This window comes from Pinus tabuliformis, chromosome 3_2 (assembly GCF_031772625.1).
Source record: "Pinus tabuliformis cultivar Carrire ecotype Pingquan chromosome 3_2, CPIR1, whole genome shotgun sequence".
In the NCBI taxonomy this organism is placed as follows: domain Eukaryota; kingdom Viridiplantae; phylum Streptophyta; class Pinopsida; order Pinales; family Pinaceae; genus Pinus; species Pinus tabuliformis.
In genome coordinates, this window is record NC_142302.1 from 491234131 (window position 1) to 491306219 (window position 72089).

The window sequence follows — 72089 nt, forward strand, 5'->3', positions numbered from 1 at the left end:
GGTTTGATCTTGTATAACCAGTTCTCTTCTTGGGAGCCAGCTTCTATAACTTTCTTTGTGAGAATTTCTAAGGAGGTAGTGATCTTTTAATAAGGATTGGTCAGTTATAGCACAACTATATGAGAATTAATACTGAATAAAGATTGACTGAGGCAGCTTTTATATATTCCTGCAAATGCAAAGCAGAGGCAGTTTCTAAGGCTACCTGGCTATCACTCAGGCTTTATCTACAGCATTAAGAATCAGATAGGAGGTTGCAAAGTTTATCCAGTCCCTAGTGGAGTCACCATTTAGATACCTATACCAATAGGTTTCATATTTCATGATTGGCAAAGAAAGTTCCAAATATGCTCTGCTTTGGTGATGCAAAGATCCCATATTTTCAAGAGTATGTAATATGTGTCCATAGCTTGATGTTGACTCAATTTTGATGGATGGTCCAACAGCCTAATCTGGGTCATGCCATGCTTCAATTTTGTTGTAGACTAGAGAAAGAAGTCTGTCCAAACAGTTCAATCTTGGCAGACAAAGTAGTTAGGTAGAGAATTAAGGTTCCCAACTGCTTAATCTGGGACCTTGGAAGCAATAAGGGCAGTTCTAGATAGAAAATCAAAAGAAAATCCAAAAGAAAAGAAAAAGGCACATGAGGGTCTGCAAGTCTAAGTGCACCCTCCATGGAGAAACAAAAAATGCTAGGCAAGTTAATGGGTAGGTAGAGGAGGTTGCAGAAATGTCATTCCTTTCAATTGAACTTTGCTGGTCTAACATAAAGGAAACATCAGTGGATAGAGAAGTTCCTCTTCTCCATCATCTTGCAGCAATACAAAGGAGCATGTCTAACTTCCTGTTTTCCCCCCCTCACATTCATTGCTAACATCCCATTACCAGTTATGTTCATGAAAGAAAGTCAAGGTCTTATGGTGGTTCTTGTTTCTTTAAAAGCCACATTTCTTGTGTAAAATTCTTTTCATTTTGATCTACTCCCTAAACTAAGTTGATTCCATATAAAACTTAGTGTTTCCACTCCTCATCCACCTCTTCACTCGTATTAACCCCTAACTTCTACTATTTAACTCCCTATACCTCCTATTCCCCCTATTACTATGTAAATTGTACAAAAAACCCCAAAATACCTATGTATCCCCTTCCCCGAGCATTATAGCTCTAAGTTTGGTTTTAAATGGTTTAAGCGCTAAAACATTAGAGCAAGACCCAAAGAGAGCTCAAACATTAATCATGGGATTAATCCAAGATCCGCTTGGATTAATAACCTTAATCCGGCTTTGTTAAAAAACCCGCGCATAACCCATTTTTCCTGTAACACAGTTAAAAAACCCACTTTTCCAATGTTTTGCCGGGCGCGAATTTCACCAAATAATATTATTTTATTGGCCCCGCTTGACCGTATCGTCCGGCCACCTCTGCCTCCCGCTAGCCGTCGGATCTGGGCTTTCCCATCCGACGGCCCTTATCAATTTCGGAGCGGCCCCGATGTACTGCAGTTAGCTTCCGAAATTTGTCAGAGGGTGACGTCAGGCCTCTGCCACACGTCGCCCCCAAATCTTATCGAGCCACCCTCTGAAAATCCAGCTTCCGTATAAAGAGCGGTGCGATATCATACCGCTTACCGTTTCCGGTTTTCCGCTGACCGGTCATGCCAGCGTCACGCCACCTCACCACCTCGTCAGCGCCCCCACCCGCCATCGCTCCGACATGTCCTCCACCTATGCAGTCCCCGTGGACCACTCACAGGCCGCCACGTCACCCGATGACGTCATGCTGACATCACCCAACCTTGACGTCATGCTGACGTCATCCAAATTTTCGCGCCAACGCCAAAAAGTCCATATTTGGCCGAATTTTGTCATTTTTACGTTCTTTTCTGTGTTTTTATGCTCTGCCTTCTGCATGCGATTTTACGACCTTTTCTGTCGCAACTCGCCAAGAACATTCGGAGCTACTATCGCCCAGAATTCAACTGCAACCAAGCTCTAATACCGCCACTTAACCAGGTATTTGTCAAATTCCCCAACTACGCCCTCTGTTTCGTCCTGCATTGTTAAAAAACCAATAGAATTGACCATTTTCCCTGGAGAAATAGGCCTACTACGCCTTAAAACTAATTCCCTCAGATTTTAACCAGCCAATTGTGCCCAATTACACCCCTGTTGCTCAGAAACAGGCGGTAATTCAGAAAACTACCTAACCTACCGTGCAGGATGGTATTTCTCCCATAGATAGTCAGGATTCAACCCAAATTCACTTGAGAAACATGGATACACCAGTAGCACCTGTGGCCCTGAATATTGCTCCATTGAATGCCCCTCAGAGAGAGTTGGAGTGGAAAGCATTAGCAGATCAAGATTATCAAATATCAGAGGAAATGCTAATGCATAGCAAGTACCACATTCACTTGCTAAATGAATTGAAGCTCAAGCATGAGAGTGGAATGGATGTATTGGGCATTTGGGACTCTTTCCTCCCTATCTTCAAGCTCCCTCAGGTCAACCAGTTTCCTGACCTAATCCACCGATGTGCTGATTGCTATGACCCCACTCAGAGGGCTGTGCTTGACCCTTCAGGCTCAGTTGTTTTTTATGTCACCCCTGAAGCCATCAGAGAGATGCTACACTTCAATACTGATAAGAAATTAGTTCCTTTATCACTGATAGATCTGATAAAGCAAGGAGCTAAGCTGACAGATGCTCAAGTCACCAAGATGAATCAATTGTACATTGACTCTGACACCGTGCAGTACCCTCCCATTTCTCATGTATACCTCAACCAATTGGGCAAAGACCTTGTAGACATGATTAGTCCCATATTGGGCTATAATTCAATAGAATATGTTGATGAAACTGTGCTGGTGATGATGCTCATGTTTTCCCCTGGCAAGTCCCCAATCTGTTATGACTATGCCACTTACATATCCAATAAAATACATGAGCAATTGATAAACTTGGCAAGAGAAAGGGTGTTCAGATACACCTCCTATATCTACCACTTAATCTTATATTATCAGCATGAGAAATTTCCTTTTGTTGTGAAAAGAGTGGATGCACAAGGAAATCCAAGGTCAGTGGTTTATTAGTCCTCTGCCTTCCACTGCAGATCTTGTTCCCCATACACTTATTGTGAGTTTATAGACCTCTTCATCCACCCAGCCATGTCTCTGCTTCTGAGCTCACCTCCTCCAAGACTAACTGATGAGATGCAGAGGATTCTTCAGTTGTCTAAGGTATACAGCATTGGGGATTGGTACTATTACCAAAACCACACAGTTATCAGAATATATGGGTGTGAGTTGCCCCCATACAGATTACCCAAATATGTGCCTATGAGGTTGTTTGCCCTCGAGTACTTCAGGCAATTTGGGAATGCTGATGTACTCCATTTTTCAGGCAAGGGCAAGAAAGCACAGCTCAAAGTCAGAAACCAACTAGGCCACTTCATTTACAATAAAAGGGAGGAAGGTTGGCAAGAGGCAGATAGAATGCTAGAAGCCCTTGGCTTACAGACCAACTTCCTTTGGAAACCATACAACCCCAATCATTTCATAAGTTTAAGGAGGGTCAGATATAGGCTGGCCAGTTATGACCACTTAAGGTTGCCTCACATAGAAAAATATGCAAATCAACTAAAATGGAGGGAAGGCACCTTAGAAGAGGCTGCCACACAAGAAGAACTAGCTCAAAGAGCAGTAAAAAATCTCCAAAAGTTGGCTGACTTAGAGCTTTGTTCACAGGTATTTTCTCTTCCAGGCACTCAAGTGGGAGCAGCTGCCTCATCTTCTACAGCACATCAGCAAGCAGCCAAAGATACTTATCAGGCTTCCAGCAAAGGCAAAGAGAAACATATGGAGCCAGAACAGCCACCTCATGAAGAAGTACAGCAACAAGAAGAAAGGCAAAAGGAGGGGCAGCCAGTGCAGCAAGAACAAACAGCAGAAGCCCCAATATCCACTGAGAATGTGCCTCCTAGGCAAGAAAAGGCAGTGGAGGCCTCAGTGCTACAAACTCCACAAAAGGAAGAAAAAGGAAAGAAGAGGGATAGAGAGCAGGAGACTCCCCTCACCACATCCACAAATCAAGGGGAGAAAAGGCACAGAATGAATCCCCTCTCTGAGGAAGAAATGCCTATTGGGCAATCTTTGGGCATGGGCCCACCAAGCATGGAAGCATCTGCAAGTTCCTTTCAGCAGGAACAAGAAAGGACAGTTGGAGGAGAAGTCAGCTCCTCAAGCCACCAAAGGGGAGCTGAAGCAGGCATCAAACAACAATTTATTGATATCAAAAAGAGGAATGAGCCACTCAAGATACAGCTCTACAATCACTTGTTGAAAATGGCTCCTACAAACCAACAAAGGTTGATGTCTGCATATGATGTACATGAGGGCAAAATGGTAATGAGTCATTTCATGCCAACCATGTTGCAGCCACAGTCAGCCACAGACTACATAAGGACCAACCTTGAGGTCCTTGCAAAAGACATCCACCCCATGGATCAGATTGAATTGCACAAGCAAACGGGTGAGATGGTATATGCCACCCTTGCAGACAAAACATTGGTGAATTATAGGCTGGAAAATAGCCTAAATAACACAACTGCCCAACTTGAGTTGGAGAAAGCATCCTCCCAGGCAAAGGACAACCGAATCAAAGCATTGGAGGATATCATCATAGAGCTTGGGCATGATCCCAAGGACATCAAGGCTGTATAAGTGCTGTTGAAATTAAGAGATGCAGACATGGCAGCATTAAGAAAAATGATCAAGGTCCCAACAACTCTTCATCCTCAGACAGAAGAGGTTGCCTAGCTAAGGCATGACCAAGATGCAGCAGCTATGCTAGTATCATTATACAAACAGCTGATCCAGACACAGGAGAAATTGGGAGAGTCAGAGGCTGCGCTGCAGGCAGCCCTACAACAGAAGGAAGGAGGCCAAACATCACAGCCCTCTCCACAAATAATCAACCTTGAGTAACCTCCTCAAACTACTGCTCCTCCTACAGAGCAGACAGCTCAAACAGCGCCATCTACATTAGCACCAGCACCAACAACAGAGCAGGCTCCAAGCCTTGATATGCAGAAGCTGAAGAATGAAATTCAGGCCTTAGAAGCCCAAATGGCAGAGTTAAATGAAGCCAGGGAGAATTTGGCTAAGCTCAATGAAAAATATGACAAGTCAAAGCAAAGCATAGCTGAAAAGGGAAGAGAAGTGAAGGCCCTCAAAGAGAAGATAAAGGAGCTGGAGAAAGAGCTTACCCTTGACAAAGTGGTGGCTCAGCTCAAGACAGTTTTATGGGCCAACATTGGCCAATCAATCACATATCAGTGGCAGTATATAGAGACCATTCATGAGCAAATGGAGCTCATAGGCAAAGCACATAGGGAAGTCCAGAGAGCAAGGGCATCTCTAGGCAATATGCATGAGATTGCCAATAGAATGATTAACGTGCTCAATAACCGTACAGGTCCTCAGCTGGCAGCAATAGGAATCCCTAACATAACTGAAACTATCTTGCTGATAAAGAGGGTCCTTACATTGAGAAGCCTGGTACAAACACTGGAAAGAAGAATCCAGGATATGCAGACAGAAGTAAACAAATTCATGGACAAGTTTGCAGCATTACAAAGCAGAGGTCTTCCTGGCTTACTGAACAGCGCAGGGAAACTACTTTCACATGAGAACTATGCTAAAAGGGTCAATACATTTTCTACCAATCAGATCACTGAAAGACCAAGTACCTCAGAAGAAACAGGGCCAGCATCTGGGCAAAGTCTCTATAACATAGTAGAGAACTTATTTTTCATTATGAATGAGATCAAACATTTATTTGAAGTACCTCCAAACTTCTACAAATATACAGAGGCAGATGAGAACTTAGATGCAATTTTGAGACATCAATTGCCCACACAGGAATGGTGGACCAAAATGATACAGCTGATACTGTGAAAAAGAGCCTCTAATCAAGTTTTTTCATCAAAAAACATAAGTTATCATGTACAGGAAAATTTGATGCATTCAGTATGTATGGAGAAGAATGGACTGAGCCAACTCAGCAAACCTATTCGGCCACTAAAGCAATACTGACAGCTGCAAATGACAGGGCCGAGAAAGCTACAGCATGACAAAGCATAAAGACACATCATTCAGCATTTATGCAGAACGCTCAACCGACTCAGTGGCCTCCAAAGGTCAAAAAAAATTCTGACAGAATTAAAGAGCATTCATTTTGTATTTACAGCAGTAATAACTTCTTTATCTGCTATTTTTGTAAAGTTGGTGAGCGTATTTAATTATCAGGTGACTCAGCGGTTCAAATATTTTTGTAGAACCGATTGTATATATTCCCCCTTGCATAAGCTTGCAGGGGTTGTTGTTACTTGTTTCAGAAAGAGAACTCGGCTGTATTTTTGAGAGATAATAAAAAGAAGCTTCGGGATTTCAGAAATTGTTTTTCTGATGCATGCTGTGTTGGAACCATTGAATGCTGTAGAATTCTAGTGCTATAGTTTGATACAATAAGTTTCTCTATCTCTGTCTGTGTTTAATTTTTGTTTATCTCATTTCTCATGTATGTGGTATAATCTCAACAAGAAAGTAGAAGAATAACTCAGGATTGGTCCATGCAGACACCCTGAATTCAATCTTTCCTTGTTATAAATGTTTTCTTCAGGTTTATCTGTTAAATTGGAATTCTTAAATGCTCCAACTTACTATAAATCTTTAATAGTTTATGTGCAGTAACTCTTAGATGCTACTGAATAGAATCTGCCCTTTTCATCTTACAATCACACCACACATAAGTTTACACTTCACTCTGTTTAATTTATAAACCAAAAATTGTATCATGAATAGCTGTTTAGCTCTGCAGTAAATTTTTCCTCCACAGACATCAGGACCTACTCAATTGCTGACTCCATATGCCCAATGGACTAAAAATCCCTCAAACATTTCATGACCTTCTCAAACAATAGTACACAACCAAAACCTTAAAAAACAAGAGCTGAATTCATAACTAGCCTAAAATTTTCACAAACAGAGCTAAAAACTTAAAGAGAGAGCCCTCTCTGATTATAGGTAGGCTAGGACCTATAATCTAAAGCTTGGTTAGTGGTTACCCCGGCCGTATTCCCTTGGGAGTCAAAGGGAACAACCTGGGTGTTAACAGGGGGATGCTAGAACTAGGTTTCTACATCCAGAGGGCTATGTGATTTGTTTTATACAGACTTAGGGCTTTATCTTGACCTTCACGAACCTTAACCCTTGAAAACCAGAACTTACAGTAAATAACAATTAACATATTTTTGTCCTTCGCCGATTGTGCTAAACATACATAACATCATATAAATAAACAGATCTACATCTTTGCAAATCTATTAAGTACTTTTCCTGATTAAATGCATTCAACAGATCATAAATACAGTAATTTCAGAAATACACAGTAGTACACAGATACATAGATATCACTTCACAATATGTCTTTATTACGCTTCGGATTCTCAGTTACAAACTCTTTCCAACCCTGCGCACACAGATGTAGGGGCACGCGCACTCAGCTACAGACTTAGCAAGGTCTCTACGCACATAGCTGCAGGAGCCTTCCCCTTCGCCCAAGTACATAATAGGTAATTTCAGATTCAACTCATGCACTTGCTATTTCTTACCTATGACTCTTCTATGACTTCCTTTTATATTCTTCTTAATTACAATACCATGGTCCGCGAACCATGGGCGAGTCTCAAAACAACTTGACTTTAACAAAATTAAGGGGATTTGACCTTCCTAAAGCCCCTTTGACTCCTATTCACTTGCGCTACTCACGCTTCGCTTCTCAAAATGCTGAGACTTTACGATACCTTTACAAAATTAACAAAACTTTTAACAAATCTAACATAGGGGACCCCGTCCCAACAGATAGTAAATTCCCCTCCATTAAATTTTTTCATTGGTTTCCCTTTGAATTCATCATTCCAAAGAGGTTACATTACATAATTTGGACTTGTCTATGGACCTCCCATTAGAAAGTTGGAACTAATTACTAAAGAATTTAGAGATTAAATTTGATGGAAATTGTTTAATGTATTATTTTTTTAATAATGGAAATGCCTAGTATAGAGTAGATGTGTAGGTGTAATGTAAATATGTAAATAATTTTAAATATCAACTTAATTAAAAAAAAAGAAAAAAAAATATATATATATATATATATGTATATCATGGATATTATTAACTTGTAAATAAGCTTTGTTACAATACCATGGGCCAATGCCATCGCTTATCAATACCACATGCCCAAAAAACATAACTTATTTCACAATCAAAATATTTTATAACAATATGACAAGATTCTTAATCATGGACATTCACCCTCACTTTTCCATTGATATTATGAACTTGTGAATAGGCTTTGTTATAATAGCATGGGGCTAATACCAAGGCTTATCAATACCACATGCCAAAAAATCATAACTTATTTCACAATCAAAATATATTTTAACAATATGACAAGATTCTTAACCATGGATATTCACCCCTAGTTTACCATGGATATTATTAACTTGTAAATAGGCTTTGTTACAATACCATGGGCCAATACCATGGCTTATCAATACCACATGCCCAAAAACCATAACATATTTCACAATAAAAATAATTTTATTTTATAACATTTTTTAACATTTTTTAAATTGAAGCTAAAAGGAAAAAGGTTATAACTACTTCTAAGATATATCTAAACTCTTTATCCTCACCACTACTAAAAATATTCCCATAGAAATTAAATTAAGGTTTTAATAAAATTAAAAATGAGAATACTTTTATATTTAAAGATGTGAAATTTATATAATATAAATAGTGTTAGTAAGCACCAACATAGATCCATCTTAACTAAGCATCCAAGGGATGACAAAAAGAAAAGTGAAGGGGAGAGAGGGGGGGGGAGAGGGAGGGAGATAGTGACAAATCTGGAGGGCAGAGATAAAGAGAGAGAGAGAGAGAGAGAGAGATTAAAGGAGAGATGGAGAGAGGGAGAGGGAGAGAGGAGAGGAGGGAAGGGAGAGATAGAGAGAGAAGGGGAAGAGAGAAAGAGGGAGACACATAGATGGAGGTGAGAGATAGAAGGGAAGAGAAAGGGAGATAGTGATAGAGTTGGAGAGAGAGAGAAAGAGAGAGGTGGGGGGGATAGAGTGATGTGGGAGATAAATGGGGAGAGAGGAATCAAGATAGAGAAGGAGAGATAGATGGAGTTGGAGGGGGATAAAGAGAGGGAAGGAAGAAGAAATACATAAGAGGAGAAAGGTGGACAGGGAGAGGAGAGTGGGAGGGAAGCGAAAGAGAGAGAGAGAGGGGGGCAGAGAGGAAGAGCGAGGGGGGGAGAGAGATAGATATCGAGAGAGAGTGTGCATGTTTGGGGGTGAAATAGAGAGAGCAAATAAGAAAGAGACACATAAATACAAAAATAGATATTATATAGTATTATATAACCAGCCTAGATCCATCTTAACCCTGAATCTATCAAGTGCTGAGAGGGATCAAATGTCTCGAGGTGCACACCTTTCCTCAAGTTTTGCACTAAAAAAAGAGGTTTTCACCTCGAGAGATTGGATCCCTCTTGGCGCTTGATAGATCTGGGGTTAAGATGGATCTAGGCTAGTTATATGTATTTGAAGTTTTTATGAGGAAAATCATACTTGGATATTTTGTATAATTTTAGCATAATTACATGTATTTGATGTATGGTTTTGTATAAATTATAAATATATATTTTTCATGAAATTTATTTTTGCACATCAATACCAAAGCATGGAGTGTTTAACATAGGGTTTAAGGGGTGGCACAATGTTCTTGTAGGATTCAAGGTAATGTCTTGAAACCTCAAAAACATTTCATAAAACATAGACAACATTGTGCCTGCCAAGTTTCAAACCCCATATTCACATTCAACAAGTTGTGTGCACACCTAGGGGTTCACATGTTTATTATGAGGAAACCCAACCATCATGGAACCATCATGGAAGCCCAACATCGACATATGGTACCAAGAAGACAAGTAATGATCATCATTGTTATGAAATCAAATCATATTTAGCAACTAATCAAAGATTCTTGTAGTTGCATATATTTCTACGTAAATTATGTCTAATAACTTGGGTGGTGGGAAATGCTATAATTTTTTTTTCCAATAAGAAAAAGACATCATTTTTGTATTAATATTAATGCAAAGATGTAATTTACATCATCTAACATATACTAAATTTTTTTTACCTAAATGACATGATATTGTAATATGTTCAACATCTAATGTTCAAGAAATATCAAAATCCCCATAGGATTCAAAATAATTTCATAAGAGTCTAGTATTGCTATGTTCATAATGTATGTTCAAACTAGATAAACAACATGGTATCCAAGTTAAAAACTAGTATCCTAATTTCAATGGATATGATCCTAATAATAAAAAATGTAGATATGCATGAAAAGTTAAGTCTTCAACTACAAGAAATGTGTCCTCTACTAATTACTCAACACCTCTCCTTGTAGGTATTCGTCATAATGTATTTGACCCAACTATAAGCCCGCTCCCATTTTGGATAATTTATCAATATTTTAATGTAATTTCCTGTGAATTTGATCAAAGGGTATAACCCTGAAGGTTCTAATCAGATCCATAACTGTAATAGTCCATTGATGTAGTAAAGAAGTGTATAAGGAAGTATAACCTTTTAGATAATCTATAACATCTTTTGAATACCCTATCTGTGAATTGTTCTTGCAAACAAGACCGATCTCCCTAGTATCTAATGATATCTAGCGACAAGTAAACCAAACAAATTCTATCTTTCTCTAAATATGCAATTTATAAATAAAGGTTACTAGGTGTTTTAGGCCTACCTCGGGTCCAATGCTAGTTTGTAGAAGCCACGCTTCGTTGATCCAAATGAGCTCCCTTTTAAAGAATCTGCAAACACAAACAAGCACACATATCAAATAGCACCTGCATAGCCAATATAATAAAGCATATTTATCATGATGATCAAGGAATTCATGAAATAAATCATATAAGACAATTTATTGAGAAAAATGAATCTGATTATATTAACTTTAATCAAAGAAGAACTTTACAACCTTGGTGCCTTGATGCTGTACAAGCTCCTCCTAGGGTCAAGCAAGAATCTCCTCTACTTTGACAAGTTTCACTCTCTTCCCATGAAACCAAAAGGTATGTAATCTCTCCTCTCAAGCTTAACTAGGAAGTCTCAATTCCAACAGCATTTACCCTCATAAATGTTCAGCTTTCAACCTCCCTAGCAACCAGCCCAATGCCTTAATTTATAGTGCAGAGGAGGGAAGTTACTAGGTCCACCTTCAAAGTGATAGAGCCCTCCTTCAAAGGGATAATCTCCTCTCATCAAGGGGTTAGCTCCTTTATTTATGGGATGCATGAACCACCTAGGAGCGAACCAACCACGTCAAGATTCCTTCTAGAAGCATCTAGAATTAACCCAAAGTGAGTTTTTAAGAATAAACTTGCGCCTTTTTGACTTTCACAGGGGTCCGCACCCACTCCTTTAGAGACAGAGTGGGGAGGTCCACAGATAACATGACCAAGGGGTGCCGGACCGCAGGTAATGGTAAGAGAAAGTGCAGAACCAGAGTTTTATAGATTTTCAAAGACTTTCTCTTATTTCTAAAGCTTGACATGAAGAGATGAGGTTTGAGACTTGCAAAGGAGGACAATATGAGTGGTGATAGACACACACTGACTGCAGAAAGTCATGGTGACAATATTTTGTGTAACAGATTGCCCCCTAAAGTGCGAAGTCTGTAGTAGATGAGGATTTCATTTATCATCTAAGAAGAGTGAAGTACTTTATCATTTTGAGGATCATCTTATGGAGAGCCTAGTTGGAACCTGTAAAAACATTCAATACAAAATATATATATGAGATCATATCATCGCTGAGGTAGGCATTCCCATACTCAGATCAAAACTGACTAGAAAACTAACTAAACTACTCTGATATAGGAATGATCTTGCAATACATCACAAGTATAGACACATGTAGACACAGTATGGACGCAACCATCTGTTTATGAATAGTCCACTGTATAATGAATACAAAATTCCTCGCAGCCTGGATGGTGGAAACTAGATCCAAGGTCTTGATTTCTACTTCCCGAAATAGTACGATTCTATCCATGTGAATGAATGTGTTGAAGTCAAACATGGTAGAAACCACTTGATTACCAGTCAATGATGTAAACTGTTAACAAGTGTGAGAGAAACCACCATTAATGTCAATGGCTCTCAAAGTACTCAGTACAATCCATGAAATGTCAATAGATGTGTTGATGTCGAACATGTCACGGAATCCTTTGATCGAAGGTCAATGAAGTAACCTATCGTCGAAGGCGAGAAACCTGCCATTGAGGCATGCAGATACCAAGGTACTGACGATTTCTAGATCGTCTTTCTAGATAATGAGCTGAAGTCGATAGAAAGTGATCCGTCGTAGGCAATCCCACAACACGAAATCATAGATCAAGTTTGAAGAAATATAGTTGCAAGGACTGACTCAGGGATGGTCAAGATGGATGACAGATATTTTGCAGATGAATGGTTTATTTGCACTGACCTCTTGAACACATAACGACACTGCAGATGGTTTGGTGACAATTGACCTAAAGCTAATACCCAAAACTAGCTGAAGACTTTCAATATGGTTTGATTAACTATTAAGCAAAGGATTTCCCAACCCAAGTAAACAAAAAGTGTCGTGTTCAAGAGTGGTTAAATTTTTTTCTGAGACACAAAGTATGACAAGCAGGTTCATTTTTTTCTCTTTTCCCCCACCATTTCTGGCAAGTACCTCTTTATTTTTGACAAGCTTGAGGAGGATAACATTTGCTTGATTATAAGCTCATCCTTCGGATGAGTCCAACTTAGTTTAAATTCGAACCCTAAGAAGGAGTGGTCCGTTCCTGTTTGTAATTGAACAGGTCCTTTACTATTCAATTTTAACGAGTCCGGTATAGGAGAAACTCGGCGTTTTTCAATTTTAGAGAGTCTGAAAAAACTTATGAAAACTCCATGTTTGTCCTTTTTCGTAAATTTGTGTCTCCCAAGCCCGAAAAAGTATAAAATAATACTTGAGAGAACCGCTTGACTATTACAATCAAGGAGTACTTTTCATAATTAGTGTCTCTGATCCGAAAAAGTAAAAAAGTGATCAATGACACGTCGTTTTATAACCAATATCGAATTTGAAACGAAAAAAATCTGGCAATCTTTTCATGTTTTTACGGTCAGAAAAGGGCTGTAAGTGGACCATCTCTTTAATTCCATTTTAACGAGCTTGAAAAGAAAAACTCGACAGTCTTTTCATATTTTAGGAGTCAGAAAAGAGCTTAAAGGTGACTCTAATGTTTTTTGTCAAAAATTCAATTTTGCCTGAAAAATCCGTTATCCTACACAAAAACTCAAACATTACTCATACCTGTTTAAAATAAATAAAAATGGTTCAAAAGTTACCTCTTTAAAGTGAAAAATAAACAAATTAAAAATTCATTTATTCAAAAAAGCTTATAAAAAGGGCTTTTGTAAATTCATTTTTACCGTTTGACTTCAGAGTGAGAAAAGAGAGCTTTTGGTAAGAAACTTCCCGTGAAGATTGCGGAAAATCCGTCCGTTGGAATCAAACACCATCACCTCCAGGTAATCCACATCATCTTACTCTTGCATTTCATCTGTTTGAAATTTGTTTTTAGGGTTTTATTTTGATTTTTAGGAAATATTTAGGTTAAAAGACCGCGCGCGGGGGTCCGCAGGCGCAGCATGCGAAACCTGCGGACCCTGACTTTTCGCATGCAAAAAAAAGTCAGGGGCCCGCACCTGCTGTATAGCCAGAGTGCGGACCTATGCACTGTCTCTAACATAGAGGGTGTGGTCCCCGCAGCATAGGTTTTCAAACATAAATTTTTCAAATTCCACCCAAAAACTTTGATTTAAAATATTCTAATCTGCCTTTTTATTGAATGTAGGGTATACACCATGCTTGACTGGCGGGAATGGGAGCACGAGGATGTGGACCTCACCGCGATTAATCATCAACCTTCGATTGATGCATTGAAGGCATGCGGTTTATTCAAATTCTGGGCCATACCTGGCATGAGGGCCCAGGTGGACTTTTTGCAGTGGCTGGTAGACAGGTGGAATGTACAGGACCAGTGTTTCTTTATTGGTGGCCACCAGCTCGAAATGGAGCCGGAAGACATTTACTTTTTGACTGGTTTTCCTATGAAAGGTGAACAATTGACTCTATTCGGGGCTAGGCCAGGTGGCCAGTCTACCGATAGCCTCTGGCTAGAGTTTTGTAACGACCAAACCAAGGGCAAAGGGATTGATATCAAAACCATCTCCCATCATGAACTCAAAGTGATTGCATTTACTATCACCAGGCTCTACGGAAGGGTAGCACTACATATGGCCACTGGATCCCAAATACGGATGGCAGTAGACTACTTTCGGGGCACCATCTTCAACTGGTGCGAAGCTGTGTTGGCTAATGTAAAAGGCCAACTGATTAGAGCAAAGAACGAACAACTGAAAAACTTTGGATATGGTTTCTTAGTTGTGAGCTTTGGTCTAGAGAGGGTCCCAATGTTGGTCCCACAGCATCTTTCCGTTGGAGCTGGACTTCCCCGAGAGCCCAAACTAATGCGTTGGGTTGCAGTTATGGCCCGTCATCCTGAGGAGGGTTCAGAAGTTGTTCGATTTCCTCCTGAGTATTTTCATTGGTTGGAGAACCAAGTTTTTGCTATTTAGGATTTTCCTTATGCTGGGATGGATTATCGTGGTGACCCAGACATGGCTCTTCCACCAGGAGAGCAATGGGATGACTCAGGTAAAATCATTTTCAACATTTTCTAATTTAATTTTTTTTTGTTTTTAAATCGTCCCAAAATTGATAGTAAAAAGTTTCAAATGCAGATGTAGGTCCACGACAACCAGCCACTCTCTAACCCTATGAGAGGAAACAGCCAGCTGTAGCAGCACCAGCCCCACAGGACGAATCTACAGAGACCTTGGCCGAATTGGAAAACCATCTAGAGCGTTTGACAGTAGACATTCCAGAGACTAGCATAGATGACATTCCTCTTAGGCTATAGCGCTATGTGATTGGGGTCCCAGGACCTTTCAGGAGGTTCCTTTGTAGGGTGGCTCGTACAGTGGTTTCTTATCGTGATCATCACCAGTGATAGGATGATCGCCTGTTGTAGACTCATATGACATTTTTGCTTTTTGTACTATCATTTTGCCGATCATAAGGTGTTTTTCAACCTATGATCGAAGACGATGTATATTTGACACACTTCTATGCTATGCTATATCACTATTACCGGTTATCTTGTAAAACATGTTATGGAATGTTTTTAAATTTACTTGTTTGATTACTGCAAATGTCTACTTAACATTCGAGAAGCAATTGCATCTGCTAATGTATTTAAATATCTTGGAATATGCTGATATTCAATATAGTCAAATTCACGTTCCAAGAAACGAACTCTCAAAAATAATCTCAATAACACTGGATTTCTAACGGCATAAACTCTATTAAGCTACAATACAACGAGTTCAGAATCTAACCTCACAATCAAACTCCGAATGCCAAATGAGATGGATTCAGATAATAACTCAATCGCTACACTATACTCTACAATGTTTCTCGTTGTTTGACCGAGGCTTACCCCATGCATAGATACCAACTCATCAGAGGGCGAATAGATAACCCAAGCTGCGAAAGAAATGCTCCATGTATTACGACAAGCACCATCAGCAAAACCAATGTATGTTTGAAGAGACGTCGACATCTGCAATATCAAGAGTAAAATCAAGATAAGCAGGAATAATGACAAAAAATACTCTCTAAACTAAGCACACTTTTCTAATCTAAAACACACCAACTAGAAAGCAAACTAACCTAACTAAAAATCTCCACACCCAGATTTAAGCATAATATCTCTTCAGATAAAGACCATTTCTGGGCTTACCTAAAGAGACCCCGTCAAAGTCTACCAATTCATAGGCCCCTTTCGCCAACTTTCACTTAACAACATAAGGACCATGCCACATGGGTACGAATTTTCCAGCGCCTAATTTATCATTTGCTTGATCGTACAGTAAGACTAGGTCTCCTTCCAAAAAATTACGAGGTGTGGCATTTCGATCATACTGGGCTTTAATACATTTGGCATGAGCTTCGATTGCTATGCAGCATCACATCGATTCTCATCTAGCTGAGCCAAGTACAATAAACGTTTTTCCTCTTCGGAAGTGGCTGGAAGTAATTCTATGGCCATTTGCAATGATGGGATTTCACATTCAATGGGTAACACAGCTTCCAAACCGTAAACTAGTTGGAAAGGAGTGAAACCGGTTGATGTTTTTACTGAGGTTCGATACGCCCAAAGCACTGAAAATAGCATGTTATGCCAATTCGACCTATGAATCCCAATGATTCGTCGAATCATGATGACTAGAACTTTGTTGATGGCTTCAACCAGACCATTAGCCTGTGGATAATATGGAGTTGAACTATCGTGACGCAGGCCAAGTTGGTCTATTAGTTCAGTCATCATAATATTTCGAAAATGATGCCCATGATCAGTGATAATCACTTGTGGAACACCGAACCTAGCAATTATATGATTGAAAACGAAAATCGCAGCAGTTTTGTCGTCTGCCGAAAATGTAGGCATCGCCTCGGCCCACTTGGTAAAATAATCTACTGCAAGGATGATATATGCATGCCCCCCGGCCGAGTGAGGGTTACATGTAATAAAATCGATACCCCATTTCGCAAAAGGACCGATGACAATTATAGGGTGGAGAGGAGCAGGTGGAGCGCGCATCTTTCGATCAAAAATTTGGCAGTTGTGGCATTTTCGGACCGTGTTAATACAATCTTTAAACAAAGATGGCCAGAAATAGCCAGCGCGCAATATCTTTTGGGCTGTGGCAAACCCAGACATATGACCGCCACACGCTCCAGAGTGACAGTCATTTAGAACCCTTTCAGCTTCCTCATGAATTAAACAACGTCGGAAAACAGAGTCCGCCCCACGACGATAAAGTGTATCTCCAATAATTTTGAATTGTTGGGATTGGAATCGTATTTTCCGACGCTAAGATCTTGAAATTTCAGGCTGAAAGGATTGGGTTTGGAGATAAACTATGATATCCCCATACCATGGATCAAGAGTGTTGATTAGAAACAAGGATTCATCCGCAATGGGCTCTTCCGCCACAGTTTCAGTATCAGCACACAGGAAGTCACACATTAACTCCGCAAAAACTAAAGATTTCTTTGACTTAGATTTTTCAAACTCCAAGTCGAATTCCTGCAGGATAACAATCCATTTGGAATACTTGCCCCCTAGCAATTGTTTGGTCAAAATATAGATCATAGGGTTGCAATCAGAAATTACAGTAGTTTTGCGTAGTAAAATGTAATGACGAAAACGTTGGACAGCTTGAACAGCTGCCAGGGCCAATTTCTCCACATGTGAATATTTTAGCTCAGTTGGATTTAAGGTTTGACTAAGGTAATATATCACATGTTCATTACCGAATTCATCTTCCTGAACTAATACCTTTCCGATGGTGGAATGCGAGGCGGCGAGATATAAGAAGTAGTCTTGGTTGTAATTGGGAGGATGCAATAACGGTTCATGGGTCAACGCGTATTTTAGTGCACCAAAAGATTTGTCAGCTATCTCATCCCAAAAGAATGGAGTATTCTGTTTCAACAACTGGGTAAAACCCTTTGTTATCTCGGCATAGTTAGGAATGAATCAGCGTAAAAAGTTTGCTTTCCCTTGCAAACTTTGGAGTTGGCGAAGAGTCGAAGGAGGAGGCAATTTGACAATAGCTTCAACCTTCGAGGGATCAAAACAAATGCTAGCTTTCGAAACAACAAATCCCAGTAACCGACCCGTTTCTATACAGAAAACACACTTATGTGGATTCAACCTAATTCGATAATGCCTACACCTCATAAATATTGCTCGTAAATGAATGAGATGATCAGCTCGATGTAATGAATGAGCAGGTAAATCATCGAGATAGGGTTGCACAATGTGCTTGATGTCATGAAACGCGTAAGACATGGCTCTTTGAAAAGTTGCACCGGCGTTCTTAAGCCCAAAAGGTAATTTGAAATAAGCAAATGTCCCCCATGGACAAATGAAAGCCGTTTTTGGTTGATTAGCAGGTAGAATATTTATTTGATTATAACCAGAAAAACCATCCATGAAGGAGAATATTTCACTGTTGGCACAATCATCAATGATTTGATCGATATAGGGAGTTGGGTAGTTGTCTTTTGGATAGGCTCGATTAATATCCCTATAATCGATACATATTCTTATTGTTCCTTGCTTTCTGTTAACAGGAACAATATTCGATACCCAATTCGTCAAGGGAATTGGATAAATGAAACCTGCTTTAAGTAATTTTTCAACTTCTGCTTTAATAGCAGCAGCTTTTCGCGGGTGGATCTGACGCAAATGTTGCCGGACGGGTTTAGCATCCAAGTAATTTTTGATTTCATGAACAACAATTGCTGGGTCAATTCCTGGAATTTCCTCATATGACCAGGAAAACACGTCGCGGAATTCTTGAAATAGGGCCTTATATGTTTGAATTTCATTTTCCGTACAAGGGGCACCTATATGAATGTTTTCAACAATTCCAGGCTTAACCGAAATGTCAATAGGAATAGTTCGAGAAATATTTCCCAAATTTAACTCAGAATTGGGATTTTTCAATGGATTCTGAGGTTCCTTGACATAATCAGTTGTAAAAATAGATGAAAAATCATTTTCAAAGCGATCAATCTCAGGTAAAAATGAAGATCTATGATGAAGATCTTCCCATGGTAAATCATCAATAGACAAGATTTCACGAATTCGCTCATCAGTGTAAACAAGTTCAAAAAAAGTTGATGAATCTGAGTTTGATGTTGAAAGTGATTCTTCATGGACTACATTCATTATGTCAATTTCGGTTGAAGAAGGATTGGAAAACGACTGTACGGCCTGATACGCAATTTCATATGGACTCAAAGGCATAGCATCACCAAATGAATCTATCTCAGATTCAGAAGGTACGATCCAAGGATCATCATAAACAATAGTGTCTGATGAAATCATATGAATGGTTGCAGTAGAAGGCGATACGTTGGGAGGAGGAAAGGAAAAAGTTCCTAGTAAACCAGAATATTTAACTAGTCCTACTCCAACATCCTTATAAGGGATAGTTGTTTTGCCAACATGCTGGATACTTTCAGAAGAGGCTGGGTCGGATGAAAAGTAAGTTAGCTGGTCTATAGTTACGATCTTTCCATTATGAGGAAACTTTATAAGCCGAAAGACCGATGAAACAACAGCTGTCATAGCGTAAGACCAACTACGACCCAAGAGAAGGTTGTAATCTAGAGGGGCATCAACCACTTCCACATCTAGATTAACAGTTTTGCCTTCAACCCCTATAGGTAAATCCTGTAGAATGCCAAAAGGATGGAACCCACAGCCATCAAAAGCCTTTAGAATCATCGGGGATTGATTAAGTGTAGGAGAACCAAGCGATCTCCAACACTGGATCGACATAATACATGTTGAGGCTCCCTCATCAATCACAGTCCTATAGCAAGGTCTGTTTTTTACTAACACTGGAATCTGGAAAGCCATTTTATGAGGTAAGCGAGGTGTACTATTTTCTAGATCGAAAATTATAAGGTTCAAGTCCTGAATATCAACAACTCCTATAGCCGACAATAGCAATTTACGCTGTGTTGGACATGATTGCAGCACCTCCAAAGCCGACATTGCTGAAGGTGAAATAGCCAAATCTTCAACAATGTTATAGTTCTGAGCAGCTCTCGCAAGTGGATTGAAAGCTGATTTTCGAAGTATACCCTTGGCAGGCGGTTTGATTACTAAGTCTGGGTTAGGTTTCTCGATCTGTAATGGATCAGAACCGAGAGTTGAAGTTGATGGGTTCGAATTAGAAGATTCTGCTTCCTTACCACCAACAGGACTTTTACTTCCATAATCTTGCAATCGTGTTGCAATCCTAACATGGGACATCATCATTATGGGTTCTTCTGAGGCATTTGAGGAAGAACCTATCATCTTACTATCTTGACTAGCAAAAGGATCCTTCAAAACAGCAGGCGTTTAAGAACCTTTGACGATTTTCGCAACCTCAGTGCGATGAGGGCAATCTCTTGTAAAATGCTCTTTGTCACAAATGAGACAAGGATAACGAGGTTTACGTTTCTCATCAGTAGATTCTGTTTTTCCTGGTTTCTCTTTCAAATTTTTATCTGTTTTATTTTTCTTCTTCCCTTTCTTTTTACCACCAGATTTTGATTTGGCCGTAGATGACTCTACGACATGAATATCAGCAGAAATTTCCGCGGAAGAATCTCCTGTCGGGGAATCTGATAAAGTTATGATAGGAGAAGAATTCTTGGAAGATCTCTTCTTACTTTTGGTATTAACTGTACCAATCATACCATCAGCGGCATGAGACCCTGAAGGAGCTGCAGTTATTTGATTTTGTTTAGGAAGATCGGGGATTTTCTCATGTAACGTAACAGACTGCTTATAAACAAGGTCAAGGTACTGAGCTTGAGCAATTACTTGCTCTTCAGTAACGACTCCTGCCTTAGCTACATCCTCAGTGATTTTTGGTAATAAAGATTTAACAAACCATTCTGCTAAGATCTGATCCGGAATAAAAACTTTCACTAAACGTCGTCGACGTCTCCATTCATGAATGTGATCTGAAATGTAAGTGGACGTTGACTGTTTTAATGAAGTTAATAATTCCGTGCCATTGTCATATCTGACTGGCAACTGAAAATGAGTTAAAAACGAAGTAGCTAACTGACTAAAATTATAAAAAGTGGCTCGTGGTAACTCAATGTACCACTTGGCCGCAAGACCAATTAGAGTGCGTTGAAAAAGCCGTAAACGAATTGAATCATCTGAAATGGAGTTAGATGCACACCAGAGGTGATAAGTCATCACATGGTTCGACGGATCCTCTCCTGATTTACCTTCAAACTTAGGAATATCACTAGGCAACTTATTCGGCATTGGCGGCCAAAACGAAAGATAATTAATTAGATCGTTCGTAAGGCGTGACAAGTCAGGCAAGTCCAAAGTTGCAATGAACAGTAACTGACGATTAGGGTCTCTGAAACCCTAGGTCATGAGACCAGCCCTAGGAGGAGGATATCCAGGATAACTAGGAATTGAAATTGCATTTGGGATATTATATCCTCCCAGAAAACCAAGATTAACCGGACCGTACTAGGGTTGTTGAGGTTGCTGATAAGTATATCCAGGGTACGGTTGATACTGATAGACTGGGTTCTGCACAGCAGGACCGAATTGGTACTATCCCTGGTATGGTTGATAAGTAAATTGAGGTTGACTTGTGACAACCGTACTTGGACCAGGTTGTCCTATAGGCATTTGAACCAAAGTCTGAATTGTGGGTCCAGACTGAGGTAAAGATGCCTGAGGAATTGATGCAAGAATAGTAGAAACCGGAGCTATCGATACTCCGGAAGTAGGTGGGGTAGATGGAATAGATGTTGCAGCAGTTGCAGCAGTCGTTTGAGGCGGAGTTTGAGGCGAACTAGGCCCAGGTTGAGAAACTACAGAAGGTGCAGAAGTTTGAATAGTAGGTTGGACAGGTTGCTAGGTTGAACCAGAAACCAAGGGTTGTCCAGATTGAGATGACAACTGCACATTCGGTTGTAAGATCTATTGAGATTGAGATGGATCCGACACTAAGTTCATTCCGGGGTATGGACCCATAGAAGGCTCAGCATATTGAGGACCATAACTGGGTTGAGGGTAGGGTTGATAATTCAAAGGTACGTTTCCAGTTCCTTGGACAAATGACTGACCTGAAGGTGGTTGGAAACCTTGGGTTGGGTACTGACCTTGAGGTTGATAACCTTGAGGCACGTACTGATACTGGGGTTGACCTTGAGGTACATATTGATACTGGGGTTGACCTTGAGGTACATACTGAGTCTGGGGTTGACCTTGAGGAATGTATTGTCCCGTAGGTATGTACTGTCCTTGACGTTGCCCCCCAAGCGGTAATTGGGTACCTTGAGGTTGCCCCCCAGGTGATAATTGAGGACTTTGAGGCTGCCACCTAGGCGGTAACTGGCCACCTTGAGGTTGCGGATTTGGAACGATACCTGACATCATAAGAATATCTTCTACACTCAATGACTTAGTTCCGTTATTACCAGTTGATAACCCTTTTTCAACAGGTTGAGGAGATGCTCCCGAAAAAGTACCAGTAAGTGACTGATACCCAGAGGGAACAGAAGGACTGCCATATAAAAATGTTTCTAGAGATTGAGAAAACATGGATGACTGTCTCAACATATTCAAAGGAGGATAATTACCCTTAGGTGTTGGATGAAAAGGAATGCGAGGTGGTGAAAAAATTAGTCCCAGATTTTCCAAAAAATTGGTCAATGAAAGATACCAAGAGTCCCTCCTAGGTGGACTGTAAAAGATCGATTCACGCTCCCTAAGTTCTATAGCTGGTTGATTTTCAGGGATAGGTATACCTTCTTCCGGAGTAATAAGTTCTTCAATAGTAATAAGTCCAGAAGGAATATTTTGGGTAATGACTCTTTCTACCCTGGGTGAATCAGGACCACTGGAAGTTGGAGAAGAAAATACTGATGTTGGAGTAGCAGCAGGTTCAGTTTCAGGTTTAGATATTTCAGGTTCCTCGGCTAATTCACTAGTAGAAGAAAAACTACCAGTAACTTCGGAAAAAGAAACAGGTTCAATAATATACTCTGGTGCTTGCACTTGATAATCAGGATGTACAACTAAAGAAGACTCTCCTTCTTCAGGTGACCCAACTCTACTGTCACTAGGAGTTACAAGGGCTCGTAGCCCTTCAAGCTGGCTTGGTGAAAACTCAGGAGGTTGGCCCCGAAGTCTACGGGACTTCCTCGGTAATTCAGCCACGATTAAAAAATTTTAATTACTTCACATGCAAACAAAGAAAAATCTCAATGAAAACCACCTAAACTCTCTAAAGAACCAAACAATTTTGAATCACACGCCTAAAGAATCTAGGAGGTCAAACCACACACAAATAGTAACTTTCCGTACCGAAAACACTAGTTGGTGATGAAATCCAACGTCGCAGAATTCAATACAGAAATGGCGGTTGGAACAGTTACCCCGGCAACCTGCTTAATGAATAGACTGGCACAAGTTTCTCCACTAAACCGTCTCGAGTGAAGAGAACCCCCCAGAAAATCCAAGTGAGTCTAGCCGACATCTGCTCCAGGTACAGTGGGATCTTCCCTCCACCGTCACCTTAGGAAAGAATCTTATAGATTATGGTCACTATGGTTACCAATGGAAACAAATATACCTGGGGGAATAGTCTGTGATCCGATACACACGCAAGGGCAGAGTAGCAAGCTCATTCCCCTTGAAGGCTCCTTGACATAATCCAAGGTTTACCAACAAGTGACCCCAGGCTCCTTGACAATGGTCAATCCGAGGTTTACCATTTTTAATACGTGTATATCTTGTATCGTTCCCAATGAGGAAGGATTGATTACCCCACTGGTTCGGACACGATCTCATGCTTAACTCCTTTAAGAGGAGCTTCCCAGAGCATAGATGTAACAATTGGAATTTATCTCCTACCGCAAGATACAACTACTTGTTTGTTTTACTATCTTGGAGAGTTAATTACTCCCTACTCCAAGATACTAGCCTAAGCTATGTTGGTGATAAAGAGCCCTAGAAATAAAAAGATTGCTAGATAGATTTTACTTTAAGCGTTATTTTTATTGGTTTTTTCTTAAGTCAAAAGGTGCGAAGATGAAACTTTATGGTGTGAAGACTCGACTCCAAAACACTAAAAATGCACTTAAGATTGCAAACAATCCTTTTTTTTTCAATGAACTTCTAGCTAAAGAAAGAGTTGAGAATGCAAATGCTTGCAAAAACAAATCTTTCCTTAACAATCAAATGAAAAGAAGAACTTTTTGTCTTTTCCAATAAACTCAAAAACGAGACAACTAGTTATGCTCACGAAAATTTCCCTTTCTTTCAAACACTCAAATACAACAAAAACAAACTTTATCAAAAGAGATTTTTTTTTTAAATTTTATAAAACACTCAAAACTATTGAAAAATCTAATCTTGAGATCTATAAATTCTAAAAAACTAATTGAAGTAAAATCTTACAAGATTTCTTTTCAAGGATGTTTTACTTAGTTATGAGAAAACTAAGGACTAATTTGTCCAGAATCACAAATTAATCAAAAAACAACTAGCTTTTGTTTTCTTTTTAAAAATGAAATCCAAAACTTTCAACACAACTTCTTTCGAAGCTTCACAAAGAGAAAAATAAGATGTATTCCTCAACAAAGGCAGATTTTACAAATCGGTCAAACTCATAAGAAGACCAGCAAAAACCAGGGTGATCTGAGGTTTCTAAGGCTTCTAAGCTCTGAGTTACTACAAAGACCAAACAAAAATCAAGCCAGGCACACAAAGCTTCTAGAAATTCACCTAAAACCTAAATGCCAATGGAATTAACCTACGAAAAGTTTCTGACAAGACACGTGCAGATCTGGGCAGAGGCTAAAACACATAAACAAATCCTAAGCTTAACTGAATGAAAATATTTTAAGTTTTTCAAAATTTTGACAGGGTCCGCAAGCCCCCAGTATACCCAGGTGCGGTACTGCTCTGTGTGTAAAGCAAAAGTGCAGGGATGTCCGCACTGTGTTACAAACAGAGGGTGCGGTCCTCTTCCAAAAGCGTGAAAAAGAAAAAATAATTCAAAATCTAAAGAACCTACCCAATCCCACACAGCAAGCAAAAACCAGAAACAGAGAAACAGTTTCTCAAGTCAAAGTAAAAGCAAAGGCAAAAACCAAAAATTCAAGTCCCCAGTGGAGTCGCCATTTTGTCGGGCGGATGAATCATTCTTGCGGACAAGACCGATCTCCCTAGTATCTAATGATATCTAGCGACAAGCAAACCAAACAAATTATATCTTTCTCTAAATATGCAATTTATAAATAAAGGTTACTAGGTGTTTTAGGCCTACCTCGGGTCCAGTGCTAGTTTGTAGAAGCCACACTCCGTTGATCCAAATGAGCTCCCTTTTAAAGAATCTGCAAACACAAACAAGCACACATATTAAATAGCACCTGCATAGCCAATATAATAAAGCATATTTATCATGATGATCAAGGAATTCATGAAATAAATCATATAAGACAATTTATTGAGAAAAATGAATCTGATTGCATTAACTTTAATCAAAGAAGAACTTTACAACCTTGGTGCCTTGATGTTGTACAAGCTCTTCCCAGGGTCCAGCAAGAATCTCCTCTACTTTGACAAGTTTCACTCTCTTCCCAATGAAGCCAAAAGGTATGTAATCTCTCCTCTCAAGCTTAACTAGGAAGTCTCAATTCCAACAGCATTTACCCTCATAAATGTTCAGCTTTCAACCTCCCTAGCAACCAACCCAATGCCTTAATTTATAGTGCAAAGGAGGGAAGTTACTAAGTCCACCTTCAAAGGGATAGAGCCCTCCTTCAAAGGGATAAGCTCCTCTCATCAAGGGGTTAGCTCCTTTAGTTATGGGATGCATGAACCACCTAGGAGCGAACCAATGACATCAAGATTCCTTCTAGAAGCATCCAAAATTAACCCAAAGTGAGTTTTTAAGAATAAACTTGCGCCTTTTTGACTTTCACAGGGGTTCGCACCCACTCCTTTAGAGACAGAGCAGGGAGGTCCGTAGATAACATGACCAAGGGGTGCGGGATCGCAGGTAATTGTAAGAGAAAGTGCGGAACCATATTTTTATAGATTTTCAAAGACTTTCTCTTATATCTAAAGCTTGACATGAAGAGCTAAGGTTTGAGACTTGCAAAGGAGGACAGTATGAGTGGTGATAGACTCACACTGACTGTAGAAATTCATGGTGACAATATTTTGTGTAACACTATCACTTGTAATTTTAGATTGCTGAAGTGACATAATTAAAATGACTAACATAAACGACTTATTTTTACAACTGTATTACTTGTTAAGCAGTCATATATATGTTACTAGACTAAATTAGTCATTCACGTTAGTCATTTTTAGTTGTATTACTTATTAGCTAGTTCTATATTTTAACCCGAGACTAAATTAGTCATTTATGCTAGTCATTTTTAGTTAATCACTTAATATTTCTCATTTTTGGTAGTATTTCACATGGAAAATATATGGTGACTAACTTTTTCAATCACCTAGTCACTAATTTCATCATTTTCTACTAATATTTCTGTTGTTATTATGTTGGTTATATATATGTTTTATGACAGTAGCTATGTATGGCTCTCATCATGTTTTTACTTGTAAATGAATGAACAGTGTATCAATGACCTAATGGATGAAATTTCATTCAATGTGTTGAGGCATCAAATTTTCTTAGCAATTCTCAACTAAGCATGAGACCCCTATGCTCAGATCAGTGATTTACACCTGTAGATTACATATTCATGATATCTTTGAAGAAATGCCTGTCATGGCTAGTAGGGGTCTGTTATAGACATATTTGGGCACTGCAACCCCAATCACATATGTCCATAAACCAAGGGATTTTAAACCCTTAAAAGTGTTGTTTCATACCCTAAAGGAACAAGGTCGGCTGATTACATCATCTCCCAGAAGTTCTCCATAAAAAACTACTTAGAACTGGTCAAAACTGGACCATACAGACTGCTCCATGCATAGGGTGTGATGCATCTCACCTATTACACACAGGGGGTGCAATGCATATTGGAAAGACCTTCTGTAGGGTGCGATGAGCGAGAGCAGACAAATGGCAGAAGCAGTTTGCTAGGTGGAAACCCAGAGAATCTTCTAGAAACTGCTCATATGACACTTGTCTCTCTGAATTCACCCAAGGATGAGTAAGAGATCTGAAATCTCCAAGTGGGACCAAGAACTATCAGTGAAATGACACTAATCAAAATCCCAGAAGCTGACTCACTCTCCTGTAAACATCTATATATGGATCCCTCATCCAAGAGATCCAAAGGCTGGAATTTTGTAATTTGCAAGGAAGTGTTGTTGGTTTCTCTTTGAAGACATTGTTGGGTGATCTTGCTTTGTATGAGGTGAAGAGGGCTTTCATGCTAGGAGGATGATGCTGGATCAAATAGCTTGGTTGTAATCCTCTCTTCTACTACTTCTATCAATAAAGCTATTTGAGTTTTCCTCCATATGCTTGTATATCTCTGAATCTTGTATTTGTATATGCATTTATATGGTTAATGTACGTCTAATCCTACATTGTTTATGGTTATAGATCTCTATGCTTTGATGGTATTTTGCTGTTGTGACTCTACAAGTGTTCTTTGAAGCAGGACAAGTGAGAAAGGAGTGGCGAAAGCTCTATCAAGGGAGAGAGGAAACGAGCAAGGATACTAGCGAAAGACTGAGGTTGGTACTCTCTGCTTCTCTCTCATCTATCTCTCATAAAGGAAAACACAAGTGACTTTAGTTTGTTTGTTTCTAAAATAGCTACCCATTTTAGTGGGACTAGCAGCTCTGAATGGACACTAGTTTTCCCGATAACAAAATGGCGACTCCGCTGGGGAGCGAATAGTTTGTTTGTTTTGTTACTGTTGTTTGCTTTATAAACCACAGACGGAGCCTGAAGTTAAGCCAGCTAGCCTTCGAACTGCTTTTGCTATGCAACTGCAAAGTAGATCAATGCTGCTTCAGTCAATATCCGAGTTGGTTTTTGAACTGAACATCTAGCTTACAAACATCCTAAGTGCCCTGGTGGTAGCTCAAATAACCTCATTAGATCAGCCCCTATACTTTGTGTTTACTGACAATCATTAGCTTAGCTTAAATCCCTAAACTTAGCTGCAAACTGTGAGTGAAAACCAAGCACAGTCTCATCCCTGGACCATCGCACTATCTCTTCTAGGAAATCTAGATGCATCGCACCTCCCATGTGTTGCAGGTGAGATGCATCCCTATTTCCCTGTGTTACAGGTGCAATGATTGACTAAGACTGTTTCTACCTCCAGATTTTGGTTTTTTCTTCATTGTCTTCAGCTTTATTCAGTAGTTTTACTATCTATGATCAGTATATCTCTGTTGAAACCATCTTCCTTTGCATTATTCAACCTCCATCAGAAGGAATTGTGAATGTTTTTTAATGTATTTTTCATCATTTACAGTTCTCCTTTGCAAATAGTAGCTTAATCGAACTGTCGTCTTTTGATTTGAAAGTGTCGCAAGTGTCGTTTTCAGTCAAGAAAAAGAGTGTCACAAAGAATTCCTCTTTTAGATAGTCGATTACACTTTTGCCATTGTATTTGATTTGAATCATTAGTATTTAAAGTGTCGAAAGCAGTTTTAAATTCAAAATCGCAAAGTGTCGACTTGACCTTACTTTCGTTTTTTGAAAAGAAAATTGTTAGTACTGTCACTTTGAAAGAAAATAGTTCAGATCTATACTTATTTTTCTTTTTTGTCATTCTCACATTAAGGAAACTGAAAAAACAATACATGCATGTGCATTTGCATTAAGACTACATGCTGAAGTTGATTTAGGAAAAGTGCATCTAGTGTGTGCTCTTTGCTCTATGTTGAGAGAATTTCATCTCTCTTTCCTTAGTAGCCAGGATTTTCATTACAAAAAGAAAGTAAACGACTGTTTATCATCTTAGATTGCATATTTAGGAATTGTATATCTACATCACGTAGTGAGCCTTAAAGGAAAACTTCTTAAGAAAGATCAACTGTAAAATAAACTTCAATGAACATAAAAAATTCTTTGGAACCTAACGCACAACATTTAGAAGTCTAGGCTAGAGACGTATTCCGGCGTCGTAAAGCCTTGTAACTATCGCTTTCATCGTAGGTTGGGTGTTTCCTCCTCTTTGAGACGACAAGTGCCAGTACGGACTTGTGCTCCCATGTATCGTCAAGTATGTATTGGGAGACCACAATAGGATACATCCTTTATCCTTAGGAAGCTGTGTCTACTGCCATATCGATCGCAATGCACTAAACATAGCATTCAGGAAGATTGACTATCGTACCGTAAAAAGTATTCTGCAGTTTTTTGATTGGTTTGGTAATCCCCTCTGTGTAGATTTCCAGAGTAGTCACTTTCATTCCTTTTCAGACTCCTTAAAAGAAAAGGTCCATCTGAGCACTTGACACTTCAGGCTCATTAAAAATTGAAGGCGACTAGAGCCATCTTTAGCTTTTTCTCAACTCTTAAAAATTGAAAAAGCAAGTTGTGTCAAAGCGTCATAAAATTTATTTTAATCAGAATAACATCATTGTTCCCTCATTGGTCTTAGGTTGAGAAAATGGAGTCTACCAATCAAGGATTTCCCCTTGGGGGAATCCTAGTCCCTTCTCCTCTTGGGGGGATGTTGGTGCTCCACACATGGCTACATTGTCCCTTCCAGGACTCACAATTGGCCTGCCAGTATGGCTTTTCTCGACCTCTGTTGTTCAAAACACCACAATTCCTTAGCAATCCAATCAGCAATCAAATGAAGTTGCTCCCCAACCTTCTACTTCGTTTGTTTCTCCCTCTCCTTCTTCCTCTTTTCTTGGTGAAGCTAGTCACGCTAAAAACCAAGTAACTGAGAAGAAGAAGAAAGGGAAGGAGAAGAAGAAGAAGAATCCAACAGCAAAAGGGGGCAACCATACATCATCTGGCAAAAATCCACACACTGCACCTTCCAAACCTAAATCTCCATGTGTCATTTGCAAGGGAGACCACTATCATTGAGATTGTCCCTACATCCCACGGATCTTGAGGGACTGGTCTCCCCGCTTGCACAATCTGGTGTCTTCAACCGCTGACGATCATGTTGAGAGCACACCATCAACTAGTGAAAACGAAGTCAATGGACAAAAAGGAAGATCCAAATTTCCTTGTAGACTGTGTGAAGGCGATCATGCCCTCCACCGTTGTCCCTTCCTAGACGAAGCTAAGAGAGTCTTGGATAATCGTCCTGCTTCACCGTAGCGACTTCCTCCCGGATACAAGAAACTCTTGCCGAGTCCATCGCTAGTTGAAAATCTGACTGACACACCTTTTTTGTCGGTCGAAGCACCTATCATTGAATATAAACCCTCTGAGTCCACACCAGACCAAAGTCAACAGGTTGAGATGGCAGTCGACCCAATCTTGTCTTCAGAGGGTCCACCTTCATATGATACTGTCACCAAGAAGAATGAGAACGACAACGTTCAAATTCTCTTCGTAAACATAGATTCTGATGAACATGGGGGAAATCTACCCATTCCTTTACCGCAGGAAGGAAGTTCATCAAAGATTTATCCGGTTGTTTATTCAGTCCCACCTCCAAGCAATCTAGTCGTTTCCTTCGATTGGAATCTACTAGGCAGACCCCGCCTACCATCTAATGTACCATTCCAGATCATAGTACAAGCTTACAGAATGATCATGGTTGGTACTATCATAGATGAAAGGGCTTCTGTGAGTATCCTTTCCTCAACTACTTGGAAAGCACTTGGTTCGCCATCGCTTCTGCCTGAGATTTGAAATCTGACAGGCTTCAACAAAGGAACTAGTCGACTGTTGTGGATCCTTCCAAATTTCCCTATAACTTTGAGAAGGAAAACTGTTCATCTAAACGTGATGGTAGTCCAAGGGCCTTTAGATTACAATCTACTCCTCAGATGTGACTACATTTATAGCATGGGAGCCATTGTTTCCTCACTCTTTCAAGTGATGTGTTTTCCACATGAAGGTAGAGTGGTCCAGCTCATAAACCAACTTTCATTCCCTGGTTCAAATATAGCTATTAGTCAAATGCCATCCCTAACTGGTATTTTTGCACAAGGAATGTCTCATCAATATCTCATCCGTCCACTGATGATCACGAGTGATTCGGTGATTGTGACTGAAACCCAGGAGGCATGCACCCTGGTTTACTTCGGCAGGAAAACCCCAGATATAAGGAAGGTTTCCGCGTAGGAATATGACTAGTCTAATACCCCTGTCCATTTAGGAAAATGGATTTAGACTAGAAAAATATTCCCCCGTCAAAGGTTATGTGATTGGGACTGACAACAGTCACCTTTGTCCATTTCGATGGACATCGCCAAGGAGGTGTTTTGTCTGCGACGCAGATGGAACAATCTTGCTAATGCAAGAACTTCCATATGGTGACCTGGAAACTCTACCTTATACCTAGGGGCATGCAAACCTTTTGGCATGCAAGTGAAAAGCGACCATTTATTTTCTTAGTTTGTAGACTCTTAACCCTTTAAACTCGTAGGTTGGTCGTTCCTAGCTTGTATAACGAAAGGCTCATGAGAAAAGTTGCGCATGGGGCAAGCTCCCTAAAAAATGAACCTACTGATGAGACATCCTTATTATATGACTAGCACGAGTAGTTTTACGCAAAGTTCAATCTCATTAAAAAATAAACCTATCCACGAGCAATTTTACGCAAAGTTCAAGCTCTTTAAAAAGTAAACCAGCCACGAGCAGTTTTATGTGAAGTTCAAGCTCGTTAAAAAATAAACCTAGCCATGAGCAGTTTTACGTGAAGTTCAAGCTCGTTAAAAAATAAACCTAGCAATGATAAAATGTTCCCCCAAAGTTTAAGCTCATTAAAAAATGAACCCACCTTCAGTAAATAATCTTTGCGATCTCATAATTATCAGCTTTTGAACCTTGGCCGTGTTCTTACCATCACCTCCACTCTTTTTTAGTCGATCATACACCTCCATTTGATTGTTTACCCTTTTGAGGAACAGCTGCGGCAAGTGATTCTATTAGCCACATTCTTTACACTACCATGATTGAAAAGTTCAAAACCTTACCTGGAACCAGATACTATCCAAAAACATCACTCGTTCCTTAAAGAACGAGTCTCCTTTAAGCTCTTTTCATTTGACTCGTAAAATATGAAAAGATTGTCGAGCAATTGGCCTCTCCAGCTCGTTAGAGCGATCGAAAGTGCCATCCCTCCTCTAGATTTTAATCTTTTTGGACCTAAGGGATCATTACACAAAAAGATCGAGCGCTTGTCTTGTTCGGCTTGTTAAAACTATCAAAAAGTCATCCCTTTCGTATTATTTTATACTTTTTTGGACTTAAGGGATTAAATTATGAAAAAGGACCACTGGAGTTGCCTTTCCATCCCTTTTAGACTCTCTAAATTGAAAAGGACCAAGTTATCTTTGTCGTTAAACTCGTTAAAACAATAGTGACAAACTTTTTCATGCAAGCAAGAGCGAGTTTCACTGTCGCTAGGCTCGTTAAAACATAGCGACAGGTTTGCCCGAAGGGAAAATTATAGAACAAGCATATGTTATTCTCCTCAATCTTGACAAAAATAAAAAGGTACTGGTCAGCAATGACTGGGGAAAAAGGGAAGAAAACTTGAATAGCTTCATTGGTAGCAGGTCGCTCTTGAACATGACACTTTCACTCTGTCACCATGATTGAGTCAGGTTGGGTTATTCCATTCACCGGTCATATCACCATTGGTCCACCGTACCATCCATTTTTGGGGTTAACGCTACCAATCCATTTTAGTTTCACTGGTATGTTCAAGAGAAGTCGCTCAGAGAATTCACCAACCTAGCTAATGTCTCATTCGCTGCAATACCTTCACTCTCCATTTTTCATGACCGCCACCCTGAACCTTGTACCATCAGATCGTTTTCACCTCCAAAAAATCATTTGCTCCGTTCCGTGTCATAGATGTGGGATTCGTTAAGGCCCTCTTACAACGGGTCACTTCTTGTCGACATCAGCTTATTATCCAAGAAGTTGACTTAGGGACAACCCTTTCAGTACTTTGAAGCTTGCATGCCTCAATGGCAAGTTTCTAACTTCCGGTGACAGGTTTACATCAATGGCCTTCGACCGAAAGATTTTACATGGTGTTCGACATCAACTCATATATTCGCACCACGTGAATTGTACTGTAGTACCTTGACGGTCATCATCATTATCGGTGATTCCTCTCAAGCCTGTTAACAGCTTACATCATTGGCCAGTAATCAAGCGATGTCTTTCCATGTTCGACATTAGAACATCTTTTCACATGGATCGACTTGTACTTTGGGCAAAGATTGAACAAGTTTGAAGACCCCAGATCTAGTTTCATCCATCCGGGCTACGATATATTGTGGAAAATAAAGACATCAAATGTACATCACAGCTGCATAGATAACCATCCAAACTAAAGGATGATGGCTCTACCAGAATCATCAGTCTGCCACACAGACGATTGTCTGTCTTATGTACATGAATATGAATTTATAAAGCTGAGCATGGGAATGCCTGCCTCAGCTAGATCATGAAAATATTGTGAAGATAACGTATTTTATCGTATCTTATTACAAGTCACCTTCCAGTTCGAAAAAGCTCGGATCCTCATTATAAAGCATTTCACCCGACATCAAAAGATTTACGACCTCATGCTTTAGGGGGAAACTGTTATAGACATATTTGGGCACTGCAACACCAATCACATATGTCCATAAACCAAGGGCTTCTAAACCCCTAAAAGTGTTGTTTCATACCCTAAAGGAACAAGGTCAGCTGATTACATCATCTCCCAGAAGTTCTCCATAAAAAATTACTCAAAACTGGTCAAAATTGGACCATACAGACTGCTCCATGCATAGGGTGCGATGCATCTCACCTATTACACACGAGGGGTGCAATGCATACTGGAAATCCCTTCTGTAGGGTGCGATGAGCGAGAGAAGACAAATGGCAGAAGCAGTTTGCTAGGTGGAAACCCAGAGAATCTTCTAGAAATTGCTCATATGACACTTGCCTCTCTGAATTCGCCCAAGGATGAGTAAGAGATTTGAAATCTCCAAGTGGAACCAAGAACTATCAGTGAAATGACACTAATCAAAATCCCAGAAGCTGACTCACTCTCCTGTAAACATCTATATATGGATCCCTCATCCAAGAGATCCAAGGGCTGGAATTTTGTAATTTGCAAGGAAGTGCTGTTGGTTTCTCTTTGAAGACATTGTTGGGTGATCTTGCTTTGTATGAGGTGAAGAGGGCTTTCATGCTGGGAGGATGATGTTGGATCAGATAGCTTGGTTGTAATCCTCTCTTCTACTACTTCTATCAATAAAGTTATTTGAGTTTTCCTCCATATGCTTGTATATCTCTGAATCTTGTATTTGTATATGCATTTATATGGTTAATGTACATCTGATCCTACATTGTTTATGGTTATAGATCTCTATGCTTTGATGGTATTTTGTTGCTGTGACTCTATAGGTGTTCTTTGAAGCGGGAAAAGTGAGAAAGGAGTGGCAAAAGCTCTATCAAGGGAGAGAGGAAACGAGCAAGGAGACTAGCGAAAGACTAAGGTTGGTACTCTCTCATAAAGGAAAACACAAGTGACTTTAGTTTTTTTTGTTTCTAAGATTATCTTAGTGGGACTAGTAGCTCTGAATGGACACTAGTTTTCCAGATAACAGGGTCCAATCAAGGTCTTATTCAAGTAATTTATTTTGCACTGCCATTTCCCTATTATCTTACTATTCTGAAGATGTCATTTTATTCTAGGCAAGGACTTGGGCCTTAGGCTTGAAAAAGTGGCTCAAATCCCGGGGATGCTGGCACAGTACTATGCAAAAAAGTCTCTCGATGCTGGCTTATAGGCCTGTGAGAGTGTCTAGAGGTCCCTGGACACTGGCATGCCCATAGCATGAGAGCATCTAGAGGTAAAGTGGTCCAAAATCTCAGTGGGACCCAAGGGCTGGTCAGTAGAAAGGTTGGATTGGTTCCTGAGGGTCCCAATGCTAATGTTGAATGTCTTTATGATGTGTTTAGGTCAATTCCACTTCCTTAACATGACTTAGGAGGTTGAATCATATCATAGTGGCCTCTCATCACATGTTTACCCCAGTTGGCCGGTTGTTTGGGTAGATGTGGGAGGAGGGTGTTACAAAGAGGAAACAATTGAGGAGGATATGGTGGCCAACAAGGGGGATACAACAACAAAGGTTGATGTCTTGGTTAAGTTAGAGGAAGGTTTTATTGCTTTACTTGTTAGTAGGAGGGTCATACAGCTTCAAAATTCCCATTAAAATATAATACTGACTTGCACTTCTACAATATGTACAGCTTGGGGCATCATTCCTTGGAAGATTACCTCAAGATCATTAAAAAATGTTAGAAAATTATATATTGCAGAGCAATGGTACACATAAAATAATGCAGAAACACAAACACATAAAACACGTAAAACAAGAGAGACATAAATATATGTGGTTCACCCAAGTTGGGCTATGTCCATGGAGAAACAACCATTCCTTGCTTTATATTATCCAGCAAAATGAAGAGAAACGACCTACAACAGATCCGTTGTAATTTCCTCTTCGCTATCACATGGTCTCATCTCTCTTTCTCGCTCAAAATACACATATACACAGCCGCAATACAATTCCCTCATATATAGTGATGGATTTCCTTCTTGGGAAAAAAGACAATAAAATTAAACATAACTTCTATCATCAGATCATCCGCGTAATGAATAGCTCGAGTTGACTATGAAATTACAATATTTTATAAGGAAATTTTACATCTATTTTTAGCTTCATGGGCACTGCCCCTGGACCCCCATGGGGGGGGGGGTCAAGTCTCCCCCCGCACCCACCCCACCCCCCCCCCCCCCCCCCGCCCCCCCCACATGGAGAGGTGTATAGTCTTCCTAGGGTATACATCTGGTTGAAACAAAGACCTCTACATCGAGAAGATAATCAAGGTCCACACCCAACAAAAAAGTCTTGAATAAAAGAACTATGAATTTACTCCAAACTGTCCCAAAGCAAGATATTCTGAATTCAAAAAATCTTCATGTTGTTACAAGGTCAAGCGCTGGAAAAGATAACAATAAACACAATCAACAAGTCATTCGACCAACAAAAAACACGACCAAACATCTAGATATGCATATGCAAAACAATACAATGACAAAAGCAGTTGATTTTTTTTATGAAGGAAGCCAATGAACAAAGACTGTAAAAGGATGTTATTCTAGAAGATTTTTTGGAGATTTTAAAAAAACATGTGTTTGTTCACCTAGTAGAGATTTTAAACATGCTAAAACATTGTAATGAAAATAGGGATAAATGTAAAAATGTACGACAACTCTCACAAGGAAAGTAATATTAGAAAATAGAGAGAAAGTAGAGAGATCCATTAAACACAACACCAAACACAGTATATTTTATTGATCTCACGGACATTACATATATAGGAATACATGATCTTTCTAGATCCAAGAATGGTGGATCTAGATTACTAAAAATAGCTAGTACACCTATTAACCTAGGAACTCACACAATACAACTCAGGACAACTTGGAAGTCATGGAAGCATTACTTCCAACACCCTCCCTTAATGCTTACATGTAGAAAATATAAAAAACCCATATTATAACAATAAATAAATCTTTTTCAGATTTGTCTGATATGGTCATCATCAGCACCCACATCCACTCTGGAATCTTGCAAACACCGCTCTTTCACCACCACATCTTCGAGCTGTCACTTGACCTCCATTTAAAACGTAACTGCCTTTGACCATCATTGATGAACTTTGTAGAATAGACACTTCTCAGCCTCCTGTAGCGCAACGGGTCAGTCTTGATATTGAACCATCCTATGGAACATCCACCATATGTGAATCCATGACCCTCCATAGCCTTCATCAGTTATCTAGGATAGCATTCTCGGTACATAATGTCTTCAACAGACAATTCTACAACTTGACCTTGTATAAATAACTTGTAATGACGCCCCCGGAGCATGACAGGTCACATTAGTCTATTGAATAGTTGGTTTGTTCTTTATGGTTCTACATCATTTGATTTTTTTATTTTTATTTTCCTTCTACACACCAAAATAATTTTACAACCCACACCATACAATCTTCAATTGATAAAATACCAATAAAACCACCACAAACATCAACAAAATCTCACACACAATCTTCTCAACACAATCAGTTGCCTGAATCATTAAATATCTACCACGTGGGCTATAAAATAGTCATGTCAAACCCTTTGTAGTGTGAATAGTGAAACATGTGATAAGAATTCACGTCCAATTAAATGAACGAATCAAACCATTCGAACAAAGGCTTGACTTTTTTTTTTTTAATGAGGATTTTCTCCACATGACCTTCATAAAAAATAAAGTTCTAAAGTAATTGAGTGGAAGTGGCTCATGGTGCATGTGGAAATAGCGGGCCTTCAGCAATGTTTGTAAGAAACACAACAAATTGACCATTGTAATATCCTCTGTGTACTATACGTATAATTGACCGCTTCCTTATCCTGTAATGCTCAGTCATATAAGGGCTGAAAGAATTTACAGACCTTTCCCGCACAAATCCCAAGGGTTTCATGTCTACTCTGCAGACAATATTTCTCACACAGGCACCCTCAACCCATTAAATTCTTGCACCATGTAATAGTTACAACATAGTCTTTGTCCCCAAATTTCGTCTGGTGGGTGAATGCCACCAGATTCTGCATGGTTTTCCCATTACTCTCGCCTTTTCCCATGCAATATTTCTCCTACGGCAACGATGACAACGTGGTGACCATGTTCCTTTTGGAGTGTGTATCAAAAGAGCTTGATCACATAAATATTAGATTATTTCCAATCCACTCTCGACTCTCCATGACCTCCTCTTGTGACATGACAGAACATGTGGAGGGAAGTATTATGTAAGCATTGCAGGGAGCATATCCAAGCAGTAGTTATACCCTCGATACCTCTTTAAATATTCCATATACCTTCTAGATCTTTCAGATCAGGTTGGATTTTTTTTTCTTCGCCAATTTGATCCACACCATAAATAAAAAGAAAAGTTATCCACAACTTTGCTGCAAACAAGTAGATCACAGCACTTCAACACCACGGAATAAACAACACACAGGAATAAAAAATTTCTCAGACAAACAATAAATCAAACACTCTATTAAACTAATCTATATACAGAAGATTATCTCTCACAACTCTCACATCTTCCTGGCCCTCCCTTAGGGAGTCAAGCCAAATCTAGCTCTGATACCATATTAGAAAATAGAGAGAAAGTAGAGAGATCCATTAAACACAACACCAAATACAGTATATTTTATTGATCTCACAGACATTACATATATAGGAATACATGATCTTTCTAGATCCGAGAATGGTGGATCTATATTACTAAATAGCTAGTACACCTATTAACCTAGGAACTCACACAATACAACTCATGACAACTTGGAAGTCATGGAAGCATTACTTCCAACAAGTAAATGCAAGATCGCAGTCCACAAGTTAACTTGAAAATAAATGGTTATATCGTAAGACAAGTCGTTATCGACTTTGGGTCACAAGTTAATATACTTCCTCATGAAACATGGATTAGCATGGGAAGACCAAATTTACATAGGATGACTAACTATCTTAAGCTTTTTGATCAAAGATTCATTGAACCCATTGGGACACTTAGGAAAGTAAAAACTTCAATTATGGGAATCTCGACAACAGTCGATTTTGAAGTCACCAACTTAGTTGATGGTATACCTACATATCCTGCACTAGTCAGTGGACCGTGGGGTCGAAGGATGAAAATGACCATCTCATTAGAAAAAAACAAAATTAAGTTGAAGGGTAATGATAAGAAAATCATCATTCCTTTAGACCCCCATGAAGGAAAACCATGGGTTGAAGCTTGTGAAGAAGAATAAAAAACAAGAATATTGTATCAAGTGCTACATGAAGATTGGGACAATGTGGAACCAAATGCCTTCAGCGAAATTTTAATAGGATCACCTCTCTCCATTGGTCAAAATTCTAATACAAAGCTCTATGAGTGGCAAGTCAAAAACTATGAATCTAAAGCAAAAGAACGCTAAACGATTGACGCAATCCCAACAACAAAAATCCAACCTTGTTATTCTATTAAAGCAATTCCTATGCTTAGAGGGAAAAATTGTAAATAAACACCATCACTTCTACTGACAAATTTAAATCAAGACTCTAGCAGCATGATTTGATTCAAGGAAAGGGATTCCCTTATCAACCACATTGAACAAGTAACAAAATCTATTGGAGAATAGGGGAGGATGAAAAACAAATTGGGCAAACCTTTATAGGTCAAGTAGTAAGATGGTGGGAAACCCATTCATCTCGACTCCAAACATGGATGACAGTGACGACATATTTTATTCAACGCTTTGGAGGTCGAAAGATTTCTCCACAAGCAAATTTAACTATTTTTATCCCCAGACAAGACCCCATCCTCCATATACAAAATTGTGAGTCAGAATGGCATAGGATTGGATATAGAGATAAGAGAGTCTGGCCTCAAATGTTTTTGAATACTTTATATGACTTTCCTAACAAATAATATAAATTAGAAGAATCTCGGGGGAAATATTTATAATGGAAAGAGTTGAAAAATAAATTTATTAAGGATTTTTAGTTCTGACTGGAGGAATAAGAATTTCTTGACGTGGTTCAATGAATAAAGGATTTTTTAAAAGAAAAACCAGCTAACAATAAAAAACTAACAATCAATGTCTCATTGACTTATAATCATGTGTTGTGCACATCGAAACAAAAAATGGCCAGTCAGTTATAGATGGAAGAAGTATTATTCGTAGACAAATCTTTTGTTGGAAGAAGGATCATCTAGAAAATCACAAAATATTAAAATCAGTGTACAAACTTGAAAAGCAATAAATTGAGAAATCTTAATTCCCACCTTCATATCAAGAAATAAAATTTGGGGACTAATGACTCAACGATTCAAAGGCACCGGACTATATGGATGCAAAAGTCAAGATATAAAAATTTGACATATCAAATGATGATTGATCAAAGATCACTCGACTTGGTGACTATTGGTCAGACAAACAAATAACAGTGTTCTTTGACCTACTCAAGGAATATGAAGGTGTATTTTCCCGTGATTGTAAATATTTAAAAAGTTTTATTCAAATAAATGGGGGAGATGAAAATAAACCTCATTCCAGGAGCTAAGTCGATTAAAAAGAAACCTTACAAGCTTGCTCACAAATATAAACCCCAAAAATAAATAGAGGGGATTTTTATCGTTGGCATCATCTACCCAATTGAAACATAAAAATGGGCAACCCCTATGGTCGTCCAACCAAAAAAGTACGACCTCACCAAATTGCACATATGCGTGGATTACCGCAAGCTAAAGAAATTAGCAATGACTAACCCATTTCCAACTCCATTCATTGAGAGAATTTTAAATTAAATTACAAGTCATGAATGTTATTCCTTTATAGATGGTTTCTTAGGGTACAATCAGGTACCAATCGCAAAAGAAGATTGGGAGAAAACAACGTTTGTCATTGAATTTAGATATTTTTTGTATCAGGTAATTCCTTTTGGATTAAAAAATGCACCAATTGTATTTTCAAGGATTGTCATAAAATACTTTTAGGAATACATTTACAAAATAATGGTCATTTATTTTTATGATTGGACAGTCTATACGTTTCTTAAATACCATAAATAATTGCTCAAACTAATTTTGGAGAGATTCATACATATTCATTTATCACTGAACATCAAAAATTGTATCTTTGCAACACCTATAGGAATATTACTCGGACATGTAGTATTAAAGGATGGAATAAAAGTTGATATGGAAAAGATCAAAGTGATTTTAGATTTGAAACCTCCTGTGAATTAGAAGAAAATCAAAATATTCTTGGGGCATACTAGATACTATAGAAGGTTCATAAGGCACTACTCCAATATAAAATTTCCCATATATGAAATTCTAAAGAAATATGTCCCATTTTTCTAGTCGAAGGAATGTGACGAGTCCTTCTAGTTGCTAAAAATGAAAATAGTCAAAGCACCCATACTTAAGTTTCCTGACTAGTCGAAGCAGTTTCATGTACATGTCGACATATCAAACATGGCAGATGATGTAGTTTTGGTGCAACCTAAGGATGAGTTGATAAATCATCCTAATGTGTATGTCAATCAGAAGCTTAACAAAGTTATAAAGAATTATTTAGCGACTGAAAGAGAAGCTCTAGCCATGATATTTTCCTTGTAGAAATTCCAACATTATCTCTTGGCAAACCCATTCATATTCTATATTGATCATCAAGCACTATAGTATCTCATTAATAAACTGGTTCATCAAGGATGCATCTATCGATGGTTATTATTATTTCACAAATTTGAATTTGAAGTTATTGTCTGACCTGACAAGAAGAATGTCGGTCCTGATCATTTATCCCTACTAGAATCTAGAGAAGAATCGATAGATATTGAAAATGACCTCCGAGATGCACACTTGTTTAGAGTCAAAGAAATCTCGACATAGCTTGATGATACAAAAAAATTCTTACACACAGGAAAAGCACCTGAGGGATTATCTGAAAAGAAGAAAATATTCTCACTATTAAAGCAGAGTCATTTACATTAATAAATGAGTAATTATACAAACTTGGCATTGATGAGGTACTTCGAAGATGTGTTTTGGAACACAAAATGGAAGACATTATCGTCGAAGCACATAAAGTGGGATTTGGAGGTCATTATCAAGGTGACACAACTGCAAGGAAGATCCTACAAGATGGGTTATGGTAGCTGACAATATTTTGAGATTGTCAATTACAAGTACAAAAATATGATATATGCCAAAGGTTTGGGCGACCATTACCTAAAAAACACATGCCATTACATTTGATTATTTCGTTGTTACCTTTGATATTTGGGCAATTGAATTCATCGAGCCCTTTCCCAAGAGAGTTAAACGTACAGGAGAAAAATACATCATAACAATAGTGGAATATCTAACGAAGTGGGCGGAAGCAGAACCAGTCAAATCGTGTACAAAAGTAGTAGCAAAGTTCATATATGAAAATATAGTAACTTGATTTGATTGTCCTATGGTCATCATTAGTGATAGAGGAACTCATTTTGTAAATGCTACAATTCAAACATTAATGAATAATTTCATGATCGAGCATAGGAAGACCACTTCCTACCATCCACAAGTAAATGGCATCATTGAATCATTCAATAAAAAATTACATAAAGGACTAACAAAGATTTATAATCTAGTCAAAGATGATTGTGATGGTAAAGTATTAGCCATCCTCTGGGCATATCACACAATGTATAAATAGTCAACCAGATTAACACCTTTTAAGTTGGTCTACGGACATGAAGCAATCGTCCCACTTCAATGTTCAACAAATGCAGTAAATGTATTGACTATGCTGAAATATAATGTAAAAATGTAGAAGGAACAACATCAACAATTGCAACATTTAGTGGAAGACTAACTTCATGCACTCCATCACCAGAAAGCTAGAAAAGAACAACACAAGACATGGCATGACATAAATCTACAAAAAAAATAACTTAAAATATGGTGAATTGGTTCTATTATACGAAAATCAAGTGAAGGGAGAACTAAGAAAACTAGAAATTGCATGGATAAGACCCTTTGTTATTGAAGACATGTGATTCGGGAGTCATACAGTTGAAGACATTGCAAGGGAACTTGTTCAAGTCACTTATCAATGGTTCCCAACTAAAAAAGTACATATCTTAACAAAAATGGCATGTTCCTAAAGAAAACCTTTTTGAGGCGCTAGGGATGTGGGTTAGCTTGAAAACCACTCTACTGAAAGATAACTATCCAAACTATTTGTAAAATTCCCAATTTTATTTTCTAATTAGAATTTAGCAAGTTTATTACAAAAAACAGTTATAGATTAGAAATAAAGTAACTAAAATAGCAGTTGGGGATCCATTAAAAAGAGGAACCACAGATCAAGCAGACATATATGATAGAAATATGGAGCAAGCAGTAGATCTGTGCAATCTCTTGAATAGAAGATCTCAAAGGAACATAGGTTGTCATCATTCTAAGGATGAAAGAAGACAAGAATGTAGAGAAAGATCTAGATATTTTTATAAAAGAACCGACTCAGCAGACAGACTCAAAGAACAAGTCTTAAGTCTATCCAAAGAAAGAAAAATCCACTCAACAAAACAAGGTCATAAAAAACACTTCAATAGGAAAGGCTATTGGGAGAAGAGTGTTGACCACACATCAGAAAGTAATATCAGAAAAGAAGTTGGCAGTAAATAGCTTTCACGTGAGTCTGATAGGCAAACTCATAAAAGATCAAAATTAAAGTTTAAAAATCAAAGTACTTGAATGCATAAATATATTCATGATATGCCACATACTTAATGAGTCCCATCCCTGTCAGAGGAACATTAGACATCAACTCAAATAATAATGAAATTAGTTAACGTTCTGCAAAGGAGGTGACGATTAGGTGGTATGCATGAGCTTCATGGCGTTGGAAAATCAAATCACAATTCGAAGAGACAACTAACGAAAGAAGAAGCAAGTAGGAATGATGGCTCATTTAATTCGAATTCCATAAAAGTGCATGAAGGTTCGAGCACACCTAACATTCTTCCATAAATATCCTTAAGTGTTAATTTCAATCTTGATGATATACCAAACCTCCCGAGCCCTATAATTTCTTATTATAAGTTGCTAGACTTCCTTATAACTAAATAATTTCAAGGTTATTTCATAATGACAAAGAGGAAAGTCCACTTTGAAGATGAGTATATTATAGTCGAGCCAAAGATAAAGGTGAGATTTGATCTTTCAGGAAAAATAGAGCTTGAAGTAAGAATGCACCATATCAAGCAGGAGAAGGTGGATGAACAATCATGGGATAAACATTATGAGTCATTTCTTCGATTGTGAAAGCCAAATAATCAATGGAGACTACATTTTGAGTTGTTGGAGAAAGCGAGAATTACAAGATTCTCAGTGCCCCGTTGGTTGTAGACATGCAAGGCATGAAAGAGGAAGTTGCAAATTTTTTGATTGGTCAATAACATAATGGAAAACTATGGCTTTCTCATCCCCTGTTGATATTTAGGACCATGATTCATTTGATTATTGGATTATCATATAAAGGAGATAAGGTACCTAACATGACCGACTGCAACAAGTGGATTATAAAATTCATTGGCGGGTTGGTGGGCAAGACTCAAGAGGCTTAGTAATTGGAAAAGTTTAGGATCCTATGGTGAGATGGACTTGTATGATTGTATCTCTTTGTCCTACACCCATCGATTGAGTGTTAGATGTTAAATTAACCATGCTAGAAGTAATTGGGGAGATAGAAAACTCCAGGAAAACATACAATTGGGCATAGCATGTCATAGATTTAATCTAGAATAATTGTCAGGAATGCCAAAACTCTGGTAAACACATTCATTTTCCTTCCATTTTTTTCTGGCTAGCTATGAAGTTTAGTCCACCTGTTGGAGAGAAATTCTTCACTAGGAAGGATATGTCGTTGTTGATCTTCTTGATCAATTGTAGCAAGCTAAATACTTCACCAATATGGATAAAAATGCCCTAGGCTTATTGATCACTCTATAGATATAAAGTTTTTTGGGTCCAGGGACACCCCCCCCCAACAAGGAAGAGGCTCGGAGAGAAAACCTGGTTGCCCCCTGAGGACCACTCGTTTTTAGGAGGACCGGTGGCACCCATGAGACATCAGGCAAGGCGGCCTTGCTCCCTAACCTCACCCCAAAAACTTCCAGTCATGGTGTTCCTGGGTTTGACGCCATCTCAGGAATGAAATTGGTTATACTCGTACGTGGCTCACTCAATGCAGCTGCAATATTGAGCTTGAAGCAATAATGAGCGCTTAAGTCATTAGGGTGCAAATAATAGTACGCCACACCTTTAAAAAGGGCCTAAACTATCACTAGGTTCAATTTAGAGAAGAAGACACCTAGAAAACCACCTTCAAAACCAGGCAAGGTTTGTATGAGTTGTTAGTCATGTCTTTGACCTATGCAATGCACCAACTACATTTATGAGGTTAGTGAATGATATAGTGTGCCCTTTTATAGATTCATTTGTTATTGTCTCTTTGGAAGATATATTAGCATACAGTGCTACCTGGGAGGGGAACATATCATATTTGACATAGTTGTTGGAGACAGTAAAGAAGCACCAGTTGCTAGAAAATCTCAAGAAGTGTGAGTTTATACAATAGTCTTTGGTGTATTTGGGGCATGTGATAGGTAGAGAAGAGTTGGAAATATATCCTACTAAGATGGAGGCCATCATGAAATGGATGGTTCCTACTAACATTTTTGAGGTTAGGAGTTTCATTGGGGAAGCACAATACATGAAAAAATTCATATCCTCACTTTCAATATTAGAAACACCCCTCCACACCATAAAAACAAGTGGTAAGAGTTTCCAGTGGGGAAAGAGTCAACAAACAAATTTTGAGGAGATAAAGAAAAATATTAATCAAACACTGATTTTGGCATTACTGAACTTACAACAACCCTTCGAAGTGGAGATAGATGTGAATGGGTATGTTATGGGAATAGTATTGATGTAGGGAAGAAGGCTTGTATGCTACCATTTTGAAGTATTTCATGGGGTATTTATTAACTACCCTACCTATGACAGGGATATTTATGTCGTGGTGCAAGCTATGAAGAATTGGAAGCATTATCTAATGGGCAAGTAGATATGTTGGGCGCAACCCAACTTGGTCCAAGTTTTAGTCAAAGACTCCACATTTTGAAGAGTGGAGCGTGCGGAGATAGTGAAGTTCTACTCATCGCACAAATTTTAGCGGCTTTGGGGTGGGTCAAAGTCCCTTATTTTTTAATGGGTGTCGGGTATTAGTCCATTGTTTTGTCTGATCTATGGTATGTGGACCATGGTCTTGTAGTAAGGAAACCTAACCTATGTAAGGAAGTGTAATGCCTTTTCGATAGCTAAGCATAGATATAATTCATAAATTGATCATATTTTTTGTCTTGGGTCTGTATTTTTGGGAAGGCTCCGCAGTTGAGTGCGTGGAGGCCTTGGAAGAGTCTGTAGCTGAGTGTGCAGACCACCTACAGCTGGGTGCGCAGGTTAGAGAAGTGTATGTATTGAAGATACTTATTAATAAAGAAGAAGTTTTGGTGAAGTATTGTGCATATTTTTGTGTTCATTATTTGTTGTTATAAATATCTTCATGCATGCTTTTTATTGAATTACGCGGAAGAATACATGTTATATTGTTCTTTGTTATGTTTATGTGTTAAATACCAATATGTGAATTTAATCATCAGCACAAATTTATTCATGTATGTAGATTTGTATATAGATATAAGACATAAGAGAACACATGGGCGCCACAGCATGGATATCCCTCTGGCTGCAGAAACCTGGTTTTGCAACCTCCCATAACTGCTTCGGGTGAGATTGTGATTTGCTTACAGGTCGTTGCCGAAAGGGCCAGTAGTTGAGGGTTTTGTTGGTGTGCAGTACACTCTGAACCTGGGTCAAGCCCCCTTAAACCAACAAATGGTTCCGTTGCCAAGACCAGGATCCGCTTAAGCGATATGCTTTGGTGTCCATCGAAGAAAGAAATCCAGTAGTGGGTTGAAAAGAAAGAAAGAGAATTTGCAGAAAAAGAGAACATAAACCCTCGATTATCAGCTGAAGACTGGTTGCAGAAGTATATCTTTGAAGAGAAATATGAAATCTTCTTTGGTTCGTTCCACATTGAATTGTATGAGTGGGTATCTAAGTTGACTGAGCATAACACTTGTTTTAAAGGAGATGAACCTAAGGAATGGAATCCTAAATTGACATAGTGACTCAAGAACTTCAATAATAGTATCTCAAGAGCTGTTGATTTCTGGATTGATAGAATTTTGGGAGGATTTATAACTGAGTTCACGATAGATGCGATCGTGTCCTATAGCGAAGTTAAATGAATATTTTTCAAAGGATCGTGAGGTAAGCTCTTAAACTCTTTTAAACTCTGGATTAAGATTTTATTGTGTGAAAAATGGATTTTACGAATGCAGACAGATTAATGTTTGGAGGAACAGAAAATAAATCTGAACCAAGGTCTACGCGAAGTGGAAAACAATATAGAATAGATCCAAAGAATTTTATTGAGACTGACTATCGCCCCTTATTAGGAGGATCTGAGAATGAAGAATAAAGAAGTAACCCTAAAACCCCACTGGTGAGCCCCAGTATTGTAGCAATAATGCTACAACTCCTAGAACTCCCTTCTTTAATTTTATCAACCCGGTAGTTCGTAACAAACTTGGAAGCGACGGTGTTGTATGCACAAGTACTAGCTCTTGCCGCAGCTGTCACTTGGTCAACTGGCACAAGTCCACTAGGAGCTTAAGCCAACTTCTATGAGCTCTTAGAAGAAGCTTTTTAATTGATGGATGAAAGCTAACTCGAAGGAAGCTAATCTAATCGCAAAAAGAAACTGAAAGCCAAAAAGAAACGCAAACCCTAGCAAACCCTAATTCTACCAGCTAGTCCTACTGACGCAAAGGAGAGCATGCAAACTACTAAAAGAGATGCCATTACTTCTATGAAGGTAAAATACATGTGTCTAGACTACCTCTATCTGAAGAAAACATCTTTTTGTATTTTTGTTTAAGTTGTTGGAATTATCGTGCATGTGCTTCTAACTATTTTTTACTGTGCAGAGGTGGATCAAGGAGGAGAAATGCTTTGGAAAGGTTGGGAAGGTTCAGAGAGGGTATAAGGGGTCCCTAACACCCTTCTAGAGAGTCTCACAAAGTTTGGCTGCCAAGAAACTGTGTTTATGAGCTTCTACAGGAAGTCTACAGGGGTTCTACAGGATGTTCAGGATTTCTACAGGATGTTCTGTAATTCTTCTACAGGATGTTTCAAAATGGGATTTTGGATCATGGATGGAGGGAAAAAGATGGAGGAATGAGTATGGAGGTGAAATAGGGGTGTGAAGAGGTCTAGGACTTGGTGGATGAGGCTAAGGAGCGATTGGATTCGTTCAAGGATGGAGGAAGCGATGATGCAAAAGAATGTAGGAATTAGGGCAAGGTGGGGAAAGTATGGCAAATGAAGGGTACGAATCATGGACTAAGGGTTGGAGTAGATTATCTGATGGATTATAGGTAGATAGAGAAGTATAACAGGTGCTCTGCAAGTTATTTTTCGAATTTAACAAAAGAAGACTTGGAAAATCAAGAACCTAATTACCTTGACCTAATCTGACCTAGATAATAGCAAAAGAAATGGAACAGAAGTTTATTTGCACAAAATCAGATGAACTAACTATGCAACTAAGCAATCATAACTCTAAGCATGCAGTCAAAACTGATATCAAGTTTGACAACTAAGAATCCAACACTAATACTTGCATGGTGAAGCAAAACAGCGTTTTTGTGGGCAGCAAGGTCACCTTTGTCCCAACTCACGATCCCACTGAGGGAGAGGTAAGATCAGAGGTGCTTGAGCCCCTTTTTCCAAGGATCCTTTATGTTATTATTCTATCCAAATCAATCTGAACATGAAAATCTACTTTAATCATCAAAAGCAACCTAAATAACACAACAAGTTTTAAATCTAAATAGCAGATTTTACTCTAAGAATGCAGCAAAGACACATGAAAGTAAACAAAGGAGGTACTGGGCGCTTGAGATGGGCCCAACCCCAAGAGCTACAGCCTCGTAAGAGAGATTTAGAGCTGGTGCAAAGCTGGATTCGTCTTTATTGAGCAAGAAAAGAAGAGTTACATCAAAACTGTCCACAATGGAAACTTGAAAATGTGCTGAAAGAAAAGCTAATCTACTGCATAAAAATCGAACTACAAACTAGCTAACTTCTGCCTACAAAATGACTAACCATTGGCTACGAAATGACTAACCACTAGCTAACCAAAATGAGGCCCTAAGCCTTCTTATTTATACAAATTGAGGACCCCAACAGTCCTCCTAAACTTTAGGGACTCGGCTGCCCAAGACTTGTAGTTAACAGCAGTCCTACTTGACTTGCTTGGCTGCCCTTGTGCTGATTGATTTGGTGGCCCTTGAACTCCGAGCTAATGGTGGAGAATTCGAGGTAAGGGCCCATAAATGAAGGGAACACCTTCCTAAAAATACTCTCCACGAATTTGGCTGCCAAGTGCTCATTTCAACCATTGACTTTGTCTCCAAATTGACCAAAAAGGCTACACAAAGCACACATTAGACTTGTTAGCATAATGACTAACCCAATTCACTCTATTAGCATAAATATAATCAAAAACATACAATAAAATAATGAGAATGGTGGATTAAGTCGAATTAGGAGGTTGAATGAGCCCAAATAATTATCCATTTTTGGGGCTCATCATCACCCCCCTACTGAAAGTGTTGCTCATCCTCTGAGCAACCAATCTATCTCCTCATCTTTGATGGCCCTGGTGGCCTCCCTGTCATGCCAAGCTTCTGAAGTGATGCCCTCTTCTTAGTCATGAAACCATGCTTTTCTCTTTGCTTCTTCCCACTGCCTGTGCTTCTTTTCCTAGAGAATTCTCAACTTTGGTATGATTGTGCAAGTATATTCAATTTGATGGTGGCAATGGTGGTGAAAGGAGATGAAACCAGTGGAGGATGGAAGAAAAGAGTGGTTGCATGCCTCCTCAACAAACTTCAAGCTTCAAATCCCTCTCCATAATTGATTCTGGCCTGCCCAAAGGCTTCTACAGGATGTTTCTGGTAAAAATACAGAACTTCCTGTAGAAAGTCCTGTAGCTTCCTGTAGAAGGTTGAACCATGACTAGATTGTGTCCGAACCTTGAAAAAATGAGTTTTCATGGAGGGGATGGATGTGCTTAGGGTGGCTAGCACAGGTGCTGCCTCCCTAGCTAAAATCTCGGCCAATTTCTCCTTCTGCTGCCCTCTCCCCAAACTTCCTTGTATGCCAATCCCAAACAATGCAAAGCCTTTGAACTCATTTGATGAAACTTCCTCAAGAGTAATTCCCTTGATGCATCATCGAATTCAACAACTGATCCATTTTCAAGTTGTTGAAAAGCACTTCTTTCAAGCAAATTTTCCATGGCGCCCTTCACTAGCAGACGATTTTGTCCCATTGGTTCCGTGACAATAACACCCATGGATTTTCGATCACAATCAAACTCCAATAAAGCCCGCCTCTTTGATCTTTGTATCCACCAATCACAATTGCCCAATTTCACTGTGCCACTGTTGAGAATAGCACTTGTATCACTTGCCATTGGGTCTGGAACTCCCATTTTTTCAACCAATACCTTCAAGGCTGCCTCAGTGGGAATACCAGTAGCATGGAACTGGTGACCTTGACAAGATATCCCTGCATCATTGCAAACTGCAGCAACTTCTGCCAGAGTTTCTAAATTTTCCCCCATATTATGTGCAGGCCAATCCAATATTTTTCCATCCTCAGGATTATATGTTGTTCCTTCAACAGTAAACTCTCTAAGTGAACCAGCACTGTGCCCTATGGCTATAAACTCACTGACAGACATCTGATTGGTTGTAAGAGTACCTGTCTTATCAGAGCAAATCACTGTGGTGCAACCCAAAGTCTCCACGCTCGGTAACTTACGCACAATAGCATTCTTTTGTGCCATCTTACAAGTGCCAAGAGCCAAACATGTAGTAATCACAGCAGGCAATCCCTCTGGTATAGCAGCAACTGCCAGAGCAACAGCAATCTTAAAGTAGTACGTACATTTCTCAAAGGAAAACCTGATATTTTTTTGGCCACCCATCTATGACTTCCCATGAAAGAAAATATTTGTAGTTCATGATCCAGACAAGAATACAAATGGCACCAATCACTGTTGTCAGTCTTTCACCAAATTCATCTAACTTTCTTTTCAAAGGCGTATCATGACATTCCATTGAAGCTTCCTGAATTTCTGCCTGAATTTTACCTATTTCTGTAAACATGCCAGTGCTCACAACAATGCATGTGCAGCAGCCATTGGTAACTGTAGTTCCTGCAAACACCATGCACTCTTTTGATTGCAACTCACAGTCACACAAGGTGGCTGGATATGTTCTTTTGACCACAGGCATGCTCTCTCTGGTCAGGGAGCTCTGCTCCATCCTAAAGGTGGATGTCTTGAGGGACACAATTCTCATGTCTGTAGGAACCTTGTCTCCCACCTTCAGTTCCACTATATCTCCTGGAACAAGTTCTCTGGAGGGAAGATCTACAACATAATGTCCATCTCTCAAGACCTTTGCATGATCAGATTGCATTTCTTTGAGAGCTTCCAAAGCCTTCTCAGAATTATTCTCCTGCCATACTCCAACAATGGCATTGAGGATGAGAATCAGGAGAATGACCAGGGGCTCTACATAGGCTGTTATGCCCTCCTCAGAAGACACATTATCACGAAAGTAGGCGAGAAGAAATGAAATGCCAGCTGCCAGCAGAAGTATTTTAACAACTGTATCATCAAATTGCTCCACTACCAGCTTCCACAAAGGTGTACCATTTTTCTTCTGGAGCTCATTCCATCCATATATTTGACGGCGTTTTTCCACTTCATGAGAATTTAAACCATTCTCTAAGCTCACATCATATTCTTCTAAGCATTCTTCAACAGTTTTAGACCAAGCAGGGAATATCTTGTCCTCCATGGACTATGAAATAGATGATCAGATTCTGAATTCAAACAGATTGCTCCACCATTAACAGATCTATAATGCATTTGAAAAACTCCAAAATCAATACTTTCAAGAACCCTGGTAACCTTGGACACGAGCTTTAACTACTTTTCTCATTTCAAGCTTGAATTTTGACAAAAATCTCAGGTTTTCCTTCTGCAGAGCTGTTTTCTGCGTTTCCTGTAGACGACTTCCTGTAGAAACGCCTGTAGAGTGCCCCTGCACCTCTGAGTGAGCCCGATACGCTGGAGAATTGTGAACCAGGCCACAAAGCTCAATGGAGGACGATGGGTTAATCATTTTGTGGAATCAGAGGATGCATACTTCAGTTGAAAATGTTGCAAGTGCAAGTTGACAGCAGTTTGTGAGTCTGAGCTGAGCGTTCGTTAATTGCTACGTGATTTGTGGTGAAGGAGTGAGGTGGCCAGGTGTACGTGGCCACATGCAGACGGCAGTGCTATAATGAGCTGCATGTCCTCTTCTTGTTAATCAGTTGCACTGGAGTTAAAGCCTCTACCACTGTCTGTTTTTTTTATTTTTAATTTTCACGTGAGTTGTCTAACACGTACGCTGCATGATTCCTGGCTGATTGATAGAGAATTGGACAAGGAACTATCGGCTTAATCTTTCTATATTCGTGGCTCAATTCCACCATTCCATTCATTCATGCAGTTTTTAAATTATATTTGTGCAATAGAAGAACGAGTTGCAGTCACGTACCTGAAGTCAAATGGCTGTTGTGAGGTGCTGTGGCTAGTCATGGTTGCATGCACTGGTTTCTGTGGTTGCATGAGGGATTGGTTGATGATTTTTGCTTGTTTTCCTTGTGCAGGTGTCCTCTGGCCGGATGCATGCTGCAGGAGTTCATTTCCACGCTCAGATCTGCACCTTCAAGCTGTTGCGCTGAATTTTCACAGGACCAGAACTTGTTTTCGCCATTGCTCCCAAACGGCAAACCGGATTGATCTGAAACTTGCTGAGAACATTCCTATCATTATGATGCACCTCCCATAGCAAAATCGTGATCAATGGATGCACAGATTTCGAGAAAAATGGAAAATGGCTGAAGATTTCAGAGATCAATTTCTCGGAAACCGTGCATCGGAATCGGCTGAAACTGCTTGGGTAGGCTACTATCACCCATGTGCATCTCCCCATGAAACAGGTTTTGAAACGGATGTACAGATATGGAGAAAATGAAAAAATGGTTGATGGTGATGGAGGCAGATTTCTTGGAAACCGTGCACCGGAATGGGCTAAAACTGCTCAGGCATGTTGCCATCACCCCGATACAATTCCCCGTAAAATGGTTTTTCAGATGGATGCATGGTTTTCAAGTTATGGAAGAAACAAATTCTATTCTAGGTATTTTTGCTTCAAGGCATTTTGCAGTTTTGTTGCATGGTATGAAAAATTGAGCTTGGGTTGTGATGCAGGCATGGAGATGATGGGGGAGGAGGTTGAAAAGTGCAGGAGGACTTCTGAACCCTTGAGGAAGCTACCATGTTCGCCAAACCACCTTTTTGAAATCCATTTCTAGCTTCCTACAATTTCTACAGGAACTTCCTGTAGAAGCATAATGAAGAAGCACAATGAGGTGGAAAAGATGATGGAAAAGGGTGAGGAATGGGAACATGGATGCTTGCAGGCATAACCAATGGATTCCAAGCTTTAGATCCCCTTCCAAAATCGAATCTGGCTCGCTTGAAGGTTCTACAGGATGTTTCCTGTAGAAATATAGAACTTCCTCTAGAAGGCACAAAAACTCCTTTGTCTTTGTTTTGAGTGATCCTCCTGACCTGCAATGTCATTGCTGCAATGGGAATCAGATTTCTTTTTCTTTTTCTTTTTCTCTTTTTTTTTGAAAAACAACTAGGGCGCCTCATGGAGGTTTTCACCCTAATTGCCTGCCCTGGGCGCCTCCAAGGGAGGTTTTCACCCAGATATCTTATTCTCTTTTCTCTTTTTTCCCAACCCATTGACCGCCTCATGGAGGTTTTCAATCAATGAGCCAATCTAAGGCACCTCCGAGGAGGTTTTCACCTTAGATTTCTATTTTCCTCTTTTTTCATTTTTTTCTTTTTCTTTTTTCTCTTTTTTCTTTTTTTCTTTTTTCCTACCCTACCCTACTTGAAAAACAAAATCATTTTCAAGTATAAGAATACTTCCAATGGAGCCATGTGCACATCAAGATTAGAGACAAGATGATGTGAAGGCTCAAAATACATGCTTTGACAACGATCCAGATTTCAGAGACAAAATGATCTGACTTTGAATGGATCAAACATAGCTGAGGAAGAGAGTACTGTTGCAACTTAATGACTGTCTGGAACCAGATCTCAATATAGCTTTGATATCCTTGGTCCTTTTGCTGATCTGGGTCATGTTTCATGTCACTTTCTACTATGACTTCCTCATCTTCCTCTTTTTGTTGATCTTTCTCTTGAGTACATGGAGGATTTGATGGTAACCATGAAGGATCTTTCTTTATCTCTGCTTCTGATGTCTTCTCTTCATCAAGCAAAGCCCATGGTTCTTTGATTTCCTCTTCTGAATCTTCTTTTGCCTGATGTGGTCCTTCAATGCTTTCAATATAGTCTCTTTTTTGCAACACTCTTCCTGAGCTATGGTGAAGATCATTGAGCTCAAGAGGAGTCATTTGGACATGTTGTGCCTCAGCTTTGCAATTGGGTTGAGCTACTCCATTGTATGGTTTTGGAAATGGTGGTACGGGTAGCTGAGTGGAGGTTTGTATTTGAGATGGATGCGGATGGGGTTGTGGTTGGGTAGGCATTTGGGGTTGCCTTGGTGGAGGAGGAGGCGATGGTTGTGGATGAGCAGGAGGTGGAGGAAAAGAAGCGGGAGGAGTGTTGTATTAGGGCCTCCACCCCTGATGAGGTGCATTCCACTGAGGCTGTGGCTGAGCATAAGAATGAAACGAATGAGCAACTGGTTGGGCATAATATGGATCTGGGAAGGAACAAGGAGGAGGTGTGGACCAGGAAGGATGAGCAGGGGGACCCCAAGAAGGCATGAAAGTGGCTTGATAGGGGTCATAATAGGTCTCAGATGTCCCTTGCAGCTCCTGCTGGTAAGATCTAAGTCCATGCGGCCTCCTTTGGTTCATATAATGGAGTGGTTCAGTGGCTCCTTTGGCTCTCTGATATGCAACTTTAAGTCCAGGCAAGGAAGGGCACTGATTTGTAGGATGGTATTCTTCACAGATGAAACACACTTCTAGGGAGTGCATTGGACATTCGTTCCTAGGATGCTTTCTAGTGCACCTAGGACAAAAGATGACCAAAGCGCTCTTGGCTCCCTCTTGCTTCCTTTGGATCTGTAAGGTATCTAGTTGCATGGCAAGAAACTGCCTCATATCACTCTTGAAATCTTCCATTTGAGTTGCAAACTCATTCTTGGACAAGGTATTGCTCCCAACATTTCTACTTGTAGCCATTTTCTCCAAAGGAATGTTTTCTTCTTCTTCTCCCCTAGAGGTTCTTTAAATATGCCTTGATGTCCATCCAGGGGTTCTTCTTAGTCACATCCATCGAAGAAGAGAGAAGGTTGGCTGTGTGAGGCAATGGGGGGGTGTTGTGAAATCATTTTTCTAACTGATCTCTACTCCTACAAGGCATGAAAGGAAATCTTTTTTATTGATGTTTGTATTTTTCTTCTTGTACCTGCAAAAAACTAAAATAGATTGAACTGCAACTAACTATCTTGCTGAAATGAAAATGCGGAATTGAAATGGAATCAGGAAATGACTAATCTATTTTGCTCAAATGAAATTGCAGGAATGAAATGCTAGGCTACGCTTGCAGAATTGAAATGCTAATCTACGCTTGCAGAAATGAAATTGCAGAATTGAAATGCTAATCTATGAAAGCGAGAAATGCTAATCTATGAAAGCGGGAAATGCTAATCTACTTTTGCATAAACGAAATTGCATAATGGAAATGAAATAAACTACTTAGCAGAAGATTGTAGTGGAAAATAGAAGAAAAGCAGCAATCACCAATACTCTGACGCTTCCCCGGCAACGGTGCCAAAAAGATGGTGAGCCCCAGTATTGTAGCAATAATGCTACAACTCCTGGAACTCCCTTCTTTAATTTTATCAACCCGGTAGTTCGTAACAAACTTGGAAGCGACGGTGCTGTATGCACAAGTACTAGCTCTTGCCGCAGCTGTCACTTGGTCAGCTGGCACAAGTCCACTAGGAGCTTAAGCCAACTTCTATGAGCTCTTAGAAGAAGCTTTTTAATTGATGGATGAAAGCTAACTCGAAGGAAGCTAATCTAATCGCAAAAAGAAACTGAAAGCCAAAAAGAAACGCAAACCCTAGCAAACCCTAATTCTACCAGCTAGTCCTACTGACGCAAAGGAGAGCATGCAAACTACTAAAAGAGATGCCATTACTTCTATGAAGGTAAAATACATGTGTCTAGACTACCTCTATTTGAAGAAAACATCTTTTTGTATTTTTGTTTAAGTTGTTGGAATTATCGTGCATGTGCTTCTAACTATTTTTGACTGTGCAGAGGTGGATCAAGGAGGAGAAATGCTTGGGAAAGGTTGGGAAGGTTCAGAGAGGGTCTAAGGGGTCCCTAACACCCTTCCAAAGAGTCTCACAAAGTTTGGCTGCCAAGAAACCGTGTTTATGAGCTTCTACAGGAAGTCTACAGGGGTTCTACAGGATGTTCAGGATTTCTACAGGATGTTCTGTAATTCTTCTACAGGATGTTTCAAAATGGGATTTTGGAGCATGGATGGAGGGAAAAAGATGGAGGAATGAGTATCGAGGTGAAATAGGGGTGTGAAGAGGTCTAGGACTTGGTGGATGAGGCTAAGGAGCGATTGGATTTGTTCAAGGATGGAGAAAGCGATGATGCAAAAGAATGTAGGAATTAGGGCAAGGTGGGGAAAGTATGGCAAATGAAGGGTACGAATCATGGACTAAGGGTTGGAGCAGATTATCTGATGGATTATAGGTAGATAGAGAAGGATAATAGGTGCTCTGCAAGTTATTTTTCGAATTTAACAAAAGAACACTTGGAAAATCAAGAACCTAATTACCTTGACCTAATCTGACCTAAATAATAGCAAAATAAATGGAACAGAAGTTTATTTGCACAAAATCAGATGAACTAACTATGCAACTAAGCAATCATAACCCTAAGCATGCAGTCAAAACTGATATCAAGTTTGACAACTAAGAATCCAACACTAATACTTGCATGGTGAAGCAAAACAGCGTTTTTGTGGGTAGCAAGGTCACCTTTGTCCCAACTCACGATCCCACTGAGGGAGAGGTAAGATCAGAGGTGCTTGAGCCCCTTTTTCCAAGGATCCTTTATGTTATTATTCTATCCAAATCAATCTGAACATGAAAATCTACTTTAATCATCAAAAGCAACCTAAATAACACAACAAGTTTTAAATCTAAATAGCAGATTTTACTCTAAGAATGCAGCAAAGACACATGAAAGTAAACAAAGGAGGTACTGGGCGCTTGAGATGGGCCCAACCCTAAGAGCTACAGCCTCCTAAGAGAGATTTAGAGCTGGTGCAAAGCTGGATTCGTCTTTATTGAGCAAGAAAAGAAGAGTTACATCAAAACTGTCCACAATGGAAACTTGAAAATGTGCTGAAAGCAAAGCTAATCTACTGCATAAAAATCGAACTACGAACTAGCTAACTTCTGCCTACAAAATGACTAACCATTGGCTACGAAATGACTAACCACTAGCTAACCAAAATGAGGCCCTAAGCCTTTTTATTTATACAAATTGAGGACCCCAACATTCCTCCTAAACTTTAGGGACTCGGCTGCCCAAGACTTGTAGTTAACAGCAGTCCTACTTGACTTGCTTGGCTGCCCTTGTGCTGATTGATTTGGTGGCCCTTGAACTCCGAGCTGATGGTGGAGAATTCGAGGTAAGGGCCCATAAATGAAGGGAACACCTTCCTAAAAATACTCTCCACGAATTTGGCTGCCAAGTGCTCATTTCAACCATTGACTTTGTCTCCAAATTGACCAAAAAGGCTACACAAAGCACACATTAGACTTGTTGGCATAATGACTAACCCAATTCACTCTATTAGCATAAATATAATCAAAAACATGCAATAAACTAATGAGAATGGTGGATTAAGTCGAATTAGGAGGTTGAATGAGCCCAAATAATTATCCATTTTTGGGGCTCATCACCCACGACATTCCCTCTCCCATCCTAAAGGCACGTCAAAGTTAGGAGTCGAGAAGAATTAGGACGTACTTGGGATTCCCCATCCATCCACCCCCCTTACACCCCATCCCCCTCCCCATAATTTCCCTACACCCCCTCCCCCTCCACTTAGCCCCCTGAGAAGGAAAATGGTCGATGGCATTAAGTTGTCTATCTTTAAAGGAATTGGATCAGAGGATCCTGACCAGTTCTAGTTTGTAGCTGATGCAGTATGGAAAGCAAGATAAATCACTAGTGATGATGTAAATAAGGCGCAACTTGTCAGATCACTGCAAGAAAGAGCGTGACATGGTATATGAAATACTTTATGACTAATCTGACTACTTCGTTTAATGAAATTAAGAAAGCATTGGTATCAAAATTCAAGAAGTCGAAATCAGAATCACAAAGCTAAAAGAAATCAAATAGGCAGTAGCTGAGTTTATGTGGGAGTTCGATCATCGATTCAAGGTGTTAATGGGACAAGTCAGCTTTATCCTACCTCTAGAATAGCATAAGGAATGGTTCATAGTCGTGTTACTGCCACATATTAGGTTACCATTGACACAGTAGAAGATCGTGACTCAAGCTAAAGCATTGGAGATTGCGATGAAGCTGGAAGCTTCACCGATTGGGGATACTCATGCAGGAGTACAATAGATTTAGAATCAACTAGCCAATTTGACCTTGGAATTGTAAGATCTCAAGAAAGGTAAAGAAACTCGATCAGAAGTATGGTGTACAAAATGCAAAACAAGGGGTCATTATAAAGATCAATTCCCTGTGTTCAAAGATTATTTGGAAAGTGGAGCACCTAATCCAGTAAATCCAGGTTTTTGGTGCAAGATTTGTATAAATATAGGCCAACATCACTCTAAAGATTTCTACTATTAAAAATGTATGTGCAGACTCTGAAGAAACTATTTTGCAACTTTTGTAGATCAGTAGATCATGATGAGAAAAATTATCGAAGTTATGACTTAATGATGGAGCGCACTACTGATACTTATATACTACAAGCTGAAGGACATACACACGAAGATCCATGCCATCATGCTGGTCATGGAGGCTTTCAAGGATGAGGACGAGGATGAGGACAAGGAGCTGTTCGAGGATGTGGCCAGATAATATGGACAGGAAGGACACTTCGCAAGAGACTATCAAAACCCTACGACAACCTGTAGTTACTATAAGTATTTTGATAATGTGATAGAAGAATGCCTCATCCTTATCGCAAAGATGTAGGAGAAAAGAATCATCAACCTGTATCAAATATTCAAATGATGACCACTGAGTCGAGTGACGATGAACCGCGCATCAGTATTGTAACAAGAAGTGGTGCTGCAATTGGAGCTAATAAATTTGATGGGAAAAAGGAAGCTGCAGCTACATGGATAAGGAAAACTACTGAAAATGACCCTGCATTTGACATTCAGAAGGAAAAGCAGGTGTTCGTGGAGGCGAGGCGGAGTTTCATGGATGAGGGGGCCTTAACCTCTATGGCATAGCCAACTCAATGGAATAACTATGACATAATACCAGTTGCAACACAAGATATGGATCTAGATATTTTGAAGCCTTTTATGGATAATTGCATGAAGTTTTTGAGAAGCCATAAGGCTGTGGAGGGATTGCAATAATTGGTAGACTCTTGTGCTTCTAAAGAAGTACCACAGAATGAGAACTGGAAAAGAAATGAGGCTTATTGCACAAATTGGAGAATATGATTTGGACCAGGTTATCTTGGATCTAGGATCTGATGCCAATGTCTTGCTGAAGAAAACTTGGGAATTGATGGGTAAGTCAAAGTTGTAATGGATAACTATCCAGCTAAAGATGGCGAATCAATAGAAGATTGTCCCTCTAGGGATATTGTTGGGTATCACAGTAGACATTGATGGAGTGTGCACTACCACTAACTTTGAAGTGATTGAGATTATGGATGATAGTAATCCCTATCTCACATTGCTTGGATTAGATTGGGAATTTTCTAACATGGCTATAATTAACTTAAAGAAAAGGAAAATGATATTTGAAAGCAACAATATGAGAGTTATTGTTCCCTTAGATCCATCAGAGGGAGCGAGGTATACTAAACCTATCAAAGAAGAGTACAACGCGGATGACATTGACAACATTTATCAAATAATAACAAAAGAAGAAGAATGGATTAACCCTACTGCAGATGGAAAACTAACTTGGGAGCAAGATAGTTCCTGCACTTCAGATTCAGAAGAGGAATTAGAGAACTGGAAAAACAGGTTGCATGAAGTGTCTACAAGGTGATGTGCAAGGATCACTAAAGCAATGTGTTGTATGACAACTGAGGTATGTGATTTGCCTTTGTATGATGGTTTGGGTAATATAAATACTTTCTTTAGATATTATGAAAGATAGGTACCCGAATGTCAGAGATTGTTAGCTCTGGATCAAGCACTAAGGGCTACTCTTGCTAGATGGTGGGGTACTCATAAGAAGAATATAGGAGACTGAAAACAATGTAGAAGATTGATGTGGGTAAGGTTTGGTCAAGTAGAAACAGAGCTCGTAGATAAGTATGATGGCCAGACTAATCCTAGAGACCACATACAACTTTGTGTTGGAAATAATACTGAGAGGGGGGGGGGGGGGGGGGGGTGGAAATATCAGTATAATCAGATCAATAATTTTATTTCCAAAACTAATTTATATACGCTACTTCTGTGAAGTGAATTAGCGTGTACATGCAACTGTGATTATAGAAACCAGTGTATACCCATAGAACTTGTGATTTAGGCAATTTATCATGTGTTGATCTTTAGTCAGTGCATCAATAAATTATTAAACAATGCAGTAAAATAGAATAAAGCATCACACATAAGAAACACACATGAACACCAAGATTTAAGGTGGAAACCCAATGTGGGTGAAAGCCACCTGCTGATGTCGTCTTTGTCTTCTTTTAATAATAATAAAATCTGTTTACAATCTTGTACTGGTGCAGACTCATACCAGTACATAGGCACCCACCTGCAGAAGGCTACAACCTTCTCTCGTTTTCCAGCTTCTACTAGAAGGGAGCTGCAACCCCCTAGCTCTTGTACTATCCAATGTGTTTACTAGTACGTAGGTGCCAGCCTACAGAAGGCTACGACCTTCTCTCTTCCTCCAGGGACCACGTTTCATAAATTTTTAGACTGGATGCTCCTGGTACACAACAATACACATGAAGGCCTCGTTTCATCAAATTTTCATACTAGACCCATCAGAAACTTTGAAACTCAAACTGCATCAACCAACAATCAGTTAATCTGAACAATCAGATCATTGTCACTAGAACATTATGTTGAACCTAGGAATCAACTGCAACCTCAAAAATCATGCATCAGAATGTACACGCTACTTTACTGAACCCAACCTGCGTGTATACGCTACTTCCTGTAATCAAACTTGTGTATACCTTCAAAACTACTGAAAACATTATAACTCTGAATCAAGTTTGTACTAACCAACAATATAATGACCATCTATTGTCTATTTACAGAGTTTTACATAGGCAGCAGTAAAGATCACCCTTCTCACTTATACAATCAGTCAAGCAGATATCAAAGTCCTTATTCATTCAATTTTACATTCATATCTAAGAAGAATTCATTGACAAACAACAGTAAAACAGCAGCACTGATCTGATAGATTAATCATCCTTAAACATCAAGATTTTCTTTTGCAGACGCTAATTCGAAGAGCCGAACCAGGGTGTATATGCACCTTCACCAAAGCAAACCAACGTACAGATCTGCAAATACTTACTTCATAACTTCGTTGCACTTCCAGACTTAAGACAAACCCATATCACGATATTTAACAAATAAAACAGATGTACATAATCAGATCTAGCCCAACCAATATTAGATCATTCAATAATAAGTTATTTCAGGTCTCATGATCCTAATCCAATATTGAATTCAAGGTGCACAAAGTATTTCAAATCAAATCACAAACATAGCCCCTGCAACATAAAATATACTTCAGATAGAAGTATTCCTTAGAAACCCATACACTTGCACACGATGTCCTTATGATCTTCTCCTCTTTATATAGCTTTAGGCCCTTTGTCAATACCTTGGACCAAAACCACTTAGGACCAATACCTTGGACCAAATACCTAGGGTCAATACCTTGGAACAATACCTTGGACCCAAAATACCTTGGACCAAATACCTCAGACCAAAACCTTGGCTTTCCAACATGTACGCGCTTTTCCTCCTATGGGAATGCATGTATACATATACACTCTTTTTGTTCTATGGACCAGCATGTATACGGTATTTTGACTAAGTGGACCTACGTATACTTCTTAAATTTCTTTTCATCAGTCTTTTCCTTTACCTTCTTTATTCTTATCTAAGGTCACCACTACCCTGTTAACTCTAAATATACTTGTTGTACTATGAGTTTCCTTTTACCAAAACTGAATTGACCTATGAGTGAGTTTCCATCAAGGACAACACTTGTTACGCCGTAAGGCGTTTCCCTCTGAAATCGACTCCCTCAAATGCTTTTCTGTCATAATCTTAGCCATTAGATCACTTGTTAGACGATTGAACGAAAATCTGCCGTCCATAAAAAAAACTTAAAAAAACATTAAGTTTGAGATAGGTGGCTGTGATGGAGGGAGAATGAATCGACAATTTTCATCTCTGCGTTTTCCCCCATTCGGTCGACTGCGCCTTCGCTCCCCTCGGTGCACACCTGTCATCGCTCTGTCCCGTTTGATACATCTGTTAGACGATTGGATTATCTAGGTCCATTGATTTAAACGCACCAAACGGTTTTCTGTTTCTTTGTAGGCGTCTTATTCAGAGACGGGTTACTAACTGATTTGAATAAGACGGGTTATTTTAACAACTTCAGGTGTAACACGAATCCAATTCCGAGGATCTCTTATCAAAGAGAAGGATCATGAAGTAACGGGAGGATTTTCTTTACTGCGACTCCAATTTCATAAACTATGGATCTTTTTTATTATTGCCCTATCTTGTTTATGCATGTTTCTTTTTGGTGTAGGATTTAAGATATTCTATGGAACAAGGCATATAGGTGACAGCAGTTTACTCTCCTTGATGTTATATTATACGAGATAGATAAATAGATAGCAGACTGATTAATGCTTTTTGATCTTCTGCATGTTTCTTTTTGGTGGGCGGAGGAATTAAGATATAGTCTCTGGAACAAGGCATTTAAGTGACAGCACTGATGATCCGATGATTCCCGTGATGATCCGATGAATCCATGGCGCGGCACTTTACGTTACGGAGTCATTCAGACAGAGCCCCTGTGGATTATTTTCAAGAGCAGTATGGTGATCCAGCTGAAGGAGGAGCTGGTGATGAACAGTTTCAAAACCCTAGATGGACGAGGGGTCAACGTCCACATAGCAAACGGTCCCTGTATCACCATTCAGCAGGTGAGCAATATCATCATTCACGGCATTCACATTCATGATTGTAGGCCACCGAATAGAGGAGGAAGGGTTCCTGTGAGGATTTCTCCATATGAGTATTCGTTGAGATGGAGACCAGATGGCGATGGGATTTCCATCATTTCAGCATCCAACATTTGGATCGACCATTGCTCCTTATCCAGATGCCAAGACGGTCTCATTGATGCTGTGAGAGGATCTACACAAATCACAATTTCAAATAACCTTTTCACTGACCACGACAAGGTTCTACATTCATAACTTTATGTGTTTTTGAGTGTCTCACTGTAGGTCAGGTGTCATCGCATTTGATGTATAGGCTAGATGTCAACGTTTTTTTAGTGTCTCATTGTATGTTAAGTGTGATGTATTCTTTTGTTATGCTGAATGTTATCACATTTGATTCTTTTGTCGGTTAAGTATCATGATATTATAATTCAGTTTTACTTTAATTTAGTCTATTTCTATTTCAATCATTCATCATTTATTATGGATATTTTCACTATAATTTATTTAGCTATTCTAAATATTGAAAAAACAGTCTCTACACCATTTTTCACTCTCATTCTTTATTGCACCACAGGTAATGATGACCATGACGATCTGGACAAAATCATGCAAGTAACGATAGCCTACAACCATTTCGGGAAAGATCTGGGACAACGATTGCCAAGGTAAATAATTACTGAAGTTATTTTGATCCTAGATTTTGAAAATATTATGCAAGATTTATTAACTTTATTCATTTTAGTTAGCCAGATTCTTAAATATTTTCAAAAGTTGTCATCTATTTTAAATATTAATAATTTCATTATTTACCTGGAATATGAACAAACTGTTAGATTATTAACATTTCATTGAGAACCAGATTAATATCGCTATTGATTATTAACATATCATTGATAACCAGATTAATATCGCTATTTATGATCTGAATGAATTCATGCAGATGTCGACTTGGGCAGTTCCATATAGCCAACAATAACTACATTTATTGGCAAATGTATGCTATTGGTGGAAGTGCAAACTCCACTATATTGAGTGAAGGAAATAGATTCTTGGCATCGACACATAAACAGGTAATATTAATATTGATTTAAGAGGTCTATTTTTATTGCTATGTAGGGTTTATTGAGTAAAGGAAATAGATTCTTGGCATCGACTCATAAACAGGTAATATTAATATTGATTTAAGAGGTCTATGTTTATTGCTATGTAGGGTTTAATAACAAATCTAATTAGGAAAGGAGTTGAAGAAGGAAGTTCATTTGGATGAAATTATTGTTTGGATGGAGTTTATAGTAATGTATTATTATGTATAAGTTAAAAACATTAGTGAAGTGAATTTTAAGAATATTTTAGAATTTAATGAAAAGAAGTTAATTGTTTGATTTTTTTTTATTATCTGATTTTAGAATATTCCTCAAATTTATATTTTAATACATTTAGTAAACATAAAAACATATATTGTAATTTGATTGGAATTAGAATCTTGAGGTTTCAGGTAACGAAGCGGTTAACTACCAATGGTTATGAAAAATTGAGATGGAGCTGGATATCAAAAGATGACTTGCTTCTGAACGGTGCAGTCTTCGAACAATCGGGATCAGTTTCTGTAGCTTCAAGAGCACAGAGTGTAAAACCGAAGCCTGGGACCCTTGTAGAACTCATGACTCGGGACGCTGGTGTACTCAGATGCAGGAAAGGGAGACGTGGTCGTTGCTAGATTCCAAGTTTGTAAAAAGCATGGCACCACCATTCCCCCTGATGATGTTAGTGGCTTGCATCTAGTCTAACATCAATATTGACATTGGATTTGTATTAACCACTAGTTATTTGCCATACTTGTTTTTCAATTATGGAGGATAGAGCAAGGAATGCTGTGGAGGCTTCTGATTTTCTGTTCTTGGTGAATAAGGAGGCCTCAATCTATCATCAGCACTTCAAGCTGACATCAAATAGTTATATGATTTCCATTAATAGTTACTTAATTACTATATTTGTGTTGCAATGATATAAGCGTTGGGAGGCCCTGGTGTATTGTATTAAGTCTGTGCATATCAATACAATACAAGTGGTTGAATTTTTTTTATTATTATTAATTTAATTTAAAAAATGAGATGATTTTAAGATCAAGTATGTGAGATATGCACAATTATAATGAAATGATACCATATAAATTTAATAAGTTAATATATAAAGCTTAAATGTGTTTAATATGTTTTTTTCTTTTAAATAAGTGTTTTTCTAATAATCACTTAATTGTTTATGATTTTGTGTAAAAAAATCAATTCCTCATGTTAAGTATTAGGCTTTGCATGAATAATTTATCTTTCCATATTGTTTATTCTACTATTAGGTTCCTCAAGTTGATGAGATATTCAATAATTTCTTATTTTGTAGTTGCTTAATCCTGGTCTCAAGGATTGTTTCCTTTTCTGGCATCGTTTTCTCTAGTAAAATTGTTTGGGCTAGGATCTTGTTATCAATTACCTTCTTCAAGCAAGAAATATGGAAAAATAGATGTACATATCAAGATGAAGGCTATTCCAACTTGTAAGCCATACTTCCAATCTTTTGTAAATTTTATACGGCGTGATAAGTGGGTGTTACTTTATTGTCATTTCTTTGTTGTTTAAGGGACATCTGCTTATACAATTATAGCCTAAAATATATCCAATCCCCCACTTCAAATTCCATTTCATTTTGATGTTGCTACACATGTTGATCTCTTTGTTGAATTTCTTGATCAATATTATGATGTAACCATTATACCACTTTTTATATCAATAAAAAGAAAGCCTTTTTTTTCTTCGGCAAAAAAAAAATGTATTTTGCAAATAATTGAACAAACATTTTACAAACACGTCCTAATCAGATGCAGCACTTTGGTGGGCGGAGGATTTAAGATACAGTTTCTGGAACAAGGCTTTAGCGGTTTTTTATAGCGAACTGTAGGTGACAGCACTGATGGTTTACTCTCTTTCTACTCTCTTTGATATTATAATATACCAGAGATAATAGATAGCAGCACTTTGGTGGGCGGAGGATTTAAGATACAGTTTCTGGAACAAGGCTTTAGCGGTTTTTTATAAACTGTAGGTGACAGCACTGATGGTTTACTCTCTTTGATATTATAATATACCAGAGATAATAGATAGCAGACTAGTTAAAGCATTTTGATCTTCTTTGTTGAATTTCTTGACCAATATTTCTTGAATTTCTTGATCTTCTTTGTTGAATTTCTTGATCTTTTTTGTAACCATGATAATACTACTTTTTGTATCAATACAAAGAAAGCTTTTTTTTCTTGGGCAAAAAAGAAACAGTGTATTTTGCAGATTATTGAACACAGATTTTACAAACACGTCCTAATCAGATGCAGCACATTATTCATATGAGGCAGGGAAGGAACTGGTGGATCAAAAGGAGTCCATCTGAATTCGAGGAAGATTTAGTTAAAACAAACAACTTTTAACAGGATCCTATTAGAATTCGAATTATCCTAGTGATGTTTTAAATAACTGACACCTTTCGCTATAATAATTGAGAAATATTTTACTTTAAATAATTGAGTGATGTTTTAGATAACTGACGCGTAGCGCTCCCAAGACCATTGTAGGACAAAACACCAGTGTTTTTAGAGATGTAAATGTGAATGCAGTAACACGGAGTGAATGAACGCGCAAAAATATTGCAAGGCCAGTAGGCTAATTACGAAACGCATGTGATCGGTTCCCAGGGAAGGTGATGACAAAACACTTAGGACAACATGATAATAATAATTCATTTATAGCCGTACTGTAACGTCAATGTGTATTTTCAGAAGTCTCTTACCAAATTTTAGTAATTGGATTAATTGGTTTGGATCGATCATGTTAATATCTCTATCTCAATTTAATTTTCATTTATGCCTCTACACCACACTATGTTGTATGCTAAAGTTGGAGTTGAGAAGTGTAATATTAGGGTGAATAAATTTGTTCTTTACATTACAACCCAATGTCATAAAAATATTTCATTTCTTCTAGGTGAGTTATTGAAATTCAATCTTTTTTCTGTTTTCTAAATTTTTGTAAATTTACTAATTATTTTAGAAGAAAAAATAAATAATTATAATTTTACAAGAAAAAGTAAATATTTATAAATTTCCAAAAGATGGTGATTTTTTAAATAGTCTTTTAATATCAAAACATATATAAAACTAATTATATGAAATAGCCTTTCAATATCAAAAAATATATAAAAATTAATTATATGAATTATTTAAAAACTAATTATTTGGAAATGCCTATCTATAAGTATCATATGATTCACATCTATGAATAAATTAAAATGGTATAAGTTATTAACATAAATTTTACCATAAGTATCACAGATTCACATGCATCAATAAATTGAAATGGTAATAGGATATTAGTTAATAAAGTAAATCCTTTTATACATGTATTGTTGGACATAAATATTGACTTCATCTATAGACATTGTCAAGAAATATGTGACTAATAGTCAGTGATTTGTTATAGTCATGTTAGTGGTTTGATAAAGTACATTGACATGGTCATAGAGTTGTGAGATCTTGACACTATGATTTCATCAATTTTCAAAGGTTTTAAAGTCTTGGTTTCATCATTTGAAACTAACCTTAGTCAGTGGTTTGATAAAGTACATTGACATGGTCATAGAGTTGTGAGATCTTGACTCTATCATTTCATCAATTTTCCAAGGTTCTAAAGTCTTGGTTCCATAAATTGAAACGAACCTTAACTAACAACCTATTATTGAGGGCCACACCATTCCATGTTTTCCCATAGGTAATTACATTAATTCTTAAGGAAAAATATTCTATTAATCTGCCTTCAACCCTGGCTCTTGGTTACAGAAGCGATGAACACAATAAGCAGGAAAATTGTTACGGATTGATTACATTCTTTTCCAAGTTTGTATGTAAGAGAGTCAAACATGTACCAAGCCTTGATGGGTATTTTGGTGAAATTTAGACTGAATGGTAGCTGAGAGTACTTTCTAGAGTCCAGAGCATTAAGGCCTTTTGAAAAAAACCCTTGTCTGCTTTTCCTTTAGGTATCATATCGTCTATTGGACACAAAATTTCATGCCTTCTAGGGCCATCAGGAAACTTTGGCTCTCTTCCTTTGACAACTGCATTCAGGGCACTAAAAAAATGCTTCACTATAACAGAACAGAACAAGAGTGCTTATCACATGCACTACTGTGAATTCTGATCACAACAATTATCCATGGCCCTAAAGAAGAAACAAAACTCTCGCGAAAAAATAAAGACTCTTCCTTCTGCACATTGTTTCACCAGAAGCTGTTAAAATCAGTTAGAAACCCATCTTTGTATAAGACAATGACATCTACGCAAAGGAAACATAAAAAATATTTCTATTGGTGTAATTAAATCAATGGACCTAGACAATCCAATTGTCTAACAATGGTTCAAATCGAATGGTTCCATCTTACTTGGCTTGTCAATTTGAGGATTTGTTTAGGTTTAAATATGCTTCTAACAGGTATCTTCTGACGTCCTCTTCCCAAACCTGCAATAAATGAGGTTTACAAATTTCCTCAAAATTTCTACTAATTGATAGTATCAAATGAATGAGCAATGAATGAGATCTAGAAAATGTAAATTGCATCATATCTATAAAGATTTGTTGGAACAAGAATAAATTAACATGTTCAAGGATAATTTTTTAGCATGGGATTTAATTCATTCTGAAAGAAAATTTGGAGTGTGACGGATCAACCATGCATTTCCTTTCAATCTGATGAGTTCATACTTGCATTTCCTTTCAATTTGATGAGTTCATACCTGCAAAACCATCAACTTGTCCCCACAAAGGATTTCTTTCAGTTTAGGTAACAAAGAAAATGGTGTATTCAGGAGCAATCCATACCAAAAAAGGCCCCTGGCTGGCTGGAAACTTTGCCTTCCATTACCATATTAAAATTTTGAGTATTTTTTCTATCACGTGTGAACTTTCAAGTTCTATTGCACCTTCTATTCTTGATTTTGCACTCAACGAGGATGAATTGCCTCTCCATGATAGGAAATGGTGCTTTCTTTTGCTGCATGCAAGTGAGAGAATACATCACATGCTGCTGCCCTTTCTTCTCCATACTTACAAATAACTACTAACATCCAGGAAATGGAAGACAAGAAACTGAACCACTTTTTCTTCACATGGTAACATCACAACCACACCCTTCTTTTGGGCACTTTGAATCCTGTACATCTTATTTCCACAACGTGAATACCCATTGCATGGACTAAATCTTTTGTGTACATGACAACACTGGACTGTGGACCTCACTTTTAGTCTCCACTACGAGAAACTGTCCTGGGAAACTACACAAAAAGAATACTTCAGGGAACCCGAGTGAAGGATGATATATCCTTCTAGGATATGGCACGCTTACTATCATCAAAAGCAGAGAAGGACATCAGCAAACATAAGCACTTCTCTAAGTTACCAGTCATAGGCTCGATAGCTGAAAACTAGGCTTTCCTCAATTCTAAAGTTGGAAATGTTGTTTTTCTAGGAAATTTTCAGTATTTTTGGTGAATCACTCTGAGTTTTGCACCTTTTTTTTATGGCTCTTAATAAATTAGGGGTTAAGAGGGATTTATGCTAGTCAATATTTTGGATTAAATCATACTCATGAATGAATGTGAATGCAGTTGCTCAAGCATCCTAATCTAGCTCCAAGCTCTTCTAAGGGATCCAAGTTGTTTACAATAGACTTCAAAGAGCGAGCATAATCAATTTGGAAGGATTCAAAATATATGAATGTGGTTGGAGGCTTAGGGCCACTAGAAAGTATGCATTTAGTCAGTCCTTGCTTTTGTCCATGCAAGTATATGATTGAAGGACCAAATGCACCAGAGTTATACATCTCCCTTACATTTGCTACACTTGTGTACAACAAATATCAAATGCACTAATTTTCCACCTCTGTTCTTCAATTGTTGTCCCCGGAATCTTCAAAATCTCACTGAAATCTCTATCACTTTGTCCAAAACCAGAAAAATAATGACATGGATCTCTTGCAGAAGGCCCTGATCTGGTCTTTGTCATCTGAGGGAATATGTCAATAGTTGATATGGTTTCGAGTTCCAGTTTGATCAAAATTATCAACAAGGGATTGATTTTGGATCAAGCTCATGTTAATTCAAGTATATGGCCCCTCCTATGTCCTATTTCTGCTTCCGCGATCATTGCTAATCGAGAGCTTACATATAAATAATGTGTTTTTGGTTGAATTTTTTTCCTTTAATTTGTTTTTCTCTAAGGAGTTCAGAACTTCCCAACATACCTTACATGAATAATGAGTTTACAAACACAAATGGTAAACAATCAGGAAAAGACTTACATATAAATAATGTGTTTTTGGTTGAATTTTTTGCCTTTAATTTGTTTTGCTATGAAGAGTTCAGAACAATCAGGAAAAGACTTACAAATAAATAGTGTGTTTTTGGTTGAATTTTTTGCCTTTAATTTGTTTTGCTATGAAGAGTTCAGAACTTCCCAGCATACCTTACAGGAACACTGAGTTGACAGAAACAAATGAGTTGACAGACAAAATGGTAAACAATCAGGAAAAGAAAGAAAATTACAAGGCCAACAACAAAAACGAGGCATATATGCACTTGTACTTCTGAGACATATAAGGAAGCTTCAAGTGGAAAAGTACTCAATAATATATAAACTTAAATTAATTGATGATGTTTCAATGATTAGAATTTTTGTTTAATGTTTTTCTGTCTAATAATTTTTAGGTATTTAATATGTTAGTATTCATTTCAATGATCAAATTTTTTTATATGTTTTGTCTAGTAATTTTTAGGTATTTAATAGGTTAGTATTCATTTTAAATTTAGATTTATTTAAAATGGAGTAGATTCATTTTTTTTCAAAGTTGTAAATTTTTTGTATATGGAAATGCTTTACGATTATTAAATGACATGTTTTAGAAAAATTAATATCAATTCCATTTAGATTATATACTATGAACATGTCGTGGTGAATTATTATATTAAAAACTAATATTAAAATATAAATAATAAAATAGTAATAAAAGTAATAATTTTGTTATATATATATATATATAGATATAGACATTAATTCATAATAAATATTAAGGTATATTTGTTAAACGATTTATTTCACATTATTAAAATAAAAATCATTAAATTATAGTGTTATTTTAAAATTATTGTTATTAAGAAATTATATATATATATATATATATATATATGAAAACATGGAACATGATTTTTAATTATAGAGATTTACCCTATTTTATTATCGAGATTCTTAATTTGTAAATAAGATTTGTTAGAATACCATGAGCCAATACCATAGCTTATCAATACCATGTGCCAAAAAAACTAAAACTCACCACTTTATATAACATTTATTGATATGGAATTCTTGTAATTAACCATTTTAATTAAAAAGGAAAAAATGACATAACTACTTTGGAAATAAATCTTAACCTTTGATTTGTGTATATTACTATGAATATTCTAGAATATTTGTTAATATTTGTTCTCTTAAAACGAACTCACCTTGTTGTTTTGTTAAAGGTTGTAAAACTATCAAATTTATGTATTCATCAAAGGACCTATTGTACATTTCATAGAGTTG

At 38.4% G+C, this 72089-nt stretch overlaps 1 protein-coding gene and 1 pseudogene across 1 annotated transcript; one reads left to right on the plus strand and one right to left on the minus strand.

The window, feature by feature from the left end:
- Positions 1-49929: 49929 nt before the first annotated feature.
- LOC149181433 (calcium-transporting ATPase, endoplasmic reticulum-type pseudogene) lies at positions 49930-51697 on the minus strand (annotated as a pseudogene).
- An 11502-nt stretch (positions 51698-63199) lies between these two features.
- Positions 63200-65142, plus strand: LOC149181434 (putative pectate lyase 20). Its single transcript, XM_089418320.1, has 4 exons — positions 63200-63671; positions 63996-64088; positions 64364-64493; positions 64919-65142. The coding sequence occupies exons 1-4, from the start codon at positions 63217-63219 to the stop codon at positions 65138-65140; spliced, it is 900 nt and encodes a 299-aa protein (XP_089274446.1). The 5' UTR covers positions 63200-63216; the 3' UTR covers positions 65141-65142.
- Positions 65143-72089: the final 6947 nt, after the last annotated feature.

Coding starts and splice junctions, on each gene's coding strand:
- LOC149181434 (XM_089418320.1), top strand. CDS start 63,217: ATGAATCCATGGCGCGGCACTTTACGTTACGGAGTCATTCAGACAGAG. Junction 64,089..64,363: donor CTGGGACAACGATTGCCAAG/GTAAATAATTAC, acceptor GAATTCATGCAG/ATGTCGACTTGGGCAGTTCC. Junction 64,494..64,918: donor TGGCATCGACACATAAACAG/GTAATATTAATA, acceptor TTGAGGTTTCAG/GTAACGAAGCGGTTAACTAC.